Below are 72,089 nucleotides of genomic sequence, written 5' to 3'. Positions count from 1 at the left end.
TACTGGTTCTGGTGGTGGAGGTGGAGGTACTGTTTCTGTAGGTTCAGGGTGTGCTGAACTTGATGGAAAAGCTGGGGGTGGATACATATGATATGGTGGATAAAAGGAAGGATTAGGCATATAAGGCATATAGGGTGGATATGGGGCAAAGCTGGAGAAATCTGACGTACCTCCCATCGGATAACCAGGGCCCTATGGAAAGGGTGGATAGCCAAACCCCGAGGCCTGTGCGCCTCCCTGGGACTCCCCCATACCTTCTTCAGACCTTCCCACACCCATACTTTCATCTCCTCCCTGATCGACATTCATAGCCTCTCTTATATCTTCTGATCTTTCTCCTCTAGCTATTCTTCTTCTGCTCTCGTCAGAAGACCTTCTAGGGTCTCGTGACATTCCCTCACTGCTTGACCGATGAGATCTTGCCCTTGGCAATGTAGGAGGACGAGCAGCTGTACCCTCACTTTCTGGTGGGACTCCAGTCAATCTCGCGGATCGACGAATTCCTCGCATCTTATCTCTCTGGAAAACAGCACATAACATAGCACATTAGCAACCCATATATCATAGAAGGCACATGCATGAATCATGGCATTTCACATCATCATAGAGACAGGACTAGCATCCTTTCCTAGTGGACATGTTTTTCCTATTGTGCTTGACCCACTATCACCTCTATGAGCCCAACTCTATCTCTATAGGTCCGACCATATGAACCTAGGGCTCTGATACCAATCTGTAACAGCCCGGAAATCGAATTGTTACCGGCGCTAGGATCCAGATCGGCTTAAGGCCGCCGGGACCCGTAGCAAGCCTGACATATAACCTGTGTACCTGTCAAATCCCATACATACTCATAAACCTGTAAACTTTTTCTTTCCATAAACCAAGCTCAACCTGTGCATGCACTAACGCTGTACTGTAAACCCCTACTAGAGCTCTCATTTTTGCTCTAGGTGGGCTACACTCATTCTGTGGTAAGCCTAGTTTTCAAATACATAAAGTAAAACATGTACATAAAAAGACCATGTATATACAAAAGGAAAACAACTCTTATAAATCAAGCACACTTCTATACATTGTACCACATAACCTATCTCTTTAGTATTACATGTCCACACTATCTATTACATATCACTTGGCTCTTCTAAATCCTGCTGACTCCTCTCTGAACTCTGAACCTGCAAAACTGGGGTTAAGGGAGAGGGATGAGCTATACTAGCCCAGTGAGCAGAACTATAAAACATTCATTAAAACATGATCTCATGGAATGCATCACACCACAGACAAGCCACATCAAGGGTAAACCTGTCACCAAGTAGTCCCAACATCATAACATATGCCAGGGCGTAGTCAAAGGCTTACTGGACTTCCTGTAAACATAACATAACTTACACTGCCCCAGAGCCTTCTTAGGCACCTGGTCTTGGCGTCCCTTTCTTTGCCAGGGCGTAGTCAAAGGCTCACTGGACTTTCATAACATATCATATGCCAGGGCGTAGTCAAAGGCTCACTGGACTTTCATAGGGGACTATTGTATCATCCAGCATTTACCCACATTCACAATAACGTATGCAATGTGTCATATTCGTGATCTCTAATGCAATCAACCTATAACATTGTCATGATGCATGAAACATGCTAAAAGCATTTACTTGGTCATATTTGAAAGAGTAAGTTTAGTTCCACTCACCTCTGGCTGACTCTGGACTCACTCTGCAGGTTCTGAAGCAGTGCTCACTGCTGATCTCTCTGGTTCCTCTGGTCCGTTCCTACACAGGTGGACTTGAATGAGGGACCAAACTAACACAAGAACATCTCTATAAAACTCTCCAAAAAACCCTCTAAAACACCCTAGAACAATCACATAAAACATGCAAAAGAAAGCTGGACAGGGCACTTTCGGCGGCAGGTTCGGCGGCCGAAACCCCTATCCAGAGACGAAACTCATGCATGTTCGGCAGCACCTTCGGAGGCCGAAAGTCTCGTCCAGAGATGAAACTCATGCACTTTCGGCGGCCGAACTTCTTCTTTCGGCGGCCGAAAGTCCCTTCTTAAACCGAAAGCCTAGCTTTCGGGGGCAAGCTTTGGCAGCCGAAACTGCCTCCACAAAGGGTTCGGCGGCCGAACCTTCCTTCAGCGGCCGAACCTGGTTTTGCCTGTTGGGCAGAACCCTGCTCTGTTTCATGCAAACTTTCCTCCAAACTTACCCAACATGCATATCAACTACTCCCAACTAGCACATACCATACAACATGCATAAATAGGCCTAAAACTAACTTATAACCCCAAGAAACACATCAAACAACACTTCAACATGCTTGAACACAAAAACATGAAAAACCTCAACCAAAACCCTATCCATGCATACTAACCATACAACTCCCATAAAACCTTCAAAAATCAAGAAAGGAAGTTCAGGATCTTCACTTACCTCTTCCAATCAAGAGACTAAACGATCCCAACGTGGAGATATGAAGAAATCCTCTCTCAACGTCTCCAACTTCCAAACTTAGCTTCTTTTGTTCAAAACTTCAAAATAACATCAAAACTCTTAAAAACCTTGAAAGATTTGATGAAAAACATGAAGATCATGAAAGTCAACTTTAGAAGGCTTGGACTCACCTCTGGCTGCAAGTGGAAGAGAAATATCCTCCTTCCACCGACCTTTGGCCCTTTTATAGGTGGCTGGCCATACCACCTTCGGCAGCCGAAGGAGAACCCAAAACCATGCAACGTTCGGTGGCCAAAAGTGACCTTCGGCGGCCGAACCTTTGCATTTCTCCCTTATTGCTTTTCTTTCAAAACTCAAGTCTTTTAACACTTTAAAACAGTAAAACATGTTAAAATACCTTAGAAAACATATGTACTACCCTTCTCGAAGATTCCGACACCCGAGATTCCACCGGACTACAGGAATTCCGATGCCGAACTCGAGCCGGGTATTACACTTTATAAATAAAAAATTCAAAAGGAGGAAAGTAAATTAAAGGTAAAAGGTAAGGAAAAAGAGTAACTAATTTGTACGTAATTCTTTTGAAAGAAATTGTGCAAAAAGTTTGGTGTTTGCATGATTTTCTTTTTTTTTTTTATTTTCTCATGAATATATAAAATTAAGGATAAGTTTTAATTGCTAAAAATGTTGCTTTGACTGTATAAATTGATGTGTAATATGAACATTGAAATGGTTTTTGGAAGGTTTAAAACAAAGAAATTTAACATGAGAGTTAAAAGTACAAATATGATATAATAGGTTTTAACAGGGCAGCCTGTGTTGACATTTTCATAACTCATTGTGTAGTTGTTCACATTAGGCCTAATATATACCCAAAGAATGAGCCAGAGAGCTATAAATTTTAGATAGTGGCTAATTCTGAATCTGTATCTAAGTTTTAATAAATTGTAAGTGAACCTAAACTGATCATAGGGATAGTGCATCCAAAATAATCTATATTGCTTATATCATAACTAATTTTATACTCAATGAAATGTGTTAAGAGAAGTACCAAATGAATTTTAAGAAATATACCTAAAATGTTGTATAAGGTAATTCAGCTTTAATCTGTATATAAATATATGCATTTGATGTGTTTTTTTAGACTAAAAACAAGTACCAATACTGGACTGGTTAGTACTTGATTGGACAGCTTGAAAGAAAAATTCATAACTTGAGCTAGGAATATTAAAATTGAATATATCATACCTTGTTAGAAAGTTAAGACATAAGCACCCAAATTTCATGAAAAAAGTTGAATCAGATTATTTCTCCAAGGCACTTGAAAATGTAATATAAAATAAAGCAGAAACAACTTAAATATGAAAATTAACCTAAACAGATTGACATGCTAGCTTAACGTGCCTGCTTTATTGCATGTGATAGCTTAATAAACTAAAAATTTACACATATTTTCTTAATGAATAAGTAATATACTCATGATTGAATATAGTCTATTACACCCATATTTATGCTCTTAAGGACTTATTTTATTGATATGCTTGCTTATGAACATCTAATTCGACATGCTTGTTTGTTTGAATATGTTAAGCATCTAAATGGATAATTTTAGTGAAAATGAACATTTAACATATAAATATGCACTATTGGCCAGTAAACCCTAGTTGGAGTCATATATAGAATAAGGAAGTGATATTCAATATACAGTTTAGTGGTACTGCATCCTAATAGGCTACATGATATGATATTCATATCATGTTTCATATTGTTTCTCAGCTTTTCAACTATACAAATACAACATTTGGCCTCAGGACTTACAGTTTAGAGCTCAGTGCCATACAAACATAGTTTTTCCCCTTATCTAGCTAGCAGATCCTACTAAGAGTTTATAGAGGCTAAGATTTAATTATATGACTTGTTAATACTTCATAAGCATGCATACATGATGCTTACTATAATATGAATGAACCTTAAATGTATATAACTTTATGACTTAATTTGTCCACTTTTTACTCATAGACACATAAATTTTTCATACATTTTTATGAAATAATTTTATTGTAATTTTTGTGTGTATTCCTGTTTCTACCTTATATGAATATATGTTATTGTTCATCCACTAGGAGTAAGCTCGGTGCGTTGGACTTTTCTATATGCAGGTAGTAGACAAAGGAAGTCATAAACAAGACGTCCGGCTTTGCCTCAGCATAGAGAATATCATCATAACTAGTTAATCTCAAGTTTTATATAGAGGTTGTTTGTGTTTGGCATTTACAGAAGTTGTCCACCAGGAGTCTATAAATGAGTTTTGAAAATAGCAAAAATGTAAATTTATATTTTTAACACTTTCTATTAATATGTACTATTTATAAATTTAATAGTATGAATGAAGTAAATATTGAGAACTTACGTCTGTTTTCCATCGGGATAAATACTGAAAAATAGGGGAGACTCTTACAATTTCTCCATTTAAAATTTTTAATGTGAATTAACATATATTTTAACAAATTAAATAAAAACTAATAATATAAAAGCTAATTTAAGTCCATATATGTAATTACACATTGTATAGCATGTGACATTCTTTACTCAGCTATCTTATAGACAAGTAAAGGGTGTTACAAAAACCTTCTTATTTATTCTACAATAAGAAATAAATATTCTTAATAACTTAATGGTTTCAAAGGGAAAAAAATTATGCTTGTTGTTGAAGATAACCAATAACTAATAAAATGGTTTTAATAGCATTAGCTTAACATGTGACATCATCGAGTCAATTTATTCCTAAATTAGGTAGCAGTTGTTACATTTAGTGATATTAAAGCCTAGTTTAGGTGGTTCTAGGCAATAGCTTAGGAAAGGAACATGCATAGGTAAATGTACATATGTCATACAAGTTAAGGTAATGATGTACATTTTGACCTTTGGCCATTACAGATGTTATTAGAATTTATAAGGGGGAGTAGAGGATGGAAGTGATACATCACATGAACCTCAATATTCTTAATGTTTGTACCATAAGCTGCAGATTACAATATAAATATTAGACTATTGTGTAGAACTGTGTGCATCACTTTGGTTTTATGCAAAGATATTATAGATAAATTTTGTCTGATACAGTTATGTCATTATATAATTTTATTTTATTAAGGAGTTGAGAACTCCTAATAAAGAGTATATGTGTTTTAAGATGGTTAAAGTGTAATACCTGGCTAAACTTCGGTGTTGGAGTTTCAACTTTTTAATGAAATCTCTGTTGGAATCCAGAATCTCAAAACCAAAAACTTTAGAAGGGTAAAATGAATTTCAAGTACGTTAAAAATGTATTTAAAAAAAATATTTTAGAAGAGTTTTAAGGTTCGACCGTTGAAGGTAGCTTTTACAACCCACATATAAATAGTCGTCAGCCCGAAAGAGAGAGAGAATTTCTCTTCATTTCGGGCGAGGTAAGCTCTTGTCTTTTCCTTCAATTTTCCTTACATTTTTAGTTTTAAATGGTCAAATCCTAAAGTGTTTCAACTCTTTTGCTATGAGATTGAAGAATAAAGGTTTTTAAAAGATTAATTAAGGACCAAGCTCCCCTCTTGTTTTCCATCTCTGTTTTGACCAATTTCTTAAGAAGAGGTAAGTTTCCAATCATCATTTTTCTGTTTCTCAAAGGGTTGGAGTAGGTTGCTTTTGTTATGAGTTGTGGTTTAGCTATGTATGCAAGTGTTTGAGAGTTTAAGTTCAAGGTTTGCTTGTTTGAGTGAATCCTTAATTTTGTTGATGCATGTTAAGTTTTTCTATTGTTTATGTCGTTTTAGACCTCCTGTGGTGGTATGGTTTGGATTTTAGCTATTGCATGTGAGTGTGGTTATGTTTTGGAGATTCTTAACAAAAGGCAAAATCGGGTTCTACATTGTAGAAGAACCCAGGTTTCGCCGTCGAACCTGTCTATGAAGATTGCCCTTTAGATAGCCTAACCTGCCTCCAAAAGTTTGATTTACGAATATAGAAGGGGACTTTAGGCCACCGAACCTGCCGCTGAAAGTCCCTTATCCAGTCGTTTTCAGCTCGGTTTTTACATGCTTTTTTCTATGCTTTTAGGGGTTTCTTAAGAGTAGTTTTAAGAGTTAGAAAGTTATGTTTAGTCCCTCATTTAAGTCTATCTTTGTAAGATCAACTTGGGAGACTGTAGGGACCAGCAGTGAGATAGCTGCTTCAAAGCTAGGTTTGTGTTAGCTAAATATGAGTAGAATCAAATTAAACTATTATTTTAAAAGAAATAAAATGCTTTAAGCATACTTATGCATCACGAATGCCATGTGTATATGAATAGGTTATTTTGCATTAGAATTCATGAATATGATGCATTATATAATTCTTTATTGTTGTAGATGGATGTTAGATGAGCCACTAGCCTCGAGCATGTTATGATATGTATTATGGATACAAAAGTCTTGGTTGAGGCCCATTCTACATCCCTGGCACTAGGTAAGAGAAAGACTAGGTTGCCTATTCTATGTTACTGGTACTATGTAAGAGAAAGACTAGGTTGCCTATTCTACGTCCTTAGCACTATGGAAATATTATGTTATATTTAAGAAGAAGTCTTGAGGAGCACCCGTTGTGGGCCGAGCACTACTGAAAGTATGAAGGATTACTGGTGATAAGTCCATCTTGATGTGAATTATTTATGTTATGACGCATTCATATAATCATATATTTTTTTAAACTTTTTTATGTTATGTTTCTGCTCATTAGGCTATAGTAGCTTATCCCTTTTTTCTAACTCCAGGTTTACGGGACTAGAGTTAGTTCGGGAGGTCAGTAGTATTCTTTGATATAACTCTTATGTAGTAATATAGTTGTGGACATGTAATATATTGTAGTTTAGAATTGTGCTTTACTTGAGTTTTTCTTTTATTATCCCCTTGTTAATAATCTTATTATATACACGTTTTAAGTTTCAGCTATGTTTGAACCAAACTGAGGTATGTAATGTTGACCATATTGGAGCATTTGATGAGAGCTCTAGTATGAGTTTATGTTTCCAATTATGTATGTATCCACATGTCGAGTCTTGGTTCATCTTATAAAAAAATATTTATTTACGTTTTTTAAGATCATATTTAGAATTATATCAGATGTAATCCAGAAATCAATCTAAAGGACTAACTAATAAGTTTTTCATATTACAAGGACTAAATATGTGCATGGAGAATCGAAGGATTTGTAATGTTGTATATATATGATGATGGGGTTTGATTCAATTTTTTCTATTAATTTTGATTATTTAATCGAATCGAATCAAAAATCGATATTTTAAAAAATTAATTAGCATATCTAATTAAATTGAATCATTCATTTCAATTTGATTCAAATTACAATTAAAAATCGAAAATTGCTCACCTTTATGAATAATTATAACACTCATGTAAACTCAAATTTGTATGGTTACAATCAAATTTACATTCATGGTTTTTAAAAGGTAATACATTTACTTGAAAAATTTTGTACTTGTATAAAAATGGGTGAAAAATTATTAACATGAATTTAAATATAAAATATGTTATTTAATTTTAATTAAATTGTGTCGATTGGATTTGAGTGTACAAGTATAAATATTAATTAACTATTATTAACCTAGACTATATCTATGTATCTCTACTTACGAGACCCTATTTGGGAGATTTGTAATTTACTATCATTTTTATCTCCAAAAGTTATTTTGTGGAGACATAATCAAAGGAAAATAATAGATAACGAAACATTTTAACTATTCTTTAAAGGCAGCTCTAGTTCTATTACCAAGCATTCCGCGATTATTTCTTTATTTTTAATGTTTGAACGTTTTAATTGTATGATTATTTTTTTATTTATATATTTTTAAAATTTTTTAAATAAACATAATTATTGTTCAGACAAATTATAGGCATCATATTTTAGTGATATGGAACATAAGACCAATTTGTAATCATATAAACTAATTTAGCAATGAATGAAGTAAAGATTATTTTTAAGAGTTGCTTTACGATACCCCTAATTTATCAACATGAGTAGAAATAAATATTATGGGGGCCATAAGATTTATATTAAAATATTAAGGCGGAATCTTGATAAACAACTAAATATGGAGGCATAAAGAATCAATCGTTTTTGTCATGAATAAAAGAATTAAAATTCTAAGAATAAATTCTTATTATTAAAAATATAATACTCTTCATATGTACAAATAAAGACTATTTCAAGCTAATATCTCCTAATACTAGTTGGAATAAAAAAAAATATATAGTTAAAAAGAAAAATAAAGCAAATCCTAATTAAAATATAAAAATATAAGATAATCTTGCATAAACTAGGAAAATGAAATCTAATCCTACTAGACACTAGTATAATGATAATAACAATAATTACTGTAATACAATAATCGACCAAAATAAGTCATGAGTTGTCATCATAAGATAAGATCATGTGGTAAGGGTCTGATAAGCCGATAAGTGGTCCCACCCGTAGAAAGGAATATCTGGACACCGTAGCACCTAGTTCTTTAACAAGACTCGCCCTCTTTTAAAGAGTTTGAGTCTTTATATAAAGTTACCATTAGCAGATATAGTCCAGCAGATTTTCGTTACGCCTGTAATTATGGGATCACCGATCAATTAGCTGATAGGATCTCCCATCAATTAGCTAGCACCAGCCGAATTTTTGAGGAATGTTATAATTAACTCCATCTTCTTACAGTATAAAAACTAATGGTCACAAAGATAAATGTACACAATTCTTACACAACTACTCTTGAGATCTAAGCAATTCATTACATTCACCCTATTCCTCAATTTACTGACTTGAGCATTGGAGTGGCTGTCATAGGCACCAACCACCTCACATTTTCTTTCTTGCAAGATTGACCAATTGCAACACAACTCTATTTTGGTCATATCATTTGGTTCCGCTGCTAGGAGTTTCTAATGAATTCTCTCTATTCATTTGGATTAAAACCTGTCTCTTATCCCTTTTCTCTTAAAAAGAAATCTAATTTTTCTCTCTCGCGAAATGGTCGACAATTTATGAGCTGTTGCTAAGGTTGCTACCAATGAGGGCACTATCATTTTTTCTACTCCTAGCAGTGGACAAAACACACCTTCTATGGTCAATGAAGCAAAACTTAACAGTCTGAGCAATAAGCAAATGCTCCAACATATCAAAAGGTTTCAGGCTACTCTCGAGCAATATAAAGCTCGGGGGGGAGGGGGAGGGACATCATTCATGGCTCCTAGGGGAAGAGAAGAAGTATCCGTTGATATCCTAAGGACTTGGACATAAATGATCTAGACACGGTCCAAAGGGAGGGCCAAGTTTGAGGAAGAGGAGTCATCAGACGAGGCTCCAAAGGATGTTGATTGGAAACTAGTACGAGTTGTTCAAATGTATTGGAAGGAGCAAGAGGAGGACTATGGCTTGGACAATGCCTCGCCCCTATCAGAAGATATCTTAGCAGAAACTTTTCCAACCAAGTTAAAGCTGCCAAGTTTGGACAAATATGACAAAACAACAAACCTTAGAAGCCACCTAGTGATCTTTAGGATGACCATGCAGCTTCAGGATGTCAATGACTTCATGTTGTGCTAAGTGTTTCCATCAACACTCATAAGTTTGGCTCATAAATGGTACTGACATCTGAGGCCAAGTATAATTCAAAACTTTACACAATTCATTATGTTATTTAAATCCAGATTTATTACTTGTATACCTCTTAAAAAGCTCTCCTATGACCTGTGGAAGATCCGCCAAGGAGAGAGTGAGTCTTTAAGGAGCTTTATCTCACGGTTTAACGCATAAGCAATACAAATGGATGAATTAAATCATGAGATAGCATGTGAAGCATTTAAGAAAGGGACACGTAACGTCAAGTTCATGGATTCTCTAATCAAGAACCCAGCCACTATGTACCAACAGCTAATGTACAAAGACTAGAAGTACATCAGGCTGGATGACAAAGTCTAATCGTTTAGAGAGGACAAAAGGAAGAGTCAAAAGCAAAACTAAAAGCTAGAGAGGCGAAGATATGAAGGAGACCACATAAGTTATCCAATATCTCGGGGAAGGGATGACCAAAGTAAGTATAATAATTATACTCCATTGAATGACTCATGAATACGTATTCTAATGTGGATAAGAAAAAATGATAAGGAGGTCAGGTGGCTTCCCAAGCTCAACCCTGAGAGAGCTGAAAGGCAAGATAGGACCAAGTACTACCATTTTCACAAAGACCACGAACATACAATGGAGGAGTGCCGGCAACTGAAAGACGAGATTGAGAGGCTAATAAGAGATGGCACACTTTGAAAGTTTGTCAAAAAGTATAGAGAAGAGAGGAGGCCCACACACGAGGTAACAACTCCTGAAACTACCCCAGACCATGAACCTATAGGGATTATTCATATAATTACAGAAGGACTCAGCGATGGTAAGGGAAAAAATACAAATCGCAGAAGATGTCCTGAATATTCAATAAAAGAGTCTTATCATGTGTCTCTACTATAGGAGACATAGCCCTTAAAAGAACATATATAACAAGCGGTAATGCCGGGTTTAGTAAATTGGGTGAAAACTGAAAATGACCATTTAAGATCTCGAAGGTTATTCACCCAGGGTCTTATAAGTTTACCAAATTAGATGGCCGAGTCATTCCTCACTCCAGGAATATTTGTAATTTGAGAAAATTTTATCAATTACATTTAATGATTTGTTTTTTATGTGCTGTGTTATTCAGTGACAAGGAACAATGGGGTTGTCTTGTTCAAAAAGATTAAAGAGCGTTCATTAAAAGTCACAAGGCGGATACCTGCCATGCTAATAATCTAGGTGTTAATCCCACTAAACAAGGCATCTTATGCTAATCCACAAGGTAGGTTCTTCCAGACCACAATCCAAGTGCTAGTCCCGCTAAATAAGGCATCTGATGCCAAGCCACAAGATGGGTTCCACCAAGTCACAATTCGGTGTTAATCCTGCTAAACAAGGCATTTGATGCCAGGCTATGAGGTGGGTTCCGTTAGGTCACAATTCGGGTATTAGTCCCGCTAAATAAGGCATCTTATGCCAGGTCACAAGGCGAGTTATGCTAAGCCATAATCCGGGTGTTGGTCCCGCTAAACAAGACATATTATGCCAAGCCATAAGGCGGGTTCTGCCAGTCCATAATCTGGGTGTTAGTCCCGCTAAATAAGGCATTTGATGCCAGGCCACAAGGCAGGTTCTGCCAGGTCACAATCCATGTATTAGTCTTGCTAAATAAGGCATTTGATGCTAGGCCGTGAGAAGGGTTCTGCTAGGTCATAATTTAGGTGTTAGTCCCGCTAAATAAGGCATCTTATGTTAGGCCACAAGGCGGATTCCACCAGGTCATAATCCGGGTGTTAATCTCGCTAAACAATGAATCTTATGTCAGGCCACAAGACGAGTTTCGCAAGGCTATAATCTGGGTGTTAGTCCCGCTAAATAAGGCATCTTATACAAGGCCACAAGGCAAGTTTCGCCAGACCACAATTTGGGTGTTAGTCCCTCTAAACAAGGTATTTGATGCTAGGCTATAAGGCGGGTTTTATCAGGTCACAATCCAGGTGTTATTCCCGCTAAACAAAGCATCTTATGTCAGGCCACAAGGTAAGTTTCGCTAGGCCATAATTCGACTAACTCTCCAAAAAATGGCCACATCCCAGAAGACAGACATCCTCAAAGCGGTGAGAAATGCTGTTTTGTTCTGGTAGAGCCAACCCCAGGCTCGGGGTCCTCACCCGCCTAACCTTCCTTACCTTGGGAAAAGCAATTCTCTGGCCAGCGAGCGTGGTATTTTTCTTTGCATCCCTTTTTGTATTTCAAACTACGACTGAAGAACCGGCTCCCCGCTCAGCCTGAGCCTTCCACAAGAGGTGAACCTAAAGTAGCTCCTGCCCAAGATGGAATTTCACAAGGAGAGGCTGAAGCAGAAGTCACATGGCCTCAAGACATCCAACACCTGGTGCTGGCACTGACTCGGATATCCACCCTTCTCGGGAAAGCCCGGTTCTCTGTCCTGAAAGCAAAGAATGCCCTATGGCCTGGATGTCATAATCACCTGAATGTTTTTGAGATGGACGATCTCTAAGACAACATCATCCACTCTATGATGGAGAGCGCCCTATGCGAATACATGGCCAAGGAGTAGGACAAGGCTCTAAGAGTTCAAGGCATAGGATATGGATAAAAAAACTCCTATAAGAGGAGTCCTCGAGGCTAAAAGCTCGAGTTAAGGAGATGGAGGGCACCATAAAGAGACTTTGGAGTTGGTGGACAAGCTCTCAGTAGACTTGGACCATGCAAATACTTTAAAGTCAGCACTTGAGAATCGGGCAAAAGATGCCGAAGATAAAGTGGTCATACTTCAGCGCCAGGTTCAGAAGCTATAGTCTTAGGTTGAGGAGAATTGAGCTGCCTCCAATAGAATTATTGAATTAGAGGCTGAGCTTTAAGAGATGGTGGCTCGGGAAGGAAAGATATTCGTTAAGGGCCAAAATTGGATCAAGAAGGAGCTGGTGAAGTAGTTTCCTTCTGAAGACTTTGCTTGGATAGATGATATCTTTCCAGAGGAGGAGGAGAGCGAGGACGAGCGAGGACGAGCGAGAGGAGGAGAGGATCAATGATATCGATCGATTCTCTACAAAAAAATATAATAGATATAGGAAATACTAATATAATAGAGACTAAGGAAGAGGACCCTGAAGTCATTCCCCCTCCTATCTTTTAAGATTTTAATAAAAAATATTTTCTCTCATATCTTGTTATTATTTTTATCAAGTGGTTATATGATCGATGATACTTGTCCGTAATCCTCTTCCATTTATTTCCAAACAATATTTGCATAATTTCTAAAAAATTGCTATGGGGTCAACACCTGATCATAATACCCCATCAGTGGTCTAACTATGTGGAATAACTTATTACATACTATCCTTTTTCCACGCAAGATAACTTTTTTGAAATTATTTATTTTTTAATTAGTATAAAAAAGAGGTAAAAAAACAGTAATCAACTTTAATTCAAGGATATTAAAATCATTTTTAATATTATAAATTTTCAAATTTAAATTATTATCGGAATTAATTGTATAAAAGAAATGAAAACTAAGTCAATATTTTTTTAATTGTCCAAAAAATTCAGACTTTATAATTTTTTATAATTTCATTCTAAATTTTAAAAATAAACCGTTTAAACATATACTTTAAATTTTCATCAATTGTATGAAACTGTTAAAATTTCAGCTAATCCATTAATAGAATCACTGCATCGTCTTCACATTATCACCAAATTATCACAGTATAATATAAAATAATTTAAAAAAATTTTTAATTATTTTTAAAGTGTAGGATGAAATTAAAAAAATTATAAAGTCATGAATTTTTTTGATAATTAACTATTTTTTCAAACTTGAAAATTGAACTAATGAGCACTCGTCTTGCTGTAGGGTTTTGGACAATGATAATATAGATGCATGGATGATCAATATTAGCCAATAAATTATGAAAATGGAGTGCCCAAATCATGAGTGCATAATAGATATTTTTGAAGTGAATAGGGTTTCTCTGATCAGAAGAAAAGTATCCCTTCATGGATTGATTGACAGTGGTCAATTTCTTCGTGAAATGAATGTGCCTTCAATTCTTTTTGGACTCTAATGATTTGGTTTGCAAATTTCCATACAAAAATTTTCAACAAAGCTATAAAAAGGATAATTCTCTAGCTACGTTAAAAGGGACAGCAAGGCCCACAATCTAAAGCAAAAATTAAACGGTTAAAAACTCTCTCCATATATTATAATGTATGAGGAAATAATAAATAATTGATTTAACCACCATAATATTTTTCTTTTCAGGGCAACCTGATAAACCTATGAATATGGACACTGTTTGAATTTGAACTGAAATTGAAATTGGTTAAATTCTTGTTTGATCATAACAATAATGAACATATTAAACTCATACTAAATTGCTTTTGACCCGTTCTATTTAATTTGAGATTAGGGTTTTGTTTGTTTAGGAAAAAAAACAATATATATTTAAATTTTTTGAAAAATATTTTTTTTTTGAAAAATATATTTTCTCTCAAAAATATTTTTTAATAAAATAATTTATTTTTTATTATTTAATTTTTATTTAAAAAAAAATTATTAATAAATTTATATATAAAATTTTAATAAAAATCTCTGAGGTGTAAAAGATGACGTTCTTTTTAAAGAGAAAGTTATTTTTTTTAATATAACTTATTTTTTAATTAAAAATTTATTAATTAATTTTTTTAAATATTTTAAATATAAAAAATACAGAAAATATTTCTATGAAATAAATGGGCCTCAAACTGAAAATTTTTTTCTTTATAAGTGAAAACTTTATTAAGTGATTATGAAAAACTTAGCAAAATGCTAAGTGACAAAATAAAAACAACAATATTGGGAACAATATGCAAATATTGAAGGAAAAAAGAAATATATATATATATATATATATATATATATAAAATCCAATCCACTCATGGGTATAATAGTTTTCATAAATAGATAATAAAATCACTTTTTGATTTTGAGTTTATAATTGAATATGGATATAATGATATAAACCATGGGCAGTTTAAAAAATATTATCCTGAGAACTGGTATTTTGAGCCCAAAGATTTTCAAAATCTCAGGGGTATTATTCTAATATTTTGGAAAAAACAGATTCTGTAAAGCTAAAACATACCTTTGATAAAACCGATAAAATTATGATAACTTACTCTTCTTTGCAAATAAAAGGAGTTATCCATCAAAAAGACTGGCAAACTCCTAATTTACATATAGAAATAGCATTTAAAACTTTAAAAAAGCATTTTACTTCTTATAATTATTTTGACTATATGGATGCTAGGCAAAATATTTTTTGTATTCAAAACCCTACTCATACTCATTCTTGGTTAGTATATTTTGACCAATCAAGGATTAAAACCACCACTCGTTTTCCAAACTGGTTTTTAAAGTGGTGGCAGCACAGAGGTATTTCAGAGGAAATTCTTTCGCCTGAAGTATTTCAAGTATATCAATATTTTAAAACAAATTTTAAACCAGCCCAACATGAGGCTTATATACCACCTTTAATGTATTTCTGTATAAGCTTTTTTATTCCCTGGGTATACCAGTGGTTTTTTGATTTTCAGTATGCACCAGGGACTAATTTGCATTCTATTGTGAAGAGGCATAAAATAAAATGGTGGGGCTCATTCAAGAACACCACCACAGAGATAGTTGTAAAACAATGGATACTTAAAAAAGCCCAGTTTCCGCCAGTTTCATATGCAACTAAATTATCTCTGCAAGGAGAGCCATCATTCGGAGCCCAGAAAGCCCAATGTCAGGCCTTACTAGCAGCATCTAAAAACCCTGAAGAATTCAAGCTGATTTGCCAGCAAATGTATAATCAACTTACTTCATCAGAGAAAGAAAAATTAAATCAAGAGTCATCCAGTAGTAAAGAATCATCAAAACGGTCTTCTCGTAAAAAGATGGTCAAGAAAAAATCCAGCAGAAGAAAGTCTAAGAAACAGTCCAGTTCGGATACGGAGTCGATAGCGTCCGAGACGTCATCCTCCAAAGACCCGGCATTTTCATACAATAGTAATGAAGATGACTGTTATGGCGTACTTCCAGCTATCAGGATAAAAAGCAAGACTGATAAAGTAAAAAAGGAAAAGAAAAAGAAAGAAAAAGTAAAAAAGAAAGGAAAAGAAAAGAAAAAAACGGGACACCTCATCTTCAGAATTAGATTAAAACTCAGCACAGTAAAGATTCGGTGGCAGACAGGTCACTGTTTACCAACAGTAAAAAGAACAGAAGTGGCAGATAGACTATTCACCAATAGTAAAAAGGAGCAGTAAAAGACAGAAAAGGTGGCAGACAAGTTACTATTCATAAATAGTAAAAAGCCGCGTGATTCAACAGTAAAGAACTTGTGACTCCACAGTATCTTGTAAAAATTATTCTATAAATAGGGAGCCTCTCCCCTTGTGAAGACACACTTGTATTTTCCCTCTCTCTCTATTTTCTCTATCTTTACACTTCTTCTCTGTAAAATTCTCTCTCAATTTCCAGAATTCTGTAATTAGTTCTTAAATTTATATAAAGTAAGTTTCTTATATTTTGTTTTTCTATAAACTGTTACTATATAAGCCCGTGTTGATGGCACTTTTTCTCTTCTCCCTCTACATTCAGACTTAACTCTGGGGATCCCAGGTTAAGGTTGCAGGAACCCAAGCCTTAAAGTAAATCTGTGTTTTAATTGTTGCTTAAGTATGCTCTGTGGTTGCGGCCTAGGCTGATCTTCCACATCAGAAAATTATTGTTGTTATTGTTGTATGTTTCGATCCAGTATTTTGTTGGATAGAGTATTCATTTTGAAAAATTTTGAAACAGTATGTTTTGGGTATGCCAACTGAACCCGTTTTAGCCGAATGTGTTAGGCGTCATAGGGTATAACAGGCAGTGGCCGCAAAATAATTCAAAATTTTTAAGAAATGAATCCTTTTTTGTGTAGATCTGCAAGTACAGTAAAATCAGATGACTCTGAATCTTCAGAAATTAAAAGAGTAATAAATAAGAATGAGTTAATTTTGGAAGATTTTGTAAAAGCTATAGATGAGTGGGAAATTCCTAAAGTAGATAAAGAACAAATATATAAAATTCCTAAATTAAATATTTTTAAAACGGATTATGTGATTAAAACTGAGGAAAGAGATTTTCAGTTAAGTAAACCTTTTGAAAGGATAACTCTTTTATCATCTAAAACACTAAATCATCATAGAAGTAAAAAGTATAAATATATTCATATAGGATTAATTCAAGTAGGAATAAAACCTTTAACTAGGGAAGGATTAAATACTAGTATTTTAGCTGTAGTTAGAGATGCCAGATTTCTAAATTTTCAGGATTCTTTGTTAGGATCTGTTGAGACAAGTCTTAGTGAAGGACCCGTATCCTTTGAAGTCTATCCAGATATGACAATTTCATTAAATGATTTAAATATTTTAGAAAGTATTGTTTTAGAAGTGAAAACTCATAATTATAGGATGAAACAAGGTTCCATCCCGATAGCATTAATATATAAAATTCATTATAAAGCTATGAATTCAGCCTTTGGAACTAAATATAAGTTACAACCTAAGTTAGGAGAGACAAGATTTTTACAGACAGATTTAACTAAAACTAATACAGTAATTCCTAAAACAATTCAATGGAAAAGACATAACCTTGCCAGATGAATGGATTTTAGAAGGAGTAGTTCCTCCACCAGAACCAGATAAGGTAAAACCAAATATAAATCTAAGCAAAATTCAACAGTTTGAAGATGGTAAAGTATCATTAAAATTTAGTAGGAGTGCAAGTATTAGGTATATAGGATCTTCATCTTCAGAAGTAACAGAAGACATAGGTAGAGTCTCAAACTTACCTTCGGTAATATATGCTACATACAAAGGAGATGAACCTAAGCCAGTACTCCAGACCATAGTAAACCTAGATATTCTACATCAGACATCCCAGATAGACAACTTAAAATGAGAGGGGTAGATTATAGTTCTTCAGTGCCCCATATAGTGTATAATCCAATAGAAAATTACTTAAATCAGCAAGCTGAGATAGCTCCTTCATCCCCATCACCGCCTTCAGCATCTGCTATTACAGAAAACGTAAATAATATAAATAGGAAATTGAATGTTCTTAGCAAAGAAAAAATTGAAAAGAAATTTCTAAAAGAAATAACAAAGACAAAAAATTTAAGTAAATTAAACAAAATAGTTAAAAAATATAAGTTTGAGGATTTGAAAGAAGAATATCTGAATTATATTGACCAAAGTAAAGAAGAAATAGGATTTTTTGATTGGTTTAAATTAAGTAAGAAGAAATAGGATTTTTTGATTGGTTTAAATTAAGTAAGAAGAGAAGCTTAAATCCAATAACAGTAAGAGATAAAAGACCAGAGTAGATAGTAAATGAAGAAGTAATTAAAAGTGACTTCCCACCTAAAACAATGAGTAAAATAATACATGAAAATAAAGAAATAATTTGTGCACCTTATAAAATAGCTAAAGAAAATGATACAGATAAAAAAAATAATAGAACAGAATAATTTTAGTAATGCTAGTTTAATATGTATAGGAACCCAATTAAAAAAGATGGAAACTATGTTAAAAATTAAGCAGGTAGAAGAAAAAGAGGAAGTAAAACCAAAAATAAAATCACATGTTTTTAAACCATATCAAATATCTAGTTCAAGTCAGAAAGAATTAAAAAATAATAAAAACGAATTTTTACAAAGTCTAAAAGATCAGTTAAGTAAAATAGAAACCTCAGAATCTAGTAAAAATATAGCACAAGACACACCTCAGTCAAAAATAATAAGTGTAATAGAGGAAGAATCAGAATTAAGTTCTGAAACTGAGCAAAGTTAGCCAGATTCGGAAGATATAAAGAAGTTCGAAGTAAATCCCATATCCCATAGGGAAATAGTTAGTAAAGTACCAGACCTAGGATTAATAGATAAACCAAACATAATATCCCAGTTTAAGTATAATGCTTCAACAGTTTATGAATGGAATATAAATGAATTGTCTGAATATAATATTTTAAGTATTTTACAACAGATGACCATGGCAGCAAATGCATATAAAACCCAGTCTTTTGCTTCAGATAGAGCAATAGCTGAGATAATCATAGCAGGCTGTACTGGACAGTTAAAAGGATGGTGGGATTACCACCTAACAGATCAAGAACAGTTAGACATATTAAATTCAATTCAAGTAAATAATGAAGGAGAACCAATATTAAATGAGTTATGAGAAACTATTCAGGATGCAGTGTCAGCCCTGATCTTAACTATTTCTTTACATTTTATAGGTGACCAATCTCATTTAAAAGATAAAAATGTTGAGCTATTAAGCAATCTAAAATGTAAAAAACTAAGTGATTTTCAGTATTATAAAACAACCTTTTTAACACGATTAATGTTACGAGAAGATTCAAACCAAGATTTTTGGAAAGAAAAATTCTTAGCAGGACTTCCTTATTTCCTAGGAGAGAAAGTAAAAAATTAGTATGGAAATCCAATACCTTATAGTAAATTAACATATGGTCAGATAGTAAGTATAATTCAGAAGGAAGGTTTACAAATATGTCATGATTTAAAATTACAGAGAACTTTAAAGTACGAGATGCATAGAACTAAACAAGAATTGGGATCTTTTTGTAAACAGTTTGATTATGCAATAGGTCAGAATAAAGGTTGTAATGGTCAATGCTCAAAGGATAAACCCAGAAAATATCATAAAAAATATCAACATTACAAAAAGAGGTATATAGCTAAACCTAATAAAGAAGAATTTTATAGCAAAAAGAAAAATTATAAGCCTTATAAAACATATAGAAAGAAGCCTCCAATGAATAAAGCCCGGAATAAAAAATCATTTAAAGAATTAATATATTATAATTGCCATCAGAAAGGACATACTTCTAAGTTCTGTAAGTTTAAGAAAAAATTAAATGAGTTAGAATTAGAAGAAGAGATAGTAAGTAAGATTCAAGAAATATATATAGATTTAGATTCTTTAGAGTCAGAATTTTTAGAAAGTGAAAATCAAATAGATGAATTAGAAACTAGCTCATCAGAAAAATCAATATGTGTCTTAACTAAAGAACAAAACTCATTATTAGAATTAATAAATAGTATAGAGGACAATAGTACTAAGGAAAAATTTCTTAAAAAACTAATTAAGAGTATGGATGAAACAGAAGAAATTAAGGAAAGTATTCCTAAAATAAATAACTAGATATATGATTTAACTAAGATATTGGGAAAAAATAAACAATCAGGAGAAAGGGTATCTATAGAGGATTTGCAAAAGGAAATTAAAATAATAAAGGGTGAAGTAAAAGATTTAAAAAGTCAGCTTCAAAAGGATGCTAAAAGAATTAAGTTCTTGGAAGAACAGTTACTTTCTGAGTCATCTTCTTCCAGTGAGGAAAGAGAAGATGAGGATGGCCAGAACAAAATAAGTCAATTAGATAGTAAAGAAATAGATGATAATTTTATAATGTTATTACAAGAGATAACTTCTAGAAAATATTTAATAAAATTAAAAATAAAATTATCAGAAAACTTTATTATAGATACTATAGCATTGTTTGACACAAGAGCAGATTTAAATTGCATAAAATCAAGTTTAGTGCCAAAAAGATTTTGGATTAAAACTAAAGAAAAATTATCTGCAGCAAATAGGACTAGATTAAATATATTAGGAAAAACCGAAACATTAATAGTAAATCAGGAATTAGAAATAAAAACTGTATTTTTATTATCCCGGCAAATAAATCATATGGTAATTCTAGGAACACCTTTCATAAGTCTAATAACTCTTTATTCAGTAAAAGATGATTGTATACAATTTAAGACAAGAAATAAAACAATAAGATTAGATTTTACAGAAAAACCTAAAAAGAAGAACTTAAATTTAATAAAAGCACACTCTATAAGGACAATGGAGATAAATTCCATATTAAAATAAAAAATAGAGGACTTAAAAGAATTAAAAAATAATGTACATTCTAATAGAATTAAAAATCAGTTAGAAAAACAGTATATAAAAGAAAAAATAGAGAATCTAAAGGAGCAAATGGAAAAGGATTTATGTGCAGACCACCCTAATCCTTTTGGGACAGAAAACAACATATAGTGGATCTGCCATATGAAGTAGGTTTTGATGAAAAAACTATTTCGACCAAAGCAAGACCAATTCAAATGGCACCAGAACTATTAGAACATTGTAAAAAGGAGATAAGAGAATTAGAAGAAAAAAAGTTAATTAGTAAATCAATGAGTCCTTGGTTATGTGCAACTTTTTATGTTAATAAAAGTGCAGAAATAGAAAGGGGTACGCCAAGATTAGTCATAAACTATAAACCTTTGAATACTGCATTAAAATGGATTAGGTATCCAATCCCAAATAAAAAAGATCTTTTAAATAGGTTATATAATGCAAATATTTTTAGTAAATTTGATATGAAGTCTGGATATTGACAGATTCAGATTCACCCTAATGATAGATATAAAACGGCATTTACAGTTCCTTTTGGACAGTATGAATGGAACGTTATGCCCTTTGGTTTAAAGAATGCGCCATCAGAATTTCAAAGAATTATGAATGACATTTTTAACCCTTATTCAAAGTTTTGTATAGTATATATAGACGATGTCTTAATTTTCAGTCAAAGTATAGAAGAACATTTTAAGCATTTAAAAACTTTCTGTATGATAATAAAAAAGAATGGTTTAGCACTAAGCAAAACTAAAATGAATTTATTTCAAACTAAAATGAATTTATTTCAAACTAAAATTAGATTTCTAGGACATTATATAGAACAAGGTATAATTCAACCTATAGAGAGAACCATGGTATTTGCAGAAAAATTTCCAGATGAAATAACTAATAAAACCCAGTTACAGAGATTCTTAGGATGTTTAAATTATGTCATAGACTTTTATCCTAATTTAAATAGAATGTTAAAACCATTGCATAATAGACTTAAGAAAAATGCTGGTCCATGGACAGAAGAGCACACCAGCATTATAAAGCATATAAAATCCTTGGTAACAGAGCTTCCATGTTTATACCTTCCTAATCCATAAGCTTTTAAAATAGTAGAAACAGATGCCTCTGATATAGGATATGGAGGAATCTTAAAATAAAAAATAAATGGTAAAGAAAGTATAATTCAATTTACATCAGGTAATTGGAATTCAGCCCAATTAAATTACTCTACCATTAAAAAATAAATTTTGAGTATTGTGATTTGTGTAAATAAACTCCAGTCTGATTTGTTAAATCAAAAGTTTTTAGTTACAATTGATTGTAGATCGGCAAAGGATGTTCTAAAGAAAGGTGTTAAAAACCTTGCCTCTAAACAGATTTTTGCTAGATGGCAAGCTATTTTAAGTATTTTTTATTTTGACATTGAATATATTAAAGGTAGCAGTAATAATATACCAGACTTTTTAACACGAGAATTTTTACAGAAAAATAGGGAGAAAGAAGAATAAGCAGAAGGAAGTAAAATCCAGTCCAAGTCCTTCTCCTAAAGCACTCCTCAGAACATTCTGAGGACCTCAGTAAAACCATAACACCCCAAACCATAGATAAAAACTCAAGCCCATCAGACCTAAAATCCAGCCTATCAGATATAAAAAGCTGGATTGAAGAGCTAAGTCAATCGCCAGATGTAATTAAAGCTTTGCAAAATATAGCCTCCTCTTCAGGAGAAACAGGTATGGCTTCTAAAACTAAAGCGATCGTACCCGTTCATGGTACGACTAGTCTGTCTCAAACGGTAGACAGTAAAGACGAATCAAATCCGTTGATGGCTGTGGGTTTGCCAAAAATCCAATCCACTCATGGGTATAATAGTTTTCATAAATGGATAATAAAACAACTTTTTGATTTTGAGTTTATAATTGAATATGGATATAATGATATAAACCCATGGGCAGTTGTTAAAAAATATTATCCTGAGAACTGGTATTTTGAGCCCAAAGATTTTTCAAAATCTCAGGAGTATTATTCTAATATTTTGGAAGAAACAGATTCTGTAAAGCTAAAACATACCTTTGATAAAATCGATAAAAATATGATAGCTTACTCTTCTTTGCAAATCAAAGGAGTTATCCATCCAAAAGACTGGCCAACTCCTAATTTACATACAGGAATAGCATTTAAAACTTTAAAAAAGCATTTTACTTCTTATAATTATTTTGACTATATGGATGCTTGGCAAAATATTTTCTGTATTCAAAACCCTACTCATACTCATTCTTGGTTAGTATATTTTGACCAATCAAGGATTAAAACCACCACTCGTTTTCCAAACTGGTTTTTAAAGTGGTGGCAGCACAGAGGTATTTCAGAGGAAATTCTTTCGCCTGAAGTATTTCAAGTATACCAATATTTTAAAACAAATTTTAAACCAGCCCAACATGAGGCTTATATACCACCTTTAATGTATTTCTGTATAAGCTTTTTTATTCCCTGGGTATACCAGTGGTTTTTTGATTTTCAGTACGCACTAGGGACTAATTTGCATTCTATTGTGAAGAGGCATAAAATAAAATGGTGGGGCTCATTCAAGAACACCACCACAGAGATAGTTGTAAAACAATGGATACTTAAAAAAGCCCAGTTTCCGCCAGTTTCATATGCAATAAATTATCTCTGCAAGGAGAGCCATCATTCGGAGCCCAGAAAGCCCAATGCCAGGCCTTACTAGCAGCATCTAAAAACCCTGAAGAATTCAAGCTGATTTGCCAGCAAATGTATAATCAGCTTACTTCATCAGAGAAAGACAAATTAAATCAAGAGTCATCCAGTAGTAAAGAATCATCAAAATGGTCTTCTAGTAAAAAGATGGTCAAGAAAAAATCCAGCAGAAGAAAGTCTAAGAAACAGTCCAGTTCGGATACGGAGTCGACAGCTTCCGAGACGTCATCCTCCGAAGACCCAGCATCTTCATGCAATAGTAATGAAGATGACTGTTATGGCGTACTTTCAGCTATCAGGATAAAAAGCAAGACTGACAAAGTAAAAAAGGAAAAGAAAAAGAAAGAAAAAGTAAAAAAGAAAGGAAAAGAAAAGAAAAAACAGGACACTTCATCTTCAGAATCAGATTAAAACTCAGCACACTAAAGATTCGGTGGCAGACAGGTCACTGTTTACCAATAGTAAAAAGAACAGAAGTGGTAGACAGACTATTCACCAATAGTAACAAGGAGCAGTAAAAGACAGAAAAGGTGGCAGACAGTTACTATTCATAAATAGTAAAAAGCCGCGTGATTCAACAATAAAGAACTTGTGACTCCACAGTATCTTGTAAAAATTTTTCTATAAATAGGGAGCCTCTCCCCTTGTGAAGGCACACCTGTATTTTCCATCTCTCTCTATTTTCTCTATCTTTACACTTCTTCTCTGTAAAATTCTCTCTCAATTTCCATAATTCTGTAATTAGTTCTTAAATTTATATAAAGTAAGTTTCTTATATTTTGTTTTTCTATAAACTGTTACTATATAAGCCCGTGTTGACGACACTTTTTCTCTTCTCCCTCTACATTCAGACTTAACTCTGGGGATTCCAGGTTAAGGTTGCAGGAACCCAAGCCTTAAAGTAAATCTGTGTTTTAATTGTTGCTTAAGTATGCTTTGTGGTTGCGGCCTAGGCTGATCTTCCACATCAGAAAATTATTGTTGTTATTGTTGTATGTTTTGATCTAGTATTTTGTTGTGGGATTTAATATACTTCTCCTAATGGGCCGTCTGGTCTTTGATCGGGCCTGGGCCGTCTGGTCATGTGATCGGGCCTTCCCAAAAATGGGGCACTAACGTGGAGACGTTACCGTGTGCGGGGTTTCTGGGATATATAGGATTAAAGTAGCGCCTCTACTAACAGCTTAAGCTTTTAGTAGAATGGTATGCGCCCTTATGGTATCAGAGCCAGATCGCGGGTTCGAGCCTCGGGGGGGAAGGGATATAATATACTTCTCCTAATGGGCCGTCTGGTCTTTGACCGGGCCTAGGCCGTCTGGTCGTGTGATCGGGCCTTCCTAAAAATGGGGCACTAATGTGGAGACGTTACCGTGTGCGGGGTTTCTGGGCTATATAGGATTAAAGTAGCGCCTCTACTAACAGCTTAAGCTTTTGGTAGAATGGTATGCGCCCTTATTATACATATATATATATATATATATATATATATATATATATATATTAGAAAAGAAGACGTATATATAATAATAGATAAATATAATAAAATAAAAATATAAAATAATAATAAAAGAAAATAGAAAATTACGAAAGTAAATGATGTTGCTGAAAATAAATCGATGATGTGGTCGAACGAAACTGTACTGTGATTGGTCAAACAAAATTGTGTTGTGATCGGTCTACCTGCAAGACAAAGAACATGAGGTAGTTGACGCCTATGGCAGCCACTCCGACACTTAAGTCGGTAAGTTGAAGAGAAGGGTGAGTATAATGTTAAGAACTCAGAGTACTGGTGTGAGAGAATAGTGTACTTTTGCTGTTGCGAGTGTTCTCCTTTTATACTATAAGAAGGTAGGGATAAATATAGTATTTCCTGATCATCCGGTGATGATGTGGTCGGCTCGTTGGTGAAGGATCTTCACCGGCTAATTGGTTGAAAATCATGTGATTGCAGGCGTAAAGGGGATCTGCTGGATTATAGCTATTAAGGTAACTTCCTTATGGAGATTCGCTCTAAAATTGAAAGGGTGAGCCTGTCCGAACTAAGTCGAACCTGTCCTAAGGTGGGTCTTCTTTTTTCTCTATTTTGATCACCATGGTCGTCCGGGCCTTCCTTTCTTCGGGTGGACTTGCATATTGATTTATCAAATTCTTGCCACGTGGATATGTCTTATGGTAACAACTCACTACCTACTTACAAGTTTAATGTAGCCTCATAGGTCCCCTTGCTGGTCTTCGATTCTTTAGATTCGAAGGTGACAATTATCTTTATGATCTAGGTCATGTGGCTTGTTTGTCCAGGCTGAGTGCATGATGTCCTTGCTTTCTTCTTGCTTGACCTGCCAACAAGTGAAGTCCAAGATCTTATCTGGCAAAAATTGATCCCAATGATATAGTAATGACTTAACGAGCTTCTATGCATTTTTCCAGCGCTGGGGATCATCCGGGCATTTTTTTCAGCCCTAATGAGCTTTTAAGTATTTTCCAGACCTGAAAAACTTCCGGGCATTTTTCTAGCCCTTGCAAGCTCTTTACAAACTTCATTTGCTCACTTGGTAACTCGCCTTACCTTTGTCAATCGTCAAAAAGTCTCGCCCGCCTACAATGGGTCTTCTTCTTTTGCAAAAAGTTGTAGATCTCTAGAAATGATTGTAAGAGCAACGATACATGTCTGTAATTATCTTTGTGAGATGGGATCAATGCTCTTGAACGCATGGTCTACCGTATACCCGCCTTGAAACCTAGGCATCAAATGCCTTAGAAACTTCTCGTAAAGCAGGAATAACACCTGGTAGGTCAGCCTAGTGTATATCCACCTTGTGGTCTAGCATCAAATGCTTTAGAAATTTCTCATAAAGTGGGACTAACACCTGGGAGGTTGGCTTGGCATATATTCGCCTTGAGGCCTGATACTAGATGCCTTTAAAAACTTCTCGGGACTAACTGTAACGACCCAGAAACCGGACCGCTACCGGCGCTAGGATCCAGATCGGCTTAAGGCCGCTGGGACCCGTAGCAAGTCTAACATACATCCTGTGAACCTATTTAATCCCATACATGATCAACAACATACAAAAAAAATTAAAACTTTTCTTTCCTCTTACCAAGCTTAACCTGTGCATACACATAACATAAACATAAACCACACACTGGAGCCCTCATCAAATACTCCAATGGGGTATCATAATCATGTATTAAGCTTGGTCTAACATAAACATCTAAGATCATGTATTAAAAAAAGGATTAACAACATACTATGGTCAAGCACACTACTAAACCTCAATATCATCATTACATTACATAACAAAACTATTCTTTACATTACATTACAAATTATCATGTCCACAATTTCTAACTATTGCATAGACTACAACTCCTTACTCTTCTGGACTTCCTGATCTAGCCCGTACCTACAAACCTGGGGGTTAAGGGAGAGGGGTGAGCTACTAGAGCCCAGTGAGCAGAATAATAAAAATATCATATTTAAAATTTCATGCTTTCATGGAATGCAACACAGCGCAAACAATTCACATCAAGGATGAACTTGTCACCAATAACCCTCTACATAGTCCAACTGTGCCAGGGGCGTAGAATGGGCCTCACTGGTCTTTCTCTTACATAACATAACATAACATAACAGTCCAACTGTGCCAGGGCGTAGAATGGGCCTCACTGGTCTTTCTCTTACATCGTGCCAGGGGCGTAGAATGGGCCTCACTGGTCTTTCATACCGTATCATCATCATAGCTCATATCATGGTGAGGGCTAAGGATCATCCAACATTCATCAACATCAACAATATATTATGCAATGCAACATATTCATGAATACTAATGCAAACATCCTAAAATATCGCATGGTATCCATGATGCGTGAATCATGCTAGAACATTCATTATTTATTTTAAAACATAAAGAGTTATTCCAATCACTTCTGGCTAGCTCTGACCAGACACTGGGGCAGCTGACTCACTGCTGGGGTCCTCGGTTCCTCGGGTCCGAACCTACACAGGTGGACTCAAATGAGGGACCAAACATACATAAACATAACTCTAAACTACTCCCCAAAAACCCCCTAGAACATCATAAAACAACCATAGAAAAACATGCAAAGGAAGGCTGGACAGGGCACTTTCGGCGGCAGGTTCGGCGGCCGAAAGTCCCTCTAGAGCCGAAAGTCAGGCAGGTTCGGCGGCACCTTCGGCGGCCGAAACTCCAGACAGAGCCGAAACTCATGCATGTTCGGGGGCACCTTCGGCGGCCGAAACTCCCAGACAGAGGCGAAAGTCCTCTTTCGGGGGCAGGCTTCGGTAGCCGAATGCTGCCTTCACAAGCTGGTTCGGCGGCCGAAAGTCCCCTTCGGCGGCCGAACCTGAATTTCTCCAAAGTGGCAGAAACTTGGTTCGAACATGCACAAAGCCTCCTAAACTCACCAATCATGCAAAAACTCACTCTACAACATGCATACTCAAGCATACAAGCTCCTAGGGGTCTCAAACTACCTTAAACCCCATCTACAACACATCAAACAAGCATAAACAAGCCACATTGTCCATATAATCACATAGAAGCTAACCAAGCTCAACTATCCTAAACATGCATTTCTACCCCATGAATCAACTTAAAACTTACTTAAAACATGAAATGAGTTCAAGATCGGCTCTTACCTCTTGAAGATTCAAGAGAGAGACGACCTAAACTTGGAGATGGGAGATTTTTGACTTCCTTGGGTCTCCAAGCTCAAAACTTGCTTAAAATCCTCAAAATCTTCAATACAAGTGAAAACTCATAAGAAAAACGTGAAAACTCGAAGGGAGAAGCTCAAAACAGAGGAGGAACGACGGAGAACTCACCTTGGCTGAAAATGGGGAGAAAAGCTCGCCCGTTTCGGCCATAGGGTCCCTTTATAGGGCTGGCCCTACCACCTTTCGGCGGCCTAACGTGCCTCCACAACTCATGCAAGTTCGGCGGCCGAACATGAGGTTCGGCGGCCGAACCTGGCAAAGTCTCCCAAGCCTTCTTCATGCAAAAACTTAGATTTATTTTCACTTAAAACCATAAAATACATGAAAACATTTTATGGAAACATGAATTTACCCTTCTAGAGGTTTTCGACATCCAAATTCCACCGGACGCTAACCAGGTATTACATTCTCCCCCCCTTAAGAACATTCGTCCTCGAATGTTCCTCAACTAACACATGCATAGCATACAACATATCATACACATAAAACACATAAGTACTAACCTTAAAGGAGATGGGGATATTGTTGGAGCATAGACTCCCGTGTCTCCCAGGTACACTCCTCGATGTTGTGGTGATTCCAAAGGACTTTTACCATCGGGATTTCCTTGTTCCTTAGCTTTTTGATCTGGGTGTCTAGGATCCGTACTGGCTGCTCAACATAGGTGAGATCCTCTTGGATCTCCACATCAGGCTCACTAAGAACCTTGCCCGGATCTGACACGAACTTCCTCAACATGGAAACATGGAAAACCGGATGGATTCTTTACATTGAAGCAGGCAAGTCTAGCTTGTACGAGACATTCCCAATCTTTTGCAAGACTTCAAAGGGTCCGATGTACCGTGGAGCTAGCTTACCTTTCTTTCCAAACCTAATCACCCCTTTCATTGGAGACACCTTGAACAATACCAGATCCCCCTCCTGGAACTCTACCTGTCTTCTGCGGATGTCTGCATAACTCTTCTGTCGACTCATGGCCGTTCTAATCCTCTCTCTGATCATGGGCACCACCCTGCTGGTGATCTCTACTAGCTCGGGTCCTACCAAGGACCTCTCTCCTACTTCTTCCCAACAGACGGGTGACCTGCACTTCCTTCCATACAAAGCTTCATATGGAGCCATCCCGATGCTAGCATGATAGCTGTTATTGTAGGCAAACTCCACCAGAGGTAGATGCTGCCTCCAAGAACCGCCAAAATCTAGCACACACATTCTGAGCATATCTTCTATAGTCTGGATGGTCCTCTCTGACTGTCCATCAGTCTGAGGATGGAAAGCAGTGCTGAAGTCTAGCCTGGTACCCATAGCATCTTGCATACTCCGCCAAAACCTGGAGGTGAACTGGGGCCCTCTATCAGACACTATAGAAACAGGGACCCCATGCAGCCTGACAACCTCATCAACATACACCTGCGCCAACTTGTCCACAGAATAGCCACTCCTAACGGGGATGAAGTGAGCAGATTTGGTGAGTCTATCCACAATCACCCATATGGAGTCCAATCTGTTGGACGTCACCGGTAACCCCACTACGAAGTCCATAGCTATATTATCCCATTTCCACTCTGGAATCGGCAGCGGGTTCAACATTCCAGCTGGCTTCTGATGTTCCAGCTTCACCCTCTGACACACTTCGCAGGCTGACACAAACTGTGCCTCTTCTCTTTTCATAGCTGGCCACCAATAAACCTTCTTCAGATCTTGATACATCTTGGTGGCTCCAGGGTGAACACTGTATCTTGCATTATGAGCCTCTCTCATAATGTCTCCCTTTAGCCCAATGTCATCTGGTACACATAGTCTGCTCCCATAGCGGAGGATCCCCTTGCTGTCGAATCTGAACTCACTATCTTTGCCTGACTGAATAGTCCTGGCAATCTTCACTAACTCTGGGTCCTCATGCTGTTTTTGAGCCACCTGCTCCAGAAACACGGGTGCCACTCTCATCTGAGCAATCAAAGCACCTGTACCAGACAACTCCAACTGTAGACCTTCGTTAATGAGCTTGTAAAACTCCTTCACCACCGGCCTCCTCTCTGTTGATATGTGAGACAAACTGCCAAGTGATTTCCGGCTTAAGGCGTTCGCCACAACATTCGCCTTACCCGGGTGGTACTGAATCTTGTAATCATAGTCACTAAGCAGTTCTACTGTAATACCCGGCTAGAGTCCGGCACCGGAATTCCTGTCGTCCGGTGGAATTCGGGATGTCTGAATCCTCTAGAAGGGTAGGATTTATGTTTTTCTAAAGTAATATAGTATGTTTTAATGTTTTAAAGTTAAATGAAACCAAGAGTTGAAATGAACCAAGGCAGAAAAGCCAGGTTCGGCCGTCGAACATGCATGGCTTTCGGTTTCACGTTTGGCCGCCGAAGGTGGTCTGGCCAGCCACCTATAAAAGGCCCTCAGTCGGTTGAAAGGATAACTCTTGCCGTTTTTTTTCACTTTCTGAGATGAGACCCTGTCCTTCTGAAGCTTTTCTTCATGTTTTCTTTAAATCATACAAAGATTTGATTGAGTTTTATGTTATTTTGAAGGTTTTGAGCTTTAAATACAAAGTTGTGAATTTTGGAGAGTTTGAAGGAGGGTTGCTTCAAAACTCCACGTTAGGATCATTCATCTACTTGATTTCAAGAGGTAAGTGAAGATCCTGAGCTTATTTTCATGTTTTATGGAAGATTTGTGGGGTTTATGAGATGTTTTGCATGAATAGGTTAAATAGAGAGGTTTTGGTGATTTTTGTGTGAAGAACTTGTTTATGTGTTTTATGTGTTGTGTGTTTGGGGTTTTTAGGTAGTCTTTGACTCCTTTGAGCATATACTTATGTGTATGCAAGCTGAGGAAGTGAGGTGTTGAGTTGGAGATGAGTTTGGTGCATTTGGCGAGAGGCAGGGCAAGTTTCTGCCCTGCTGATGAACTCAGGTTCGGCCGCCGAAGGTACATTCGGCCGCCGAGCCTCTGAGGAGGTGTGAGGAGGTGGCTTCGGCTGCCTAAGCTTGCCCCCGAGCCTTTGGACTTTCGGCTCTGGAGGGGAGTTCGGCCGCCGAAGGTGCCGCCGAAGGTTAGAGACTTTCGTCTCTGCAGTGCCTTTTGGCCCCCGAAACTTGCCCCCGAAAGGGTTCGGCCGCCGAAAGTTGAGATTCGGCCGCCGAAGGTGCATGAGTTTCGTCTCTAGAGAGGACTTTCGGCCGCCGAACCTGCCGCCGAAAATGTCCTGTTCAGCTTTTCTTTTGCATGCTTTGCATGAGTTTTAGGGTGAGATTAAGGGGATTCTTGGGGAGTTTAATAGAGTTATTCTTAAGTTAGTTTGGTCCCTCATTTGAGTCTTTCTGTGCTTCACAGACCAGAGGAACCAGAGAGAGCAGCAGTGAGTACTGCTCCAGAGTTTACTGAACCTGCAGAGTCAGTCCAGACAGCCAGAGGTGAGTGGAACTAAACTTATTACTCATTTTAATTTGAGGCATTAACTGCTTTTAGCATCTTTAATGCATCATGTTTATGCAATAGGTTGATTGCATTAGAATTCACAAAGTTGTTGCATTGCATCACTATATTGTTGGTGTGGGTAAATGCTGAATGATCCAGTAGTTCCAGACAGGAAGTCCAGGACCCCATTCTACGGCCTGACAGGTATAGGAAGTCCAGGACCCCATTCTACGGCCTGGCAGGTATAGTAAGACCAGGTTTCCGGTCTATGCCTGGCAAATGGTAAGTATAAGTGTTATATACACATATACATATACAGGACAGGAAGACCAGGACCCCAGTCTACGGCCTGACACGGTTTACTGGGACTATGTGGTGACGGGTTTACCCTTGATATGGATTGTCTGTGATATGACGCATTTCATAAGTTCATGTTTTAATGACTTGTTTTACTGTTCTACTCACTGGGCTATAGAGCTCATCCCACTCCCTTAACCCCAGTCTTGCAGGTTCAGTGTACAGTGTACAGGGGAAGATCAGAAGAGTACAGAAAGAGAGAAGAGTTATGTAATAGCTTAGAGTGGACATGTAATGTTAAAGAGATGTACTAGTTGTGTATTCAGTTAGACTTGTGCTTGCCTTAGTGGTTTGTGTTGTAAATCTTTTGTTATGTACATGATCTATGTATGTATACTTTTACAGAGTATGTGAAAAAACAAGCTTAACAGGTATGAGATAACCCATCTAGAGCAAGCTCTAGTCAGGGGTACAGAGTACAGAGTACAGAGATAGTGCATGCACAGGTTAAGCCTTGGTACAGAGAAAAGAGTTTTTATTTTCATAGAAAATGTATGATCATGTATGAGATTTACAGGTACACAGAGAGAGTATAACAGGCTTGCTACGGGTTCTAGCGGCCTTAAGCCGACCTGAATCCTAGCGCCGGTGACGGTCCGTTTTAGGGTCGTTACAGATTGGTATCAGAGCCCTAGGTTCATATGATCGGACCTATAAAGAGAGTGTCGGGCTCATAGAGCTTACAGTTGGTTAAGCACAATAGGAAATCATGTCCACTAGGATAGGATGTTGAGTCCTGTCTTTTTGATGCTATGAAATGCATATGCATGTGCATTATGAGTGAGATATATGTTTATGTGCTGATATGCTATGTTATGTGTTGTTTTTCAGAGTTATAATGCGAGGAACTCGTCGATCAGCTCGATTGACTGGAGTCCCATCAGATAGTGAGAGATTAGCTGCTCGTCCTCCTGCATTGCCGAGGGCAAGGTCACAAAGATCTAGCAGGGAAGGCATGTCAATAGACCCTAGAAGGTCTGTAGACGAGAGCAGAAGAGGGATAGTTAGAGGAGGTAGATCAAAGGAAGTAAGGGAGGCCATGGAGACTGATCCGTCTATGGATGAAGGTATGGGAGAATCCCAGGGAGGCGTTCAGGCCTCAGGTTTTGCTTATCTAGCTATTTCCCAGGATCCAGAGTATCCGATGGAGGGTATGTCGAAGTACTCTCGATTTGACCCATATCCTACATACATGCCATATATGCCATATCCTTACTATTACCCACCATATCCTATGTATCCACCCTCCCCTATCCATCCAAGTGTAGCACACCCAGAACTAAATGAACCAGTGCCCCCACCACCACAAACAGAACCAGTAGCCCCTGTTGCCCAAACACTTCCACCTAGTTCATCTGGAAGCAAGGTGAAAATGACTGAGTACCTGAAATTGGATGCTCCTAAGTTCAATACAGGAGATGATCCATTTGAGTACCTGAGAACTGTGAAGATGATCACTGGTGAGTTGGGTGCAGATGATAGTAGAGCCATTGAGATGGTGGGGTTTACACTAAAGTGTAAGAAGGCTCGGGAATGGTTCAAGAATTATATAGAGCCCAGAATGGACAGTATGTCGTGGGGAGAGTTCGCTAATGAGTTTGCAGGGTGGGCTTTTCCTGATAGCTGCAGGGAGATGAAGATAATAGAGTTTGAACAACTGAGACAAATAGATGAAATGAGTGTTGATGAGTTTACGGATAAGTTCCTGGATTTGCTTCAGTACGTGGGTCAGGCCTATGATACTGATCAGAAGAAGGCAAGAAGATATACTATGCGACTTCATCCCAGGTATTCTTCCTTGATCCTTCCAGCAGAAAAGGAGAGTTTCATTCTATAGTGGATGCAGCCATGAAGATGGAAGCTAGTGCCAATATTCAGAAACAGTCAAAGGCACAGGCTTCAGGTTCTAAGGCCCCTAGTGCAGGAACCTCAGGTAGTAAAAGTTGGGAAAAGGCAAAAGGACCAAAGAATAGGTTCTGGAATAAAGTCAAGTCTAGTCTGGGAATGGGTAGTGGCTCAAGCTCTGGCACAACTATTCCAGTATGTAGGAGATTGGGAGACCACACAGAGGAGCTTGTCAGTTGGGATCTTCAGCCTGTTTTAGATGTGGACAGGTAGGGCATTTTGCTCGAGAGTGTCCCCAGGTGACTTTTGTGGCACCTTCCCAGCAGATGAGTTCAGGTAGTGTTGCACAGCCAGTAGGGCAGCCAGCAGCTCCAGCCATGCCTCAGAGTAGTGGCAGAGGGAGAGGAAGAGGGGCAGCCTCTACTTCAGCAGCAGGTTCCCGAGGTGGAAATCCTGTAGCCCCAGAACGGATTTTCACTGTGACTCAGGAGGAGGCTAATACATCGAACACAGCGGTATCAGGTAATCTTATCATTGGGTGTTCAGATGTGTATGCTTTGATGGACCCCGGTGCTTCTCATTCCTTTATTGCTTCGAGAGCCATAGAGAGATTGGGTTTGATCAGTTCTGAGTTAGAGTATCCTCTCTGGGTCAGTGGACCCAAATGCGACCCATCAGTGGCAGTGTCAGTCTGTCGTTTCAGTCCAGTGTTTATAGAGGGTAGATGCCTTCCAGCTGACCTTGTGGTTCTAGATTTGACAGATTTTGATGTCATTCTAAGGATGGATTGGCTATCTGCATATAGTGCTACTTTGGACTGTAGAGACAAGGTAGTTAGTCTCAGAGACCAGGATGGGTCAGAGTGTGTCTTCAGAGGAGATAGGAGAGGTACACCTAGAGGTCTGATTTCAGCCCTTCAGGCTCGTCGGTTGCTTAGGAGGGGTTGTCAAGGGTTTCTAGCTCATGTGAGGGAGCTAGACAGTCAGGTTAGGGAACCAGCTTCGATACCAGTAGTTCGAGAGTTTCCAGACGTGTTCCCAGACGACTTATCAGGACTACCGCCTGGTAAGGAGATAGAGTTTGAAATTGAATTGTTACCTGGTACCAGACCTATCTCTATTCCTCCCTACAGGATGGCACCAGCAGAGTTAAAGGAGTTGAAAGAGCAGTTGTAGGACTTGGTAGATAAGGGTTTCATCCGCCCTAGTACCTCACCTTGGGGTGCTCCAGTGCTCTTTGTCAGAAAGAAGGATGGATCCCTTAGACTTTGTATTGACTACCGACAGTTAAACAAGGTCACTACCAAGAATAGATATCCTTTGCCTAGGATTGATGATCTATTTGACCAGCTAGCTGGAGCAGGTTGTTTTTCTAAAATAGATCTGAGATTCGGGTATCATCAGTTGAGAGTCAGAGAGGCAGATGTGCCTAAGACAGCTTTCAGGACCAGATATGGGCACTATGAGTTCTTAGTGATGCCGTTCGGGTTGACTAACGTCCCTGCAGCATTCATGGATCTCATGAATAGAGTTTTCAGTGAGTATCTAGATCACTTTGTGATTGTCTTTATCGATGACATCTTAGTGTATTCCAGAGATGCAGAGGAGCATGCCCAGCATCTGAGGATAGTTCTGCAGAAACTGAGAGAGCATGGTTTATATGCCAAGTTCTCTAAGTGTGAGTTTTGGTTGAGGAGCATTTCTTTCTTGGGACACGTGGTATCAGCAGATGGAATTGAGATAGACCCCAAGAAGATAGAGGCTGTAGCTAACTAGCCCAGACCCACTACAGTGACTGAGATTAAAAGCTTTCTGGGACTGGCAGGTTACTATAGGAGGTTCGTACATGACTTCTCAAAGATAGCAGCTCCTATGACCAAACTGACTCAGAAGAACCAGAAGTTTGTCTGGTCAGACCAGTGTGAAGCGAGCTTTGAGGAGCTCAAGAGGAGATTGACAACAGCACCAGTGCTAGCTCTGCCTGTTAGTGACGAGGATTTTACAGTGTTCTGTGATGCGTCTCGAGTGGGATTGGGTTGTGTTTTGATGCAGCAGAATAGGGTGATTGCTTATGCTTCTAGACAGTTAAAGAAGCACGAGTTGAATTACCCCATCCATGACCTAGAGATGGCAGCAGTTATCTTTGCACTCAAGATGTGGCGGCATTACCTCTACGGGGTTCAATGCGAGATCTTTACTGATCACAAGAGTTTACAGTACATCTTGAGCCAGCGGGAGCTGAATTTGAGGCAGAGAAGATGGGTAGAATTGCTTAGTGATTATGATTGTAAGATCCAGTATCATTCGGGTAAGGTGAATGTTGTGGCAGACGCCCTAAGCCGGAAGTCACTAGGCAGTTTATCTCATATAGCAGTAGAGCGGAGGCCAGTAGTGATGGACCTTTACAAGCTCATCGAGGAGGGGTTACAGCTAGAGTTGTCTAGTACAAGTGCGTTGATCGCACAGATGAGAGTGACACCAGTGTTTCTGGAGAAGATAGCTCAGAGACAGCATGAGGACCCTGAGTTGATGAAAATTGCCAGGACTGTTCAGTCAGGCAATAGTGCGGAGTTCAGATTTGACAGTCAAGGGATTCTTCGCTATGGGAGTCGACTTTGTGTACCAGATATTAGCAGTCTGAAGGAAGACATTATGAGGGAAGCTCATAATGCGAGGTATAGTGTTCACCCAGGAACCACCAAGATGTATCGGGATCTAAAAAGGGTGTATTGGTGGCCAGCCATGAAGAAGGAAGTGGCGCAGTTTGTGACAGCCTGTGAGACTTGTCAGCGAGTGAAATTAGAACATCAGAAGCCGGCTGGAATGCTTAACCCACTGCCGATTCTAGAATGGAAATGGGAGAGCATAGCTATGGATTTTGTCGTGGGCATACCGGCAGCATCCAACAGGATAGACTCTATATGGGTGATTGTGGACAGACTCACAAAATCTGCTCATTTCATTCCAGTTAGAAGTAAATATTCTGTGGATAAGTTGGCACAGGTTTATCTGGATGAGATAGTTAAATTACATGGAGTCCCAGTATCTATAGTTTCAGACAGAGGACCTCAATTCACCTCCAGATTTTGGCGAAGTCTGCAGAGTGCTATGGGCACGAGATTAGATTTTAGTACTGCTTTCCACCCACAGACTGATGGACAGTCAGAGAGGACCATCCAAACCATAGAGGATATGCTCAGAATGTGTGTGTTAGATTTTGGCGGTTCTTGGAGGCAGCATCTACCTTTGGTGGAGTTTGCCTACAATAACAGTCATCATGCTAGAATTGGGATGGCTCCTTATGAAGCGTTATATGGGAGGAAGTGCAGATCACCTGTTTGCTGGGAAGAGGTAGGAGAGAAGGCTCTTACAGGGCCAGAGTTAGTAGAGATTACCAGTAGAACAGTGCCTGTGATCAGAGAGAGGATCAGAACAGCACAGAGTAGACAGAAGAGCTATGCAGATATTCGCAGGAAACTATTAGAGTTTCAGGAGGGAGATTGGGTATTGCTAAAAGTGTCTCCAATGAAAGGAATGGTTCGTTTTGGGAAGAAGGGTAAGTTAGCTCCACGGTACATTGGACCCTTTGAGATTTTGCAGAGGATCGGAAATGTATCATATAAGCTGGATTTACCCACTTCTATGGAGAGGATTCACCCGGTATTTCATGTTTCTATGCTACGGAAGTTTGTGTCAGATCTGGGTCAGGTTATTAGTGAGCCTGATGTGGAGATTCTAGGGGATCTCACTTATATAGAGCAGCCAATACGGATTCTGGACACACAGATCAGATAGCTAAGGAACAAGGAAATTCCGATGGTAAAAGTTTTGTGGAACCACCACAACCTGGAAGAGTGCACCTGGGAGACGCGGGAGTCTATGCTCCAGCAGTATCCACATCTATTTTGAGGTTAGTTTCCTCCTTTTGTTGTGTTTTTGTTTGTTTTAGGAACATCCAAGGACGAATGTTCTTAAGGGGGGGAGAATGTAATACCCGGCTAGAGTCCAGCACCGGAATTCCTGTCGTTCGGTGGAATCCGGGATGTCGGAATCCTCTAGAAGGGTAGGATTTATGTTTTTCTAAAGTAATATAGTATGTTTTAATGTTTTAAAGTTAAATGAAACCAAGTTTTGAGTTGAAATGAACCAAGGCAGAAAAGCCAGGTTCAGCCGCCGAAGGTGAGGTTCGGCCGCCGAACATGCATGGCTTTCGGTTTAACGTTTCGCCGCCGAAGGTAGTCTGGCCAGCCACCTATAAAAGGCCCTCAGTCGGTTGAAAGGATAACTCTTGCCGTTTTCTTTCACTTTCTGAGATGAGACCCTGTCCTTCTGAAGCTTTTCTTCATGTTTTCTTTAAATCATACAAAGATTTGATTGAGTTTTATGTTATTTTGAAGGTTTTGAGCTTTAAATACAAAGTTGTGAATTTTGGAGAGTTTGAAGGAGAGTTGCTTCAAAACTCCACGTTAGGATCATTCATCTACTTGATTTCAAGAGGTAAGTGAAGATCCTAAGCTTGTTTTCATGTTTTATGGAAGATTTGTGGGGTTTTTGAGATGTTTTGCATGAATAGGTTAAATAGAGAGGTTTTGGTGATTTTTGTGTGAAGAACTTGTTTATGTGTTTTATGTGTTGTGTGTTTGGGGTTTTTAGGTAGTCTTTGACCCCTTTGAGCATATACTTATGTGTATGCAAGCTGAGGAAGTGAGGTGTTGAGTTGGAGATGAGTTTGGTGCATTTGGCGAGAGGCAGGGCAAGTTTCTGCCCTGCTGATGAACTCAGGTTCGGCCGCCGAAGGTACATTCGGCCGCCGAACCTCTGAGGAGGTGTGAGGAGGTGGCTTCGGCTGCCTAAGCTTGCCCCCGAGCCTTTGGACTTTCGGCTCTGGAGGGGAGTTCGGCCGCCGAAGGTGCCGCCGAAGGTTAGAGACTTTCGTCTCTGGAGTGCCTTTTGGCCCCCGAAACTTGCCCCCGAAAGGGTTCGGCCGCCGAAAGTTGAGATTCGGCCGCCGAAGGTGCATGAGTTTCGTCTCTGAAGAGGACTTTCGGCCGTCGAACCTGCCTCCGAAAGTGTCCTGTTCAGCTTTTCTTTTGCATGCTTTGCATGAGTTTTAGGGTGAGATTAAGGGGATTCTTGGGGAGTTTAATAGAGTTATTCTTAAGTTAGTTTGGTCCCTCATTTGAGTCTTTCTGTGCTTCACAGACCAGAGGAACCAGAGAGAGCAGCAGTGAGTACTGCTCCAGAGTTTACTGAACCTGCAGAGTCAGTCCAGACAGCCAGAGGTGAGTGGAACTAAACTTATTACTCATTTTAATTTGAGGCATTAACTGCTTTTAGCATCTTTCATGCATCATGTTTATGCAATAGGTTGATTGCATTAGAATTCACAAAGATGTTGCATTGCATCACTATATTGTTGGTGTGGGTAAATGCTGAATGATCCAGTAGTTCCAGACAGGAAGTCTAGGACCCCATTCTACGGCCTGGCGGGTATAGGAAGTCCAGAACCCCATTCTACGGCCTGGCAGGTATAGTAAGACCAGGTTTCCGGTCTATGCCTGGCAAATGGTAAGTACAGGTGTTATATACACATATACATATACAGGACAGGAAGACCAGGACCCCAGTCTACTGTAATACCCGGCTAGAATCCGGCACCGGAATTTCTATTGTCTGATGGAATCCGGGGTGTTGGGATTCTATATAAGGGTAGGAGTTATGGTTTCTATGTGTTATGAGGTGTTTTATGGTTTTACAGTTCGATAGTTTTGAGTGTTGCAGAGAAAATGGTTCATGGTGACTGTAGCCAAGTTCGGCCGCCGAAGGTAAGTTCGGCCGCCGAAAGTGCTCAATATTCGGCTTCCGAATTCAGGTTCAGCCCCCGAATGTGGCATGGATTTGCATGCGATTCGGCAGCCGAAGCTGAGTTGCTTAGCCAGCAGTTTTGTATCCCTTAGTCAGCATTTTGGACAGGTGTTATCACCAGCTCATGTCCAGACGTTGGCCACGTCTCCCCTGGTTTATTTGTTTGAGCAGCTCATGCAAGAGTTAGCTAGTGTGCAAGAGAGTTGGAAAGTGTTGAAGAAACAAAAAACTAAGTTTTTGAGAGTGTGAGAGTGTGAAGAGAGGTGGTTCGTTTCCTTGGATCAGAGTGTTTATCTTCTTATAACAGGAGGTAAGTGATGCTCTTGAACATGTTTTTATGTTTTCTGAAGGTTTTATGGGAGTTATGGAAGGAGATGCATGCTTAGGTTATAAATGATAGTTTTGATGATTTATGCATGTATACATGTTTATGTGTTATGTTTGTTTTGTTGTTTGGGGTTATTAGATAGTTTTGGACCCCTATGGACATATACGTGCGTATATGTGAGTTGAGTAGAGGAGGTAGGCATGTTTGGAGAGCTTGAAGGGAAGGAGGAGATGGTTTGCCGTTGAAGCTGAGTTCTGGATGAACTCAGGTTCGGCAGCCGAAGGTGCATTCGGCCGCCGAACCTCTTGCATGGTGGCTTAGGCTGCCACAGTTTGCCCCCGCGAGTTTTGCATGTTCGGCTCTGTGTGGGGGATTCGGCCGCCGAAGGTGCCGCCGAAGGTGCTTGAGTTTCGTCTCTGGAGAGGACTTTCGGCCGCCGAACCTGCCGCCGAAAGTGTCCTGTCCAGTTTTCCTTTGCATGCTTTGCATGGATATTAGAGTGAGTGTAAGGGGATTCTTGGGGAGTTTAATAGAGTTGGTCATAAGCTTGTTTGGTCCCTCATTTGAGTCCATCTGTATAGGTACAGACCAGAGGAACCAGAGAGAGCAGCAGTGAGTACTGCTCTAGAGGTGCAGAGCCTGCAGAGTCAGTCAGTCCAGATAGCCAGAGGTGAGTGGAACTAAACTTATGACTTTTAATTGAGCCACAAACTGCTTTTAGCATATCTCATGCATCATGTTTATGCCATAGGTTGAGTGCATTAGTATGCACGAATATGTTGCATTGCATCGTTATTTGATGATGTGAGTGAATGCTGAATGATCCAATAGTCTCAGACAGGAAGTCCAGGAGCCTTTGACTACGCCCTGGCAGGTATAGCAAAGTCCAGGAGCCTTTGACTACGCCCTGGCAATGGTAAGTACAGAGGTGTTATATACACATATACATATATGACAGGAAGACCAGGTGCTCGATTCTACGCCCTGGCACAGAGTTACTGGGACTATGTGGTGACAGGTTTACTCTTGATGTGGCTTGTCTGTGATATGGTGCATTCCATGAGATCATATTTTACTGAGATGTTTTACTGTTCTACTCACTGGGCTATAGAGCTCATCCCACTCCCTTAACCCCAGTTTTGCAGGTTCAGTGTACAGTGTACAGGGACAGTCCAGCAGAGTAATGTAATACCCGGCTAGAATCCGGCACCGGAATTTCTATTGTCTGATGGAATCCGGGGTGTTGGGATTCTATATAAGGGTAGGAGTTATGGTTTCTATGTGTTATGAGGTGTTTTATGGTTTTACAGTTCGATAGTTTTGAGTGTTGCAGAGAAAATAGTTCATGGAGACTTCAGCCAAGTTCGGCCGCCGAAGATAAGTTCGGCCGCCGAAAGTGCCCAATATTCGGCTTCCGAATTCAGGTTCGGCCCCCGAATGTGGCATGGATTTGCATGCGATTCGGCAGCCGAAGCTGAGTTGCTTAGCCAGCAGTTTTGTATCCCTTAGTCAGCATTTTGGACAGGTGTTATCACCAGCTCATGTCCAGACGTTGGCCACGTCTCCCCTGGTTTATTTGCTGAGTTTGAGCAGCTCATGCAAGAGTTAGCTAGTGTGCAAGAGAGTTGGAAAGTGTTGAAGAAACAAAAAACTAAGTTTTTGAGAGTTTGAGAGTGTGAAGAGAGGTGGTTCGTTTCCTTGGATCAGAGTGTTTATCTTCTTATAGCTTGCTCTAGATGGGTTAACTCATACCTGTTAAGCCTGGTTTTCACATACAAGAAAACATATATACATATACAGATCATGTACAAAACATACATCACTAGGTCAAGCAACAACTATTACATCTCTTTAATATTACATGTCCACTCTAAGCTATTACAGATCTCTTTACTTTTCCTGTACTCTGCTGGACTGTCCCTGTACACTGTATACTGAACCTGCAAAACTGGGGTTAAGGGAGTGGGATGAGCTCTATAGCCCAGTGAGTAGAACAGTAAAACATCTCAGTAAAATATGATCTCATGGAATGCACCATATCACAGACAAGCCACATCAAGAGTAAACCTGTCACCACATAGTCCCAGTAACTCTGTGCCAGGGCGTAGAATCGAGCACCTGGTCTTCCTGTCATATATGTATATGTGTATATAACACCTCTGTACTTACCATTGCCAGGGCGTAGTCAAAGGCTCCTGGACTTTGCTATACCTGCCAGGGCGTAGTCAAAGGCTCCTGGACTTTGCTATACCTGCCAGGGCGTAGTCAAAGGCTCCTGGACTTCCTGTCTGAGACTATTGGATCATTCAGCATTCACTCACATCACCAAATAATGATGCAATGCAACATATTCATGCATACTAATGCACTCAACCTATGGCATAAACATGATGCATGAGAGGAGGCTAACACGTCGAACACAGTGGTGTCAGGTAATCTCATCATTGGGTGTTCAGATGTGTATGCTTTGATGGACCCCGGTGCTTCTCATTCCTTTATTGCTTCGAGAGCCATAGCGCGATTGGGTTTGATCAGTTCTGAGTTAGAGTATCCTCTCTGGGTCAGTGGACCTAGATGTGACCCATCAGTGGCAGTGTCAGTTTGTCGTTTCAGTCCAGTATTCATAGAGGGTAGATGCCTTCCAGCTGACCTTGTGGTTCTAGACTTGACAGAATAAAGAGATGTAATAGTTGTTGCTTGACCTAGTGATGTATGTTTTGTACATGATCTGTATATGTATATATGTTTTCCTGTATGTGAAAACCAGGCTTAACAGGTATGAGTGAACCCATCTAGAGCAAGCTCTAGTCAGGGATACAGAGTACAGAGTACATGAGTACAGAGTACAGAGATAGTGCATGCACAGGTTGAGCCTTGGTTCAGAAAAGAGTTTTATTTTCACATAAAATGTATGATCATGTATGAGGTTTACAGGTACACAGAGAGTATAGCAGGCTTGCTACGGGTTCTGGCGGCCTTAAGCCGACCTGAATCCTAGCGCCGGTGACGGTCCATTTTGGGGTCGTTACAGATTGGTATCAGAGCCCTAGGTTCACATGATCGGACCTATAGAGACAGTGTTGGGCTCAGACAGGTTAGAAGTGGTCAAGCACAGTAGGAAATCATGTCCACTAGGATAGGGTCTTGAGTCCTATCTGCTATGATATGCCATGAGTTATGCATGTGCTTAATTGATATGTGATGTTTATGTGCTAAGTGCTATGTTATATGTTGTGTTTCCAGAATAAAGATGCGAGGAACTCGTCGATCAGCTCGATTGACTGGAGTCCCACCAGAGAATGAGAGACCAGCTGCTCATCCTCCTGCATTGCCAAGGGCAAGGTCTCAGAGATCTAGCAAGGAAGGTATGTCAATAGACCCTAGAAGGTCTGTCGACGAGAGCAGAAGAGGAACAGCTAGGGGAGGAAGATCAGAGGAAAGGAGGGAAGCTATGGAAATTGATCAGTCTAGAGATGATAGCATGGGTATAGGCAGTTTTGAGGAAGGTATGGGAGAATCGCAGGGAGGTGCTCAGACCTCAGGTTTTGGCTATCCAGAGTATCCGATGGGAGGTATGTCGGAGTACTCGAGTTTTGTGCCATATCCTCCTTATATGCCATATATGCCTTATCCTCCTTATTACCCACCATATTCGATGTATCCATCTTCCCCTACCCATCCAAGTGCAGCACACCTAGAGCCAAATGAACCAGTACCACCACCAGAACCAGTAGTCCCTGTTGTTGACAGGCATGAACCTAGCTCATCTGGAGGTAAAGTCCAAATGACGGAGTACTTGAAATTGGATGCTCCGAAATACAACACGGGAGATGATCCATTTGATTACCTCAGAGCAGTTAGGATGATAACCAGTGAATTGGGAGCAGATGATAGGAGAGCCATTGAGATGGCAGGTTTCACATTAAAATGCAAGAAAGCCAGAGAATGGTTTAAGAATTATGTGGAGCTTAGAATGGACAGCATGTCATGGGGAGAGTTCGCCAATGAGTTTGCAGGGTGGGCTTTTCCTGACAGTTCGAGGGAGATGAAAGTAATTGAATTTGAACAATTGAGACAGACAGATGAGATGAGTGTTGATGAATTCACAGATAAGTTCCTGGATTTGCTTCAGTACGTGGGTCAAGCCTATGATACTGATCAGAAGAAAGCAAGGAGATATACTATGAGACTGCATCCCAGGTATGCTTCCTTGATTCTTCCAGCCGAAAAGGAGAGTTTCCATACGATAGTAGACGCAGCCAGGAAAATGGAAGCTAGTGCCAATATTCAGAAACAGTCAAAGGCACAGGCTTCGGGTTCTAAAGCCCCCACACCAAGCAGTAAAAGATGGGATAGAGCAAAAGGAACAAAGAGTAAGTTCTGGAATAAAGTTAAGTCAGGTCTGGGAATAGGTAGTGGCTCAAGCTCTGGCACAGCTCCAGTCTGCAGACGATGCGGAAAACCACATGGAGGAGTTTGTCGGTTGGGATCTACAGCTTGTTTTCGATGTGGACAGGAAGGGCATATTGCTCGGGATTGTCCGCAGATGACTTTTGCACCATCCCAGCAGATGAGTTCAGGCAGTGTGGTACAGCCAGTTGTACGGCCAGCAGCTCCAGTCATGCCTCAAACTAGTGGCAGAGGTAGAGGGAGAGGGGTAGCCTCTACTTCAGCAGCAGGTTCCCGAGGTGGAAATCCGGTAGCCCCAGCACGGATTTTCACAGTGACACAGGAGGAGGCTAACACGTCGAACACAGTGGTGTCAGGTAATCTCATCATTGGGTGTTCAGATGTGTATGCTTTGATGGACCCCGGTGCTTCTCATTCCTTTATTGCTTCGAGAGCCATAGAGCGATTGGGTTTGATCAGTTCTGAGTTAGAGTATCCTCTCTGGGTCAGTGGACCTAGATGTGACCCATCAGTGGCAGTGTCAGTTTGTCGTTTCAGTCCAGTATTCATAGAGGGTAGATGCCTTCCAGCTGACCTTGTGGTTCTAGACTTGACAGATTTTGATGTCATTCTAGGGATGGATTGGCTATCTACATATAGTGCTACGTTGGACTGTCGAGAAAAGCTAGTGAGTCTCAGAGACCAGGATGGGTCAGAATGTGTCTTCAGAGGAGACAGGAGAGGTACACCCAGAGGTATGATTTCAGCCCTTCAGGCTCGTCGTTTGCTTAGGAGGGGTTGTCAGGGGTTTCTAGCTCATGTGAGAGAGCTAGACAGTCAGGTTAGGGAACCAGCCACAGTACCAGTAGTCCGAGAGTTTCTCGATGTGTTCCCAGACGATTTACCAGGACTACCACCTGATAGGGAAATAGGGTTTGAAATTGAATTGCTGCCAGGTACCAGACCTATCTCTATTCCTCCCTACAGGATGGCGCCAGCTGAGTTAATAGAGTTGAAAGAACAGTTGCAGGACTTGGTAGATAAGGGTTTCATCCGCCCTAGTACCTCACCTTGGGGTGCTCCAGTGCTCTTTGTCAGAAAGAAGGATGGATCCCTCAGACTTTGTATTGACTACAGACAGTTGAACAAGGTCACTATCAAGAATAGGTATCCCTTACCTCGGATTGATGATCTATTTGACCAGCTAGCTGGAGCAGGTTGTTTCTCGAAAATAGATCTGAGATCCGGGTATCATCAGTTGAGAGTCAGAGAGGCAGATGTGCCTAAGACAGCTTTCCGGACGAGCTATGGGCATTATGAGTTCTTAGTGATGCCGTTCGGGTTGACTAACGCCCCTGCAGCATTTATGGATCTCATGAACAGGGTATTCAGTGAGTTTCTGGATCACTTTGTCATTGTGTTTATCGATGATATCTTAGTGTATTCCAGAGATGCAGAGGAGCATGCCCAGCATCTGAGGATCGTTTTGCAGACACTGAGAGAGCATGGTTTGTATGCCAAGTTCTCAAAGTGTGAGTTTTGGTTATGGAGCATTGCCTTCTTGGGACATGTGGTATCAGCAGAGGGTATTGAGGTAGACCCCAAGAAGATAGAGGCTGTAGCTAACTGGCCCAGACCCATGACAGTGACTGAGATTAAAAGCTTTCTGGGACTGGCAGGTTACTACAGGAGGTTCGTTCAGAACTTCTCAAAGATAGCAGCTCCTATGACCAAATTGACTCAGAAGAACCAGAAGTTTATCTGGTCAGACCAGTGTGAAGAGAGCTTTGAGGAGCTCAAGAGGAGACTGACTACAGCACCAGTGCTAGCTCTGCCTGTTAGTGACAAGGATTTCACAGTGTTCTGTGATGCATCTCGAGTGGGATTGGGTTGTGTATTGATGCAGAGTGATAGAGTAATAGCTTATGCTTCTAGACAGTTGAAGAAGCACGAGTTGAATTACCCTACCCATGACCTAGAGATGGCAGCAGTTATCTTTGCACTTAAGATGTGGCGGCATTACCTCTACGGGGTTAAATGCGAGATCTTCACCGATCACAAGAGTTTACAGTACATCTTAAGTCAGAGAGAGCTGAATTTGCGGCAAAGAAGATGGGTCGAATTGCTCAGTGATTATGATTGTAAAATCCAGTATCATCCAGGTAAGGCAAATGTTGTCGCAGACGCCCTAAGCCGGAAGTCACTAGGCAGTTTATCCCATATAGCAGCAGAGCGGAGACCGGTTGTGATGGAGCTTTATACGCTCTTTGACGAGGGATTACAGTTAGAGTTGTCTGGTACAGGTGCGTTGATAGCACATATGAGAGTGACACCTGTGTTTCTGGAGCAGATAGCTCAGAGACAGCACGAGGACCCTGAGTTGATGAAAATTGCCAGGACTGTTCAGTCAGGCAACAATACAGAGTTCAGATTTGACAGCAAAGGGATCCTTCGCTATGGGAGTCGACTTTGTGTACCAGATAGGGGCAGTGTGAAGGGAGACATTATGAGGGAAGCTCATAATGCGAGGTATAGTGTTCACCCAGGAGCCACCAAGATGTATCAGGATCTGAAAAGGGTCTATTGGTGGCCAGCCATGAAGAAAGAAGTGGCGCAATTCGTGACAGCCTGTGAGGTTTGTCAGAGGGTGAAATTAGAGCATCAGAAACCAGCCGGAATGCTTAACCCATTACCGATTCCAGAGTGGAAATGGGAGAACATAGCCATGGATTTTGTAGTGGGTTTACCAATAGCGTCCAACAGGATAGACTCGATATGGGTGATTGTGGACAGACTCACGAAATCTGCTCATTTTCTTCCAGTATGGAGTAACTATTCTGTGGATAAGTTGGCACAGGTCTATCTGGATGAGATAGTGAGATTACATGGAGTTCCAGTGTCTATAGTTTCAGACAGAGGACCTCAGTTTACCTCCCGCTTTTGGCGGAGTCTGCAAAGTGCGATGGGCACGAGATTGGATTTTAGTACTGCTTTTCACCCACAGACTGATGGACAGTCAGAAAGGACCATCCAGACCATAGAGGATATGCTTCGCCTATGTGTGTTAGACTTTGGCGGTTCTTGGAGGCAGCATCTACCTTTGGTGGAGTTTGCCTACAATAACAGTCATCATGCTAGCATTGGGATGGCTCCTTATGAAGCATTATATGGGAGGAAGTGCAGATCCCCTGTTTGTTGGGAAGAGGTAGGAGAGAAGGCTCTTGCAGGGCTAGAGTTAGTAGACATTACCAGTAGAATGGTGCCCATGATCAGAGAGAGAATCAGAACAGCTCAGAGTAGACAGAAAAGTTATGCAGACGTTCGCAGAAAGCAGTTAGAGTTCCAGGAGGTAATTGGGTATTGCTAAAAGTGTCTCCAATGAAAGGAGTGGTTCGTTTTGGAAAGAAAGGTAAATTGGCTCCACGGTACATTGGACCCTTTGAGGTGTTGCAGAGGATCGGAAATGTGTCGTATAAGCTGGATTTACCTGCTTCTATGGAGAGAATTCACCCGGTATTTCATGTTTCTATGCTACGACAGTTTGTGTCAGATCCGAATCAGGTTCTGAGTGAGCCTGAGGTGGAGATTCATACAGATCTCACCTATATCGAGCAGCCAGTGCGGATTCTGGACACGCAGATCAGACAGCTAAGGAACAAGGAGATTCCGATGGTGAAAGTTCTATGGAACCACCATAATCTAGAAGAGTGTACCTGGGAGACGCGGGAGTCTATGCTCCAGCAGTATCCACATCTGTTTTGAGGTTAGTTTCCTCCTTGTGTTTTGTTTTTGTTGTTTTAGGAACCTTCGAGGACGAATGTTCTTAAGGAGGGGAGAATGTAATACCCGGCTAGAATCCGGCACCGGAATTTCTATTGTCTGATGGAATCCGGGGTGTTGGGATTCTATATAAGGGTAGGAGTTATGGTTTCTATGTGTTATGAGGTGTTTTATGGTTTTACAGTTCGATAGTTTTGAGTGTTGCAGAGAAAATGGTTCATGGTGACTGTAGCCAAGTTCGGCCGCCGAAGGTAAGTTCGGCCGCCGAAAGTGCTCAATATTCGGCTTCCGAATTCAGGTTCGGCCCCCGAATGTGGCATGGATTTGCATGCGATTCGGCAGCCGAAGCTGAGTTGCTTAGCCAGCAGTTTTGTATCCCTTAGTCAGCATTTTGGACAGGTGTTATCACCAGCTCATGTCCAGACGTTGGCCACGTCTCCCCTGGTTTATTTGTTTGAGCAGCTCATGCAAGAGTTAGCTAGTGTGCAAGAGAGTTGGAAAGTGTTGAAGAAACAAAAAACTAAGTTTTTGAGAGTGTGAGAGTGTGAAGAGAGGTGGTTCGTTTCCTTGGATCAGAGTGTTTATCTTCTTATAACAGGAGGTAAGTGATGCTCTTGAACATGTTTTTATGTTTTCTGAAGGTTTTATGGGAGTTATGGAAGGAGATGCATGCTTAGGTTATAAATGATAGTTTTGATGATTTATGCATGTATACATGTTTATGTGTTATGTTTGTTTTGTTGTTTGGGGTTATTAGATAGTTTTGGACCCCTATGGACATATACGTGCGTATATGTGAGTTGAGTAGAGGAGGTAGGCATGTTTGGAGAGCTTGAAGGGAAGGAGGAGATGGTTTGCCGTTGAAGCTGAGTTCTGGATGAACTCAGGTTCGGCAGCCGAAGGTGCATTCGGCCGCCGAACCTCTTGCATGGTGGCTTAGGCTGCCACAGTTTGCCCCCGCGAGTTTTGCATGTTCGGCTCTGTGTGGGGGATTCGGCCGCCGAAGGTGCCGCCGAAGGTGCTTGAGTTTCGTCTCTGGAGAGGACTTTCGGCCGCCGAACCTGCCGCCGAAAGTGTCCTGTTCAGTTTTCCTTTGCATGCTTTGCATGGATATTAGAGTGAGTGTAAGGGGATTCTTGGGGAGTTTAATAGAGTTGGTCATAAGCTTGTTTGGTCCCTCATTTGAGTCCATCTGTATAGGTACAGACCAGAGGAACCAGAGAGAGCAGCAGTGAGTACTGCTCCAGAGGTGCAGAGCCTGCAGAGTCAGTCAGTCCAGATAGCCAGAGGTGAGTGGAACTAAACTTATGACTTTTAATTGAGCCACAAACTGCTTTTAGCATATCTCATGCATCATGTTTATGCCATAGGTTGAGTGCATTAGTATGCACGAATATGTTGCATTGCATCGTTATTTGATGATGTGAGTGAATGCTGAATGATCCAATAGTCTCAGACAGGAAGTCCAGGAGCATTTGACTACGCCCTGGCAGGTATAGCAAAGTCCAGGAGCCTTTGACTACGCCCTGGCAATGGTAAGTACAGAGGTGTTATATACACATATACATATATGACAGGAAGACCAGGTGCTCGATTCTACGCCCTGGCACAGAGTTACTGGGACTATGTGGTGACAGGTTTACTCTTGATGTGGCTTGTCTGTGATATGGTGCATTCCATGAGATCATATTTTACTGAGATGTTTTACTGTTCTACTCACTGGGCTATAGAGCTCATCCCACTCCCTTAACCCCAGTTTTGCAGGTTCAGTGTACAGTGTACAGGGACAGTCCAGCAGAGTACAGGAAAAGTAAAGAGATCTGTAATAGCTTAGAGTGGACATGTAATATTAAAGAGATGTAATAGTTGTTGCTTGACCTAGTGATGTATGTTTTGTACATGATCTGTATATGTATATATGTTTTCCTGTATGTGAAAACCAGGCTTAACAGGTATGAGTGAACCCATCTAGAGCAAGCTCTAGTCAGGGATACAGAGTACAGAGTACATGAGTACAGAGTACAGAGATAGTGCATGCACAGGTTGAGCCTTGGTTCAGAAAAGAGTTTTATTTTCACATAAAATGTATGATCATGTATGAGGTTTACAGGTACACAGAGAGTATAGCAGGCTTGCTACGGGTTCTGGCGGCCTTAAGCCGACCTGAATCCTAGCGCCGGTGACGGTCCATTTTGGGGTCGTTACATCTACGGCCTGGCACGGTTTACTGGGACTATGTGGTGACGGGTTTACCCTTGATATGGATTGTCTGTGATATGACGCATTTCATAAGTTCATGTTTTAATGACTTGTTTTACTGTTCTACTCACTGGGCTATAGAGCTCATCCCACTCCCTTAACCCCAGTCTTGCAGGTTCAGTGTACAGTGTACAGGGGAAGACCAGAAGAGTACAGAAAGAGAGAAGAGTTATGTAATAGCTTAGAGTGGACATGTAATGTTAAAGAGATGTACTAGTTGTGTATTCAGTTAGACTTGTGCTTGCCTTAGTAGTTTGTGTTGTAAATCTTTTGTTATGTACATGATATATGTATGTATACTTTTACAGAGTATGTGAAAAAACAGGCTTAACAGGTATGAGATAACCCATCTAGAGCAAGCTCTAGTCAGGGGTACAGAGTACAGAGTACAGAGATAGTGCATGCACAGGTTAAGCCTTGGTACAGAGAAAAGAGTTTTTATTTTCATAGAAAATGTATGATCATGTATGAGATTTACAGGTACACAGAGAGAGTATAGCAGGCTTGCTACGGGTTTCTGGCGGCCTTAAGCCGACCTGAATCCTAGCGCCGGTGACGGTCCATTTTGGGGTCGTTACATCTACCCACCTCCTCTGCCTCAGATTCAGCTCTCTCTGACTCAGGATGTACTGCAGGCTCTTATGATCTGTGAAGATCTTACATTTTACCCCATAAAGGTAATGCCTCCACATCTTGAGTGCAAAGATTACTGCTGCCATCTCTAGATCGTGTGTAAGATAGTTCAGCTCGTGCTTCTTCAGCTGTCTAGAAGCATAAGCTATCACTCTTTCATTATGCATCAACACACAACCCAATCCCACTCGGGATGCATCACAGAACACTGTGAAGTCCTCCTTACTGTTAGGCAGAACTAACACTGGCGCTGAAGTCAACCTCTTCTTTAGCTCCTCAAAGCTTTCCTCACATTGGTCCGACCACACGAACCTCTGGTTCTTCTTAGTTAACCTGGTCATGGGAGCTGCAATCTTAGAGAAGTCCTGAACGAACCTCCTGTAGTAACCTGCCAGACCCAAGAAGCTCTTGATCTCTGTCACTGTAGTGGGTTCAGGCCAGTTAGCTACAACTTCCACTTTCTTGGGGTCTACCTCTATTCCATTTTCCAACACCACATGCCCCAAGAAAGAGATGCTCCTCAGCCAGAACTCACACTTGGAGAACTTGGCATACAAGCCATGTTCCCTCAAGGTCTGTAGAACTATCCTCAGATGATGGGCATGCTCCTCTGCATTCCTGGAATACACTAAGATATCATCTATGAAGACAATAACAAAGTGATCCAGGTACTGGCTAAACACTCTGTTCATGAGATCCATGAATGCTGCAGGGGCATTAGTTAACCCGAACGGCATTACAAGGAACTCATAGTGCCCATATCTGGTCCTGAATACTGTCTTCGGTACATCCTCTTCCCTTATTCTTAGCTGATGGTACCCTGATCTCAGATCTATCTTGGAGAAACAACCCGTTCCTGCTAGCTGGTCGAATAGATCGTCGATCCTTGGCAACGGGTACTTATTCTTGGTAGTGACCTTGTTCAACCGCCTGTAGTCGATACAAAGTCTAAGGGATCCATCTTTCTTTCTCACAAAAAGCACTGGAGCACCCCAAGGTGAGGTACTCGGTCGGATGAAGCCCTTATCTACCAGATCTTGCAACTGTTCTTTCAACTCTTTCAATTCAACTGATGCCATCCTGTAGGGAGGGATAGAGATCGGTCTGGTTCCAGGCATTAGTTCGATTTCAAACTCTATCTCCCTAGCAGGTGGTAGTCCTGGAAGCTCCTCTGGAAAAACATCCTGAAACTCTCTGACAACTGGCACTGAGGCTGGCTCCCTGACCTGTCTATCTAGCTCTCTCACATGAGCTACATAACCCTGACATCCCTTCCTAAGCAACCTACGAGCCTGTAGGGCCGATATCAGACCTCTAGGCGTACCCCTCTTGCCTCCTCTGAAGACGACCTCTGACCCGTTCTGATCTCTGAACCTGACTACCTTGTCTCTGCAGTCCAAGGTAGCACCATGGGTAGATAGCCAATCCATCCCTAGAATGACGTCAAAATTTGTCAAATCTAGAACCACAAGGTCGGCGGAGAGGCATCTTCCCTCAACAAAAACTGGACTGTACTGGCAGACTGACTCTGCCACTGACGGGTCACACTTGGGTCCACTGACCCATAGGGGACACTCTAACCCAGAGACCATCAACCCTAACCTCTCGACTGCTCTCGGTGCGATAAAAGAATGAGATGCACCCTGGTCCATTAATGCATACACATCAGAACACCCAATGATGAGATTAACTGACACCACGGTGTTGGATGTGTTAGCCTCCTGCTGAGTCATGGTGAAGATCTTGGCTGGAGCTGATGGACCTTCACCTCGGGAACCAGAAGAAGAGGTTGCCCCTCTCCTTCTACCTCTGCCACTGCCCTGAGTTGCGGCTGAAGCTGCTGGCTATGCCACACTACCAGAAGCTGTCTGCTGGGGCTAGCCCATAAAAGGTGCTCTAGGACACTCCCGAGCCATGTGTCCCTCCTGGCCACATCTATAGCATGCATTAGTCCCTGCCCGACACACTCTCTTGTGTGGCTTCCCACACCTGAGGCATTCTGTACCATCTAAGCCTGAACTCGAGCCACCGCCTAATCCCAAACCGGATTTCAACTTATTCCAGAACTTGTTCTTCTTTAACTTCTTGGTGGCAGTGCTCCACCTCTTACTGCTTGAACTCTGAGAAGAGGGACCTGGCCCTCCTCTGCCTGGGGTCTTAACCCCTGAAGACTGTGTCACTGGCTGCTTTACTGACCCCTCAATTATAGCACTAGCCTCCATCCTTCGAGCCATATCAACCACAGTGTGGAAGCTTTCCCTCTCAACTGACTGAATCAACGAGGAGTACCTGGAATGCAGTTTCATAACATATCTCTTGGCCTTCTTCACATCTGTATCTAGAGCTTGCCCTGAAAAAGGCAATAGCTCCAAGAATCTATCCGTGTACTCCTCTACACTCATGTGTTCTGTCTACCTCAGCTGCTCAAATTCAATCATCTTCAGCTCTCTAGAACTGTCTGGAAAGGCCCATCCAGCAAACTCATTTGCAAACTCCTCCCATGTCATGCCGTCTAGTCTTGGGTCCACATAGCACTTGAACCATTCCCGTGCCTTCTTGCACTTTAAAGTGAACCCTGCCATCTGGATGGCCCTACTGTCATCTGCCCCTAGCTCATCAGTTATCATTTTCACAGCCCTCAAGTACTCAAAGGGATCATCCCCTGACTTGTATTTGGGAGCATCCAGCTTAAGGTAATCTGTCATCTTCACTTTGCTCCCACTGGCTGAGCTAGGTCTAGGAGGTTGGGCAACTAGGACTGCTGGTTCTGTAGGTGGTGGAGGTGGGGGTGCAGCATTCCCCGAGGTGGGGTTTGCTGGGTGAGGATAGAAGGGTGAGGGTGGATAAGCTGGGTACTGTGGGTAAGGTGGATAGAAAGGTGGATAAGGCATGTAGGTAGGGTAGGGGTTAAAGCTGGAGTAATCCGATGTGCCCCCCATCGGATACCCTGAACCCTGTGGAAAGGGTGGATAATGGGGTGGAAAACCATACCTCGAGGCCTGAGCGCCTCCCTGTGACTCCCCTGTCCCTTCTTTCGACATGCTGACATCCAGATTCCCATCCCTCCTCTATTCTTCTTCCATAACCTCCCTCACATCTGAAGAACTTTCTCCTCTATCTGTCCCCCTTCTGCTAGCATCAAAAGACCTTCTAGGGTCTCTTGACACTCTTTCTCTGCTTGCTCTACATGACATTGCCCTAGGCAATACAGGAGGACGGGCATCAGTGCCCTCGTCCCGGGGTGGTACTCCAGTCAATCGTGCAGATCGATGGGTTCCTCTCATCCTGTTTACTGAAAACAGTACAAAACACATAGAACATCAGCATCATATGGTTCATGTGGAAACACATGAACCTGCATAACATACATAGCATACATATCATAGCATTAATGCACATGCATATTATCATGGCATTTCACATCATCATACAAGACAGGACTCAACATCCTATCCTAGTGGACATGATCTTTCCTATTGTGCTTGACCTTCTATAACCTCTATGAGCCCGACACTCTAGGTCCGACCTTATGAACCTAGGGCTCTGATACCACTCTGTAACGACCCGGAAATCGGACCGCTACCGGTGCTAGGATCCAGATCGGCTTAAGGCCGCCGGGACCCGTAGCAAGCCTAACATACATCCTGTGAACCTGTTTAATCCCATACATGATCAACAACATACAAAAAAAATTAAAACTTTTCTTTCCTCTTACCAAGCTTAACCTGTGCATACACATAACATAAACATAAACCACACACTGGAGCCCTCATCAAATACTCCAATGGGGTATCATAATCATGTATTAAGCTTGGTCTAACATAAACATCTAAGATCATGTATTAAAAAAAGGATTAACAACATACTATGGTCAAGCACACTACTAAACCTCAATATCATCATTACATTACATAACAAAACTATTCTTTACATTACATTACATTACAAATTATCATGTCCACAATTTCTAACTATTGCATAGACTACAACTCCTTACTCTTCTGGACTTCCTGATCTAGCTCGTACCTACAAACCTGGGGGTTAAGGGAGAGGGGTGAGCTACTAGAGCCCAGTGAGCAGAATAATAAAAACATCATATTTAAAATTTCATGCTTTCATGGAATGCAACACAGCACAAACAATTCACATCAAGGATGAACTTGTCACCAATAGCCCTCTACATAGTCCAACTGTGCCAGGGGCGTAGAATGGGCCTCACTGGTCTTTCTCTTACATAACATAACATAACATAACAGTCCAACTGTGCCAGGGGCGTATAATGGGCCTCACTGGTCTTTCTCTTACATCGTGCCAGGGGCGTAGAATGGGCCTCACTGATCTTTCATACCGTATCATCATCATAGCTCATATCATGGTGAGGGCTAAGGATCATCCAACATTCATCCACATCAACAATATATTATGCAATGCAACATATTCGTGAATACTAATGCAAACATCCTAAAATATCGCATGGTATCCATGATGCGTGAATCATGCTAAAACATTGATTATTTATTTTAAAACATAAAGAATTATTCCACTCACTTCTGGCTAGCTCTGACCAGACACTGGGGCAGCTGACTCACTGCTGGGGTCCTCGGTTCCTCGGGTCCGAACCTACACAGGTGGACTCAAATGAGGGACCAAACATACATAAACATAACTCTAAACTACTCCCCAAAAACCCCCTAGAACATCATGAAACAACCATAGAAAAACATGCAAAGGAAGGCTGGACAGGGCACTTTCGGCAGCAGGTTCGGCGGCCGAAAGTCCCTCTAGAGCCGAAAGTCAGGCAGGTTCGGCGGCACCTTCGGCGGCCGAAACTCCAGACAAAGCCGAAACTCATGCATGTTCGAGGGCACCTTCGGTGGCCGAAACTCCTAGACAGAGGCGAAAGTCCTCTTTCAGGGGCAGGCTTCGGCAGCCGAATGCTGCCTCCACAAGCGGGTTCGGCGGCCGAAAGTCCCCTTCGGCGGCCGAACCTGAATTTCTCCAAAGCGGCAGAAACTTGGTTCAAACATGCACAAAGCCTCCTAAACTCACCAATCATGCAAAAACTCACTCTACAACATGCATACTAAAGCATACAAGCTCCTAGGGTTCTCAAACTACCTTAAACCCATCTACAACACATCAAACAAGCATAAACAAGCCACATTGTCCATATAATCACATAGAACCTAACCAAGCTCAACTATCCTAAACATGCATTTCTACCCCATGAATCAACTTAAAACTTACTTAAAACATGAAATGAGTTCAAGATCGGCTCTTACCTCTTGAAGATTCGAGAGAGAGACGACCTAAACTTGGAGATGGGAGATTTTTGACTTCCTTGGGTTTCCAAGCTCAAAACTTGCTTAAAATCCTCAAAATCTTCAATACAAGTGAAAACTCATAAGAAAAACGTGAAAACTCGAAGGGAGAAGCTCAAAACAGAGGAGGAACGACGGAGAACTCACCTTGGCCGAAAATGGGGAGAAAAGCTCGCCCGTTTCGGCCATGGGGTCCCTTTATAGGGCTGGCCCTACCACCTTTCGGCGGCCTAATGTGCCTCCACAACTCATGCAAGTTCGGCGGCCAAACATGAGGTTCGGCGGCCAAACCTTGGCTGATTCAAGCAAGGCTTTCGGAGGCCAAAAGCGCTCCCAAAACCTCCCCATGTTCGGCAGCCGAACATGACTTTCAGCGGCCGAACCTAGCAAAGTCTCCCAAGCCTTCTTCATGCAAAAACTTAGATTTATTTTCACTTAAAACCATAAAATACATGAAAACATTTTATGAAAATATGAATTTACCCTTCTAGAGGTTTTCGACATCCAAATTCCACCGGACGGTAGGAATTCTGATACCGGAGTCTAGCCGGGTATTACACTAACACCCAGTAGGTCGGCCTGGTAGCCTGATATCAAATACATTAGAAATTTTCAGAAGCGGGACTAACACCCGGTAGGTTAGCCTGGTGTATATCCGCCTAGAGGCCTGGCATCAAATAAATTGGAAACACCTTGTGAAGCGAGGCTAAGACCCAGTCTTTCAGTTTGATGATTCCCAACTTATGGCCTTGTTTTAGTGGGACTAACACTCGGCTTTATGGTCTGATGGATTCTTGAATTATGAGCTTGTTTAGTGGGACTAACACCTGGTATTATAGCCTGATGGATTCTCGACTTATTGGCCTAGAAGCTTTTGTTTATATTTTGCGATTCGATGCCCCGATTATATGCGGGGTCATGCCCAAATGGCCTTGTGGCCTTTGTTTGATTATTTCCGTAGTCCAACATCCAAATTATATTCGAGACCCATGCCCGAATGGTCTGCCAGATTCCTGCCTTGCGACCTAGCATGAGATGCCTTGCTATGCGGGACCCATGCCTAGATGGCCTTATATTCGTTTTATGAATGTGTTTCTGCGGTCTAATACCTAGATTATGGCCTGACGACTGTCTTATAGTTTGACATAAGATACCTTATTATGTGGGACCTATGTTCGGATGGCTTTATGGCCATTTTATGAATATGTTTCCGCAGTCCAATGTCGGATTATGACATTTATTCTAGTCTCCACGCTTTCATCTATCCAACGTTTCTCATTTTTCTATAAAAAAAATAATCTTGAAGAATGCATCCTAGTTTTATTACATTTCCATAAATCATAAACATTTTCTAAGGATAAAATAAAAGAGTCGATTGTCTTACTTAACCAATTTCAAAACCTTGGAGTTTGACCCACGGGCTGGACATCTGTGATATTCTCCATATCGCCACCCCTATCAACAGTTGGTCCCCTACAATTGCACGAATACCCCCCCATAGGTTCACTGTGGAGAAACCGACCTAGAGGTAGGCCTGTGTGGAGAGGTCGACCTAATCAGACCTGTGAGGAGAGGCCAACCTTATTTTCTTTTTTCTTTTTTTTGTATATTATTTCTTCTTTTCCTATTAGGTAGCACCAAACATCAACCTTTCCTACCCTTCATGATGAACTTCCAAAGTGTGGCTTTTCTTATTAGCCTCTCAATCTCGTCTTTCAACTGTCGATACTCCTCCATTATATTTCCGTTCTCTTTATGAAAATGCATTACTTTTTTCTATCTCATTTTTCAATTTTCTTAGGGTTGAGTTTGAGAGGCCGCTTGATCTTCTTGTCATTTTCCTAATCCATATTAGAATATGCGTTCGTAAGTCATTCAATGGGTGTAATTCTTATACTTACTTTGGTCATCCCTTCCTCAGGAGACTGGGTAACTTTTGTGTTCTCCCCTATATCCTTGCTTCTCCGGCTTGTGGTCTTGTTTTTGGCTTGTTCTATTGTCCTCTTCCTATCCTCCCTTGTACCTTAGAACACCCTGTACTAGCTTCCATTCGATGTCCTTTGGAGTGTCATCTGATGACTCCTTCCCCTTGAACTTATTCTTCCCTTTGGACTGCTTCTAGATTGCCCCTCTTCGAGGCCTTAATGTATCAACAGAGACTTCCTCCGTTCCTCTAGGAGTCATGAGTAATGCCTCTTTCCGAACTTTGTATTGCTCGAAAATAGCATACAACATTCTAACGTATTGGAGTATTTGCTCTATGCTCAGATTATTAGGATCTACTTCGCTGGCCATAGGGGGTGTGCCTTGTCCACTGCTAGAAGTGAATAAAATGATAGCATCCTCATCGGTATTAACCTTAGCAGTAACTCGTGAATTATCAGCCATTTCGAGAGATAAAAGAGAGATTTTGTTATAATCCAAATGAATTGAGAGGATTCAATGGGATTCCTGGCAATGAAACCAAATGATGTTACTATAAATAAATTGATGACGTGTCTGGAATGGAGCTGTGCTATGATTGGTCCAACAGAGTTGTGTTGTGATTGGTCCACCTATAAAAAAGAGAATGTGAGATGGTTGGCGCCTACGGTAGCTACTCCAATGCTCAAGTCAGTAAGTTAAAGAGAAGGGCGAGAATAGTTTTTAAAACTCAAAGTATTAGTGTGAGAGAATAGCGTACCTTGGCCTCTATGATCGTTTTTCTTTTATATTGTAAGAAGGTGGGGATAAATATAGTATTTCATGATAATCCGGTGATGATATATCCGGCTCATTGGTAAATGATCTTCACAAGTTAATTGGTCTAGAATCTTGTGATCGCACGTGTAAAGGGAATCTGCTGGATTATAGCTGCTAATGGTAACTTCCTTATAAAGACTAGCTCTAAAGTTGAGAGGGCAAGTTTTTCCAAGCTGAGTCCGACCTGTCTTGAGATCGGGTCTTCTTTTCTCTCAATTTCAGGCACTATGGTCATCAAGGCCTTCCTTTGTATGAGTGAGATTACATATTGATTTATCAGATCCTTATCACATGACCCTATCTTATAATAACAACTCATTGCCTACTTTAGGTGAGTTTCACGTATCATCAATAATAAAAAGATGGCTGAGTAGACTAAAGCGTCTAGCCCTATCTTTTCTCTCAATGCTTACTTATTGTGTAATGTAATATAATAATTAATTATTCTTTTTCAATATAGGAGAGATGGCAGAGTGAACTAAAGCGTCGGATTGCTAATTCGTTGTACAAATTATCAGGATTGTGCATACTTTTTAAAACTATTTTGATTCAGTTTTGATTTTCTTATTTATCAAAATCCTAGTTAGGACTCCATTGAATTAAATAATCAATTTACATTTAAATATGTAATTTAAGTTATATTTAACTATAAATATATATAATGTAATATTATCTTTTATTTTTATGATTTTTAAAATAGCTTAAATTATTTTATAGTTCTTAATTATGTCAATGAGTCAAATATTAGTTATACAATATACTCATAGGCTATTGCATAAAAAAGGTCAACTTATAATTTAGGTAACAAAATTCATTCTTTCAAATTTTTTATGATTATAGCCGATATCTAAAATCAATGTTGATGATAGCTATATTTTATATCAATGTGGAATTTTACAATTTTTTAATATTTTTAAGTCTGTATCATCGACACATATTATTAAAAAAAAGTCAATTTTTAATATTTTTTCATGATTATAGATTCACTTTTTAATATTGGATGAAAAAACTCATTCTTTCAATTTTTTATAATAAAAAGCTGATCTTTAAAATTAGTTTTAAACTAAAATCAAGCATCATATCTTTGTAACAATTTTTTTTGTTTTTAATCCCATAATATCAACTTTGTTAACTCTAGTTAAGTAGTAATCTAAACACTATTTACTCATTAAAATCCTAAAATAACTAAAGTTCAATCTCTAAAATTATAAAATCTCCCTAAAAATCTCTAAATTTGATGGTCACCCTAAAAGCACAATTTCGCCCCACTAGATGCAATACTATGAGCCTGCAAAGGTCTATAAGACACGACAAAGGATGAGCCACTATCCATTACTCACGCTATGCGACGGCTAACTACAGAATGGCGCACGACCCACGATCCATGAACTCTTTGTCTTTTCTATTGACCGAAAGTCATGATATTGCTAAATGATTATATGGGTTAGAAAATTAAGGAATTAGAAGTCCCTATAGACATAACATATGACTCTGGTCAAAATTAATTTTAGAATAATTTGCATTATAACTTGCAGGTCTAGTACCTATTAGGTATACTAAGAGGATTCCTAGATTATCATTGAACTTTTGTCTTCCTTCAATATTGGCAATGGGTGGCCTAACAGCCGAGGGTCTTAATCCGTGGGAGCCATTTACTGATTGAAAATGAAGCACAAGGAGGAACCCATGCTAAGCCCTAAAGACATAGGCCTTAGGACCCTTATGGATACTAGGTGTTGTCTATCTATCCTATGTGCTAGAGTATAAGACCAAAGCAGTATGAAGTGGACTTAAACTCAACAATCGAACATTAAAGCCATATAACACCTGGAAAGAAAAGGTCCAAGCCCATTACATCTCATAGAGGGCAAATGAAAGTCCACTTACACATCTGAAATTTTGATTAGGTAGTTGATGGTTTTCAAAACCATAAAAAATAACCTATTAATATTCAACAATTAAGAATTGCAGATAGTGGTAATAGGGTCGAATCCACAGAGACATTGATTTTTCAATCAATGACGTGGGCAAATTAACAATAAAAGTAAAATAAGGGGGATTTTTTAATGATGATGAACTAAGACTAAAACTAAAGTAATATAAGAAAGCAATAATTGAAAAGAGAGTAAATCAAAGATAAAAAGACTCTAGATGAAGTGTAGAATCCATTTTAGTTTGAGAATTGATCATCGATACTATGATTCTTTTATTTGTTTCAATAAATTAGTTTTGGTTATGGAAGATACTCCACACAACCAAATTCTCTTTAGGTTTAGATCAATTAGGAAACGTTCGCTAATCAATCACTAGCTAACAAGTCACCAAGGAATATTAGTGGGGCTTTTACTTTTCAACTATTAACTGCTTTAAGAAATAGAGAGATTTAATTCTAACTAACCAACCGCATGGTGAATTAGATCATGCAACTTCTTAGTTGTTACACTAATTGTTACTTGTGTTTGAACAATTTAAGCAATTATTGACCTAAATATTCAAACTAACAATATACTACTTTGCAATTAAGAGCAACGGGCCCTATTGATCGTAACAGCAAGGCAATAATGACATGAAGAATGAGGTTGCATAAATACTAAAAAATAAAAGATTGACAATAGAGTTTCAGATCTTTCAATTCATAAATAAACTGAAATTTCTCCTAACCTTAACTAGAAATTGTGTATTTAGCTACTCATGGTTTACAAAGAAGTTACAAAGAGAAGAAAAGGAAGAAGGCAGCTTCGGTGCTGGTGAAGGATGATTTTCTGCTGCTGGTTTGCTGTCCCTTTTATAGATGAATGAAAAACCCTAGAACAGCCCCTTGTGAGATGGAATTCCTCTTCAATTTGATTTTTAATTCCCTCATTGATTATGTTTCTTCATAAATGGACTTTCTTGAGTGAAATAATTCTTTTTGTAGAGTGTTTGATGTGTTTTAGATGTGTCTTAGTGTGTAATACCCGGCTAATTCAGGCATCGGAAACTCTTACCGTCCGGTGGAGTTTCGAATGTCGGAGTGTTCTAGAAGGGTATAACATGGGTAAAACAATGTTTAACAAAGGTTTTCTAAGTGTATTTTAATGTATGTTATGGTTTTAATGCAAAAGAAACTGAGTTTTGGAAGAAAAGACCAAGGAGGCAATTGCCAGGTTCGGCCGCCGAAAGTGAAGTTCGGCCGCCGAACATGGGAAGGCTTCGGGAGCGCCTTTGGCCTCCGAAAGTCTTGTTTGAACGAGCCAAGGTTCGGCCGCCGAAAGCCAAGTTCGGCCGCCGAACATGCATGAGTTTAGGGGGCACGTTAGGCTGCCGAAGGTCTTCGACCAGGCCACCTATAAAGGGCCCTCAGATCGGAAATGGGTGAGTTTTCTCCCCATTCACGAGCTCAGGTGAGTTTATGCCTTCCTTTGGTCGTTTTCGTGTTTTCTCTACCCATCTCTCAAGTTTTTCATGATTTCTACCCTTGTGTTTGAAGATTTAAAGCTTAAAGGGAGTTTTGGGAGCTTGGAGCTTTTGGAGCTTGGATTCTCCACACCTCCGAGTTAGGGGTCACACCACCCTCGATCTCCAAGAGGTTAGTGTAGATCCTTGCTTTTCCTTATGTTTAATGAAGTTTTAAGTAAGTTTTATAGAGTTTGATGGTTAAGTTTGGGTAGAAAATGCATGTTTAAGGTTTATGTGGGTTTTATACCCAATGTATGTTATGTGATGTTTTTGTTGAGGAGTTTATGTTAGTTTATGCTCCTTTATGCTTGTGGGAGTGAGTATGCATGTTGGGAGAGAGTATGTAAGGATTTGGGTAGGTTGAGTTTGGTTTTTGGCTTGGCAGAATCGGACCTGTCGTCCAGAGGGGACCAGGTTCGGCCGCCGAAAGGAGTTTCGGCCGCCGAACCTGCATGGGAGGCAGTCTTTAGGCTGCCGAATGTGCCCCCGAAGGAGGGACTTTCGTTTCTGTCCAAGGGTTTCGGCCGCCGAACCTGCCGCCGAACCTACCCGAGTTTCGTCTCTGGAAGGGACTTTCGGCCGCCGAAGGTGCCGCCGAAAGTGCCCTGTCCAGCCGTTTCTTGGGTGTTTTCCATGCATGATTAAGTGATGTTTAGAGGGGTTTTTGGGGAGTTGCTTATGAGTTGTTAGAATGTGTTTGGCACCTCATTCGAGTCCACCTGTGTAGGATCGGACCCGAGAGACCGAGGAGGCCATTAGTGCTAGCAGGTGCAGAGTCAGTCGGCGTCTGCCAGGAGGTGAGTAGAACTAAACTTAATCTTTTATGCACAAAATCTAATGCCTAAAGCATGAGCATGCATCATGATTATGTATAGTAGGTTGATTGCACTAGTTCACGAATATGTTGCATTGCATTATTTGATGTTGATGGAGGAAGGGTGGACCGAGGCGACTTCAATAGCCCATATCTGTCACGAGTCTTGTCTTAGTCCTTTGAGAGCCGGACAAGTACATGTAGGAAAGTCCATGTGAGCTCTCTGTGGACCAGACACCATGTCATGTATGTTACAGGCCTTTGTGAGCTCCTATGGGGGAGCCGGGCACCGACAGAGGGATTTTTGATGTCATGTCCATCCTCTGAGAGGAAAGATGCATGCGAAAAGACAGACTCTCAGAAACCAGGGTCCGTGGGGAATAAATCTTGCATAAGCCCCGAGACGGACAGGATTATGTGATTTCTCTGTGTTGTGATGCATTTCATGAAAGCATGAATAAGAAAGAAAGAAGAAGTTAAATGAATAATAATATACCTAAAAATGGAGGAATTAAAGCAAATGTTTTTAGTAAAATGAAATCATAATTAATGAACTGTTTTCTCTGTTTCTACTCACTGGGCTTTTTAGCTCACCCCTTTCCCCTAACCCCAGTGTTGCAGGTTTAAGTCAGAGCTCAGAAGTCAGCAGGGTAAAGATTAAGAGACGTGTGTTTTATGTTATAGTTTATGTTTATGTATCAGTTTAGTGGTTTTAGAAGTGGACATGTAATATAAGTTGATGTAATGTAATTTGAGATAATGTATGTAACTGATAGTAGAGTTATGTTTATGGATTAAAGTGTGCTTGGCCCTATAGACTGGTTAGTCCCTGTTAATGCATGGTTATGTCTATGTTATATGTTGAGTTGAGAACCAAACTTGAGGCATGTAATGTTACCCCATTGGAGTATATGATGAGGACTCCAGTGGAGGTTTTATGATTTTATGATGTATGTTTCATGTCAGGATACATGCACAGGTCAGGTTTGGGTTCATCAGATGTACAGTTTTCATGTTTTTATGGATAAGTTTTAATCATGTATGGGATTTGACCAGGTAATAGTATGTATGTTTGGCTTGCTACGGGTCCCGGCGGCCTTAAGCCGATCTGGATCCTAGCGCCGGTGGCGGTTCGGGCCGTTACAGAGGGGTATCGGTTTCCGGGCTGTTACAGAATGGTATCAGAGCTTTGGGCCTCAAGAGTACGGTGTTTTGAGCAAGGATGCTCAGGGATGAAGGTATCCCACATCGGAAAGAGGTTGGCTTAGAGGTCATAGAAGGGCAAGCACAATAAGAAAGATCAAGAGTAAAATCATGTCCACTAGGATAGGATGTTGAGTCCTGTCTTGCTATGATGATGTGATATGCCATGATTTCATGCATGTGCATAAATGCTATGATGTATGACATGTTATGTATGCTATGTATGTATGATGTAGGTTCATGTGTTTCCACATGGACCGTATGATGCTGATGTTGTTTGTATGCTTGTGTGTTGTTCTTCAGAGGAGCCAGAATGCGAGGTGCTCGTCGATCTGTGGAATCGACTGGAGTTCCATCTGAGAGGGAAGGTTTGGACACCTTTCCCCCTGCTCTGCCAAGAGCGCAGTCGTGGGGAGTCAGTAGATGGAGGACATCAAGGGACCCTAGGAGGTCTTTTGATGCAAGCAGAGAAGGTATGGATCTAAGAAGGATGTCAGCTAGTATGAGAGAGCCTGAGATGGATGTTCAGAGGAGAGATATGAGTTTGGATGTGGCTATGTTTGGAGAAGGTATGGGAGATTCTCAGGAGGATGCTCAGACTCAGGATTCTAGGATTTCAGGTTCAGGAGGGATTGATCCCTCCACTCTGAGTACAGCTGCCACGAGAGGTAAGAAATGGAAGAGAGGTCTCAGGAAGTCGCAGAAGAAGTTTTGGCAGAATCTGAAGGCTAGTTTGGGTTTTGGTGGTTCAAGCTCTGGCTCGGGCAGTTCAAGGTGCTTGAGGTGCGGAAGGCCGCACAAAGGAGCCTGTCGGGTTGGGACGACAGCTTGTTTTAGGTGTGGACAGGAAGGACACATAGCACGTGAGTGTCCTACTGTGCCCCGGTTAGCACAGTCTCAACCAGCAGCTTCAACCATGTTTCAGGTTGGTAGTCGAGGCAGAGGAAGAGGGTCAGCCTTTTCTTCTGAGGGTTCCCGTGGAGAAAGTCCGTCAGCTCCAGCTCGGATCTTCACCCAGGCTCAGCAAGAGGCAGACACATCGAACATGGTGGTGCCAGGTATGCTCACTTTTGAATGTTCTGATGTGTATGTTTTGTGAACCCTAGTGTTTTTCTCTTTCTTTAGTTGCTCTAGGAGCCGTCGAGAGGTTGAGTTGATAGCTTCTGGGCTAGAGTGTTCTCTTTGGTCAGTAGACTCTCGTGTGATTCATCTGTGGCAGAGTCAGTCTGCCGGTCCAGTTCTATGACAGTTGAGGGTAGATGCCTTCCACCCGACATTGAGGTCCTAGACTCGACTGTCTGGACGTCAGTTTAGGGTTGGACTGGTTTTTCTACTCGCGGTACTATCTTGGTCTGCAGAGACAAGGTAGTCAGGTTCAGAGGACAGGATGGGTCAGAGGTTTTCTTCTGAGGGAACACAGTAGGGATGCCTAGAGGTTTGATGTCAGCCTGTCAGGTTCGTAGGGTGCGTAGGAGGGGTTGTCAGAGGGTTCTAGCTCTTGTTTGAGAGTTCAGCAGTCAGGTCGGGGAACCAGCCTCAGTGCCAGTTGTTAGAGAGAATTCTTAGATGTCTTCCCAGGCGAGTTGTCAGGTTTACCATCTGTCAGGGAGTTAGAGTTTGGTATAGGAGTGGTGTCTGGACGCAGAACCATTTCTACCCTTCCCTATAGGATGGCGCCTGCATAGAGAGAGGTAGCAGTAGAGTAGAGGCGAGACTTGGTAGACAAGGGGTTTTGTCCGACCTAGTACCTCACTCTGGATTGCTCCAGTATGGTTGTGGGAAACGAAGGATGAATCCTTGAGACTTTGTAACGACTGTAAGCGGTTAAACAAGGTCACTACCAAGGGCATGTATTCCCATGTAGGATGGACGATCTATTGGGACAGCTAGTAGGAGCTGTTTGTTTTTCCAAGATAGATCTGAAATTCGGGTACTACCTGTGAGAGTTAGAGTTAGTTTTGGATTAGTAAAGATGAGAAGAGAAGAGTAAGAGCAGAGAAGGAGGAAGATAGAGAAGGATCAGAGTAGCGCAGCAGAAGCTTGTGGAGTTTAGGAACCTGGGAGTTCTTACTCCAGCGTTTGGTGTCTCTCTTTGGAGAGAAGCTTTAGGGTTCGCTTGCTTGCTTGCATGCTTGTGTTTGTTGTTTTAACATTCGGGGACGAATGTTTTTGTAAGGGGGGTAGAATGTAATACCCGGCTAATTCAGGCATCGGAAACTCTTACCGTCCGGTGGAGTTTCGAATGTCGGAGTGTTCTAGAAGGGTATAACATGGGTAAAACAATGTTTAACAAAGGTTTTCTAAGTGTATTTTAATGTATGTTATGGTTTTAATGCAAAAGAAACTGAGTTTTGGAAGAAAAGACCAAGGAGGCAATTGCCAGGTTCGGCCGCCGAAAGTGAAGTTCGGCCGCCGAACATGGGAAGGCTTCGGGAGCGCCTTTGGCCTCCGAAAGTCTTGTTTGAACGAGCCAAGGTTCGGCCGCCGAAAGCCAAGTTCGGCCGCCGAACATGCATGAGTTTAGGGGGCACGTTAGGCTGCCGAAGGTCTTCGACCAGGCCACCTATAAAGGGCCCTCAGATCGGAAATGGGTGAGTTTTCTCCCCATTCACGAGCTCAGGTGAGTTTATGCCTTCCTTTGGTCGTTTTCGTGTTTTCTCTACCCATCTCTCAAGTTTTTCATGATTTCTACCCTTGTGTTTGAAGATTTAAAGCTTAAAGGGAGTTTTGGGAGCTTGGAGCTTTTGGAGCTTGGATTCTCCACACCTCCGAGTTAGGGGTCACACCACCCTCGATCTCCAAGAGGTTAGTGTAGATCCTTGCTTTTCCTTATGTTTAATGAAGTTTTAAGTAAGTTTTATAGAGTTTGATGGTTAAGTTTGGGTAGAAAATGCATGTTTAAGGTTTATGTGGGTTTTATACCCAATGTATGTTATGTGATGTTTTTGTTGAGGAGTTTATGTTAGTTTATGCTCCTTTATGCTTGTGGGAGTGAGTATGCATGTTGGGAGAGAGTATGTAAGGATTTGGGTAGGTTGAGTTTGGTTTTTGGCTTGGCAGAATCGGACCTGTCGTCCAGAGGGGACCAGGTTCGGCCGCCGAAAGGAGTTTCGGCCGCCGAACCTGCATGGGAGGCAGTCTTTAGGCTGCCGAATGTGCCCCCGAAGGAGGGACTTTCGTTTCTGTCCAAGGGTTTCGGCCGCCGAACCTGCCGCCGAACCTACCCGAGTTTCGTCTCTGGAAGGGACTTTCGGCCGCCGAAGGTGCCGCCGAAAGTGCCCTGTCCAGCCGTTTCTTGGGTGTTTTCCATGCATGATTAAGTGATGTTTAGAGGGGTTTTTGGGGAGTTGCTTATGAGTTGTTAGAATGTGTTTGGCACCTCATTCGAGTCCACCTGTGTAGGATCGGACCCGAGAGACCGAGGAGGCCATTAGTGCTAGCAGGTGCAGAGTCAGTCGGCGTCTGCCAGGAGGTGAGTAGAACTAAACTTAATCTTTTATGCACAAAATCTAATGCCTAAAGCATGAGCATGCATCATGATTATGTATAGTAGGTTGATTGCACTAGTTCACGAATATGTTGCATTGCATTATTTGATGTTGATGGAGGAAGGGTGGACCGAGGCGACTTCAATAGCCCATATCTGTCACGAGTCTTGTCTTAGTCCTTTGAGAGCCGGACAAGTACATGTAGGAAAGTCCATGTGAGCTCTCTGTGGACCAGACACCATGTCATGTATGTTACAGGCCTTTGTGAGCTCCTATGGGGGAGCCGGGCACCGACAGAGGGATTTTTGATGTCATGTCCATCCTCTGAGAGGAAAGATGCATGCGAAAAGACAGACTCTCAGAAACCAGGGTCCGTGGGGAATAAATCTTGCATAAGCCCCGAGACGGACAGGATTATGTGATTTCTCTGTGTTGTGATGCATTTCATGAAAGCATGAATAAGAAAGAAAGAAGAAGTTAAATGAATAATAATATACCTAAAAATGGAGGAATTAAAGCAAATGTTTTTAGTAAAATGAAATCATAATTAATGAACTGTTTTCTCTGTTTCTACTCACTGGGCTTTTTAGCTCACCCCTTTCCCCTAACCCCAGTGTTGCAGGTTTAAGTCAGAGCTCAGAAGTCAGCAGGGTAAAGATTAAGAGACGTGTGTTTTATGTTATAGTTTATGTTTATGTATCAGTTTAGTGGTTTTAGAAGTGGACATGTAATATAAGTTGATGTAATGTAATTTGAGATAATGTATGTAACTGATAGTAGAGTTATGTTTATGGATTAAAGTGTGCTTGGCCCTATAGACTGGTTAGTCCCTGTTAATGCATGGTTATGTCTATGTTATATGTTGAGTTGAGAACCAAACTTGAGGCATGTAATGTTACCCCATTGGAGTATATGATGAGGACTCCAGTGGAGGTTTTATGATTTTATGATGTATGTTTCATGTCAGGATACATGCACAGGTCAGGTTTGGGTTCATCAGATGTACAGTTTTCATGTTTTTATGGATAAGTTTTAATCATGTATGGGATTTGACCAGGTAATAGTATGTATGTTTGGCTTGCTACGGGTCCCGGCGGCCTTAAGCCGATCTGGATCCTAGCGCCGGTGGCGGTTCGGGCCGTTACAGAGGGGTATCGGTTTCCGGGCTGTTACATAGTGTGTTTGAGATGGATTGGAACTCTTGAAATTTGAATTTTAGTGTTTCTTATCGTTCTGCACTTTTCTGTCTGCGATGATCGATTTACCCAGTGATTTGCGCAAATCGCTTGCCCTTGTTGTGAGTATGTACCGCTCTTCCCTTCTCTGTTCTGCAATAATCAATTTGCCCAGTGATTTGGGCAAATCGCTGGCCAAAGGTCTGGGCAGTTCTGCTAGTCTGTGTGATCTATCGATTTGTCTAGTGATTTGGACAAATTGATTCTAGCACATCAAAATCTTGAGTTTTAGCTTCTTGCTTCCATATACTTGTGCGGCCTCCTTGGTCATTCTTGATGGTAATTTGCCCAAATTGCTCTAGCCAAATTAACTTTTCATGTATTTTAGGCCATTTTTTACCAAATCTTCAATTTTTTTTTATTTTCTGTAAAATATTATCAAAAGCACAAAATTAGCTAGAAAATGCATAATTTAGCATCAATAATAATAGTAAAAATTTGCCTAAATTATGCTTGATCAAACACCCCTACACCTAACTTCTTGCTTATTCTCAAGCAATAAACAACTTAGTCAATCAAGCCCCCTTTTCTTCTTGATCCTAACTACTACTTAATTTACCACCTTAGACTCCTAATTTGAAGTATTGCAGTATAATGTACATGCACTAAGGTTACTCCTTTTCTTATTTTCTTTCACTCACCGTAGTTGAGAGTTGTCTTCCTTTAGAGAGAAAATTTATTTATTCATGCACAAATTTTTGTTTAGTTTGACTATGCAACCTTGGGAGTGATTTGCCCTTCTTTTAACCACTTTTGTTCAGCTTTATGCACTTTTATTTTGCTTGAAAAAGTTATCAACATTTTTACGCGAAGGTGCATATTTGTGATACCCACCCCTGGTTACTTAGTTGGTCACTTTTTCAAGTAGCTACTAGCTCTGTTCATAGTCCTTGACCATTAGAATGGGTTTTTGGATTTGTGCTTTGTGCCTTTTAACTTTGTTGATTTTTCTTTACTTTTCATAATGATTTGGGCAAATCAAAACAATAATTGCTGTATGAGTTATTTTCCATTACACACATTTTCATGTTTATTATTCTCTCTTGACCACGATGAGCTTAAAGATTCAATTTAAAAAGAAACTCCCAAAATGAACGCAATTCACCACAAGTGATTCAATTCAGGTTTAAAGAGTTGGTAAATCAATGGGATTATGAGAAAGGAGGCTCATTTAACCTACCTGTCTTGCTAAGTAAAGCAAAAATTTAACAATTTTTGTCCATATAGGAGAAAACGAGTTGGGAAAATATGTGTAAGTTCAAAAGAAAAGGAAATAGAAAATAAAAATGTGTGAAAAGAAACATGCATGTTTTAAGAACTAAAACTATATACAGTGAGTCAATCAAAAGAGTACAAAAATACCCCCACACCTAGCCTAGCCATTGTCTCAATGTGAAATATATAAAGAGAAAGGGACTTTTTGGGGTGTGTGATTTGGGAAAATCAGTGGCCAAATCAAGGGCATTGATGGTCTCTAGACAAAAGGTGAGTCACTAGTAGCTGCAGCATTTCCTCCATGTGCAAAATTCTTTCTTCAATTCAGTCCAGGCGGGTCTCTGTGGAGGGGTTTTGTGGTGCACTAGTAGGTGCTTCTTCTACTGCTTGCTGCACTACTATAGGTGGGGCTATTGCCTAGGAAGCTTATGCTTGATGTGTAGCATTTTCTTGGAAGACATGCTCGTGGCATGGTATCACTAGTCCTGCAGGTGCAAGAGAGAAAACACCCCTAACCTGATGAAGCAACCCCATGTCATCTAAGACACGTAAATCCAGTGGGGTTGGCTCGTCGGTTAGGGTGAGGTCAATATGCTCAAGATGCAGAATTTTCAAATTAACTGTAAGTAAGGTGATGACATGCCCAAGGATTAAAAGGGCGATGATAAGTTAGTATGCTAGAAATTTGTGTGGCAACCCAGAATCCAAAATTAACATTTTGCTTAGTTACCATACTCTAAAGGATGTAGAGTTCAGTTTTGGTGAGTATGTTCAGTGCATCTTTTCGTCCAGAGAAAGTATAGGCTAGAAATCTATGCAAGTATTTTAAGCAAGGATTGCATAAATACAAGTGTTTGGATCTGATGAGGGAGTAAGAATCAGGGTGGTTGTCACATAATTCAGCATACACAGTATTAGCATTGAATTCATCAGGATAATCACAGATAATATTTTGGCAATCAAAACCCAATGCAGAATTGAATTCATGCATGGACATACAAAATCATTGTCCTATCAATCTGAAACTGACTGTATCGGATGTTTGCACGGTTTCCATGGCAGTTTTATCAAAGAAGAAGATGTAGAAGAACTCTTGAATGAGTTTTGTGAATGCTAGCATGTGTAGATGAAAGAATGTGCCCCAACCGATGTTATCAACAAGAGAGTCTGTTTCTGTTCGAATTCCTAGTGCATCGAGTGTTTCAGAGTGCAAA

This window comes from Manihot esculenta, chromosome 14 (genome assembly GCF_001659605.2).
Source record: "Manihot esculenta cultivar AM560-2 chromosome 14, M.esculenta_v8, whole genome shotgun sequence".
Taxonomy (NCBI): Eukaryota; Viridiplantae; Streptophyta; class Magnoliopsida; order Malpighiales; family Euphorbiaceae; genus Manihot; species Manihot esculenta.
This window is presented reverse-complemented; position numbering follows the sequence as displayed.